This window comes from Microchirus variegatus, assembly GCF_963457635.1.
Source record: "Microchirus variegatus genome assembly, chromosome: 15".
In the NCBI taxonomy this organism is placed as follows: Eukaryota; Metazoa; Chordata; class Actinopteri; order Pleuronectiformes; family Soleidae; genus Microchirus; species Microchirus variegatus.
In genome coordinates, this window is record NC_139816.1 from 11,746,685 (window position 1) to 11,818,773 (window position 72,089).

Sequence of the window (72,089 nt, forward strand, 5' to 3'; positions counted from 1 at the left end):
TCGGTTGTTCAGGAGAACCGCTGCTCACGTAACTATTACGGGATTTTCAGTGATCTCGTTGAGCCCCGAGATTACAATAAAACACAACGTTCTCAGCAATGGCTGAACTGTTTGTTTCGAACAGTCAGGGCTTCATAAACAAGGTAATGACGCAGATACACACCAAAAAAAACAGCGATAATAGGAACTTCCGGTCTAGTTCCGCTTTAAGAGAGCCGTGACACAGAGGTACGTAACAAAAACGGCAACGAGAGACTCGAGAACCAGGAAATAAGTAGGTGCTTGATGAAGGGATTTGGAGCAGGTGCACTCCTGCCGCAGGTGAACTGATTGAATGCTGAGATGAGTGCAGGGGGAAAAGAAGGAGGCGTAGGCAGAGAAGGCGGAGCATGACAGTATAAGACAATGGCCGATGCATTTCGGTCATTGTATTGTTTTGTGTTTTTTTTTTGCTCTTCTCAATGACATTTGACTGCCTATGTCTAACCCTGCCCAAACAATTATTAGTTAGATATGTGCCAACAATGACATTCATTGCAACACAACAGAGAACAGCAGAGCCGCTTGTTTGTTTTTCGGGTACCGATAATTGGGAACGTTTGCGGTGGGTTGTTTCGGTACTATATGGAAACGCAAACAAAAACATGTACCTTACTGAACCATTCCACTCGGTACAAACACATCATAAGACGCTAAAGCTCGATATGTGGAAGTCAGCGGAAACCAAAAACAGATCTGCAGTAAAAGGAAAGTCAATATTCTGCCCATTGATTCATCTTCAAACAGCTAAACAGCCTCTCATTCATCCGTTCATCCTACATCGCTAATTCTTTACTGGCACAGAGTGTTGCGTTCACGAATTGGTTCATTTGAAGTAAGAAGCCTGTCTGAGAAAATGTGTTTACAAGGCCAAGTCAGCCATTGTGAGCTGCTGACTTTCCAGCTTGCACAGCTAGGAGATCTAATCTCTTAGTTTTTTTTTCTTTCTATCTAATTGGAGTGCTAAGATAATAGGGCAACGCTACTTAAAAAAAAAAGGAGCATCCTCGCTACCATTTGAAAACACCTCGCTGCCAAACGCCTCGCGTGTAAGTCGTTGTCGAGTTTTCATGAGCCTGTGTACATTTGGGTTTGATTTGTCAAAGGAAAAAAACGCAGGCCACATTTTTTATGTCCTTTTTATGACACAGTCATAATGATGATTGGTGATTAGCAACAGGCTCACACTAACTCTTCAATCCTGCATCAGTCTGCTCTGCGTTCTTTAAATTCCACTGTTGCATCACATGTTAGGAGTAAATCTATCATTTGAAAAAAAACAAAAAAAACAACACTTTACTCTCAGATGAACTGAATCATTATGTGTTTTGAGGGGGTAGTAAATACATTATAAAACATATTGACTTCTAAATCAAACCTTGTAAATGATTCATTGTGAAGAAAAATATCTCCGATGACTATAAGTATTAAGCTAAAATTTAATCAAAGCAGAGAAGTGATATCCAATCACTCGTGGTGACTTCAGACATGTCAAAATGTAAACTGTCCAATGTTAACATCAGGTTTCAGCAGGACCTTAAAAAAATAGTCCTGCTGCCTCATTTAATGGGACACACGTCGCACCCTGAAGTGGTCACCAATTAGTCCTCCATAAGTAAAACCAACAAGTCTCCACAGCTCTCACACTCCCATTTTATGCTCATTAATATGTGTGTGTGTTATAATATTAGTTTGCATAACACATTTTGCTGTCAAATCTGACTCCAGCACACATGCTGTGGTGTGAAGTGAACCCACACCTGATTTTGTGTAAGCGATCACACATACGAGCAACTACCGGTGTCAGTTTAGTGCATAATGAGTGTTTATCTGAGTGAGATTGATTTGATATTGATGGTGTGTTATATTTAAGGATGGCTGTTCATGTCCTCCCAGTTCCTCATCTCCTTAAGTGAACACCCGTCATTGACAATATATTCTATTCATTGACTGTAATGAAACTTGTGGAATAAATGTTATTTAGAATATTTTCATTTGGATCTGGCGTTTTTGTAAAACATTTATCTGCTCTGCCATAAATAGACAGTCGCTCCTCCAAATGCTCCTATGACATTATGTTTTCTATAAGAACTAAGATTTAAAAACTCTCCCAGGGGTGAAAGTCCCTTGTGATTTTCAAAGAAGAAGCCAAAGCCCAGACAAGATTAAGCTGACCTGGTATATGATTTCTACAAAAAACACACAACAAAGCCTGGAATTTTATTGGTGATTGGGAATTGGACATAAAGACCTCTAAGGCTGCTCTTCCCATGATTATTCTCAGCTTCAACCAGATTTGTATTTATATTTTTATCCATTCAATCTATTTACGTTTAAGGGATAGTGGCACATTAAACAATAGAAAATGCCAGCTCACCCACAGTGTGGCGAGTATTTTGTTTTTTGGTCCCCCTGGTGGAACAAAAACAGGTAAGGCAACTGTGTTCCTCAAAATATTAATTTTCCTTAGAGTAAAAAACCCTCCATGGGGAAGATTTAAACGGTTCATTTCTCATGAATAACCTTCTCAGGTTTTATTCCTGTGTGTCCACACTCTCACTGCTTATTGTATCACATTATCTTTGGCCAAACGTGGATTAGGCTTTACAATATCATTGCAGAAATGTAACAATAATTTTCCACTTTTTATGTCATAGGACATGCATTTCAATGTCATTCAATGTCACAACTAACAATTGGTTTGGGTCACATGAAACATGAGTAATCCCTTTCACGGCATTTTAAACATCTGCGCAAGAGTCTCTGTGAATGTTTCTTATTCCAGATATCGCAGGTGCAGCTTCTCTGGTCTTTCACTGGTTCGATTATATAAAGGGAAACACATCAACAATTCAGACATGTTGAGGAGAATGTCAGAGTGTTTTTGGTTGTGTCAGCGGTGTTTCTCATACCTGGTCCCTTCGGGAACGCAGACGTTTCCCTGCAGCTCCAACGCAGCTGATTCAAATGAATGGGTCGTTATCAGGCTTCTGCAGAGCTGCTCACTGATGAGCTGACTATTTTGAATCAGGTGTGTTGGAGCAGGGAAAACATCTAAAACATGCAGGGACATGAGAAACACTGGTCTATAGGTCACTTCTGACCTTTTTGATTTTTTTTTATCTTGAGGTCAAAAGTGTCCTATAAAAAAATACTATAAATCAACCATATGGACTTTATCATATAGTATTGTATCAAATCATATCGTAGTGTATAGTCGAACCACATCTACAGTGTGATTCCCAGACGCTGAATCTCGAATCCTCTCACTATAAGGCTATAGTGATAAGCTGCTTCCTGAATCTACACTATACTACGTTCACACACGGCGCAGTAAAAACAATAAATCAACATACATGGCATTTACATGGGGAAATGACACAATCCGTGTAATGTCAGACATCTGTCAATTTTGTGGAGCATCACTGCTAAAAACCAAAAACGTGTGTGTTCTTCTCGATTGATGATTGATTTATGTTTTCCAGGATCATTTTCATGTCCTGATGTCAGGGGGGAAAGTAGCCATCAGCATCTGCTTTGTGAATATTTCATGTTTCATGTCACTTTTTTTTCACATTGTGATCACACTCACTCCTGTATAAAAAAAAACCTGCCTGCAATCACACTATTATGAGACATTGTATACCATTGCATTATGTCCATAGATGTGAGCACAACATCCATTCAACCACACACACAACGACTTTGGATGACAGATCCAGATATAATTGTGTCTACAGTACCAAATTGCACATAAATGATTTCATCTCTCCTCAGCCAGACCTTAAGGCATACATATATTGTGAATTTCCCTTCGTTTTTTTTTTTTTTTTTAAATGAGTCACACAATCCTTTCAGGCATCTATTCAAGACGCCGTCTGCCAAAGAGCCTCTAGTGAGCATTGTCGTGCTTTGCGATGAGTTTGGCACTGGGTTTGACACGCGAGGAGCTGAATCTATAACCTGAGCGGGGAGATCACGGGAACAGAGACAGTTGATGGAATGGAATTCTTCACATTGCTGTAATGGGTATAATTACACAAAGAAAAGGGGGCTTTTAGGTTAAATTACCCATGATATTCACCATGGGTAATGATAGAAATACAGAAGGTTAAACGACACCAGGAGCAGAATGACTTCTGACATTCAGGTTCTTTTTTTTTGAAAAGGGGGGAATTATAACAGAGGCTTTATTGGCAAATCGAAATACCCCTCATGATGGAGTGAGGAGATTGGTTTGGAAGGACTTTAAAAAAAAAAAAAAAAAAAAAAAAACGGGCCATATTTTGTGAACATGGCCAAAAACAGTGGCCAGATAGAGTGTTTACAACGGTGGAAGCAATTTAAGTTGCATTGTGATGCCTGGAAATTGTCCTGCTGAGATGTGCACGTACTCGAACGAGTAACCATGGCAGACAAGGAAAAGCTGAAACGACTCAAGCAATTAAGGCAGTTGCCTCGCTTTGAGTTACTCCCAGTTTCTTCCCAGACAGGTTTGTGTATATTCAAGTCTTGTGTGCTTTTTTCTCTCTGTGAGAACTATATTCTCTCTGGTCCAAACACTGACCTTCACAGACAGCAAACAGCCCAATTAGTGCCTGAGAAGGTGGAGCAGGGTCGGAAACCTGATCACCATGCAATTACCTCAAGTCACCCCCGTGAGCAGACGCCCACACAGCTAACTATGAGGATGCAGCGTTCGCTGATAATACTGTGTATATATATATATACGACTGCGAGGGAAGAGGAGAGCGAGTTGCTGTGCGGTTGTATTATGTGCTTCCTCGAGAGTTTCACTTTCTCTATACATTTCAAATCAGTCCTCTGCTAACTTCTTCTCCTCCAACAACCTCACTTTGCTGGAGTTTTGCTGCTAGTCACTTTGTGCTCTCTCTCTCGCTCTCTCTCTATGGCGCCGATTGGCTGACACAGGCAGTGCGATGGGCTCTCTGGTGACTCGGCAGAAAGCAGAGGATCATATCATACAGCATTATACATGTTAAACACTTTTTATTGGATTCTTTCCTTCGTGAACTTCTGTCTGAAGAAGACTTATCAAGGAAGGGTTTCCCATTATGCATATCAAGGCAAGTCCCATTCATTTATACAACTCTACCATGTACAATTTATCAAAACAAACAAACGTATAGAGTACAAACTGTTATAAACCATTAGAATTACTTGATAATATTACACACAGTGTCAAAATCCGAAAGCATGCAGTGACACTATAATAACTGCACTCGTTTACGCTCAATAATTGTCTTTGTGGGTGAATCAAGTAAAAAAAATAAACATTATCTCACTGTAAATACAAGAAAACAAGGAATTAACATCAAAGTTGATTGATGACGATGTACAAGCGACAAATTCATACTGCAGAGGGAAAAAAATAATTATAACATGATCCGCCTCCGTTTTTATCTTAGCATGAAGCCTGTTTAAGGCAGCTGAAATGACCAGTTTAAAGCTTCATGCATCAGTGATATTTTATAGGAACAAAGGGCTAAGTGCAATGTCAATTAGCCACCATCCTGCTTTTCATGTCCTCACGGCTTAATAAGCACCGTTGGTTCTTTTTGGGTTTTTTCCAGCCAGTACACAATGAGCAGCAAGTAGCCGACAGATAAACTGAAAACTATAAAGCCACCGGTCAGTTTAAAACAAGCTACAAGCATAGTCAAATATTATGCCTCAGTAGCTGGTGGCAGCAAAAAGAGACTGAATGTATGACCACGTTCATCAGAAACATGTCAGCCCCAGTGTCCACAGTTTAGGTTCATACAGCTGTGCACACACAACTAAGATGGAACAGTCACTAAAGCATTTTAAGCAAAATAAACCAGTACTCAAGCCACTTTATTTATTCTTGTCCTTGGCTTTGAGTTCTTTTAGAGTCATGTTTCCACAAGTGAAACTACACTAATACACTTAATAGAGGGCACAAAAAGGTCACAGGAAAAAAAATATGGTCACTTTTCATTTTTAGCATCTGTAAAAATCAACAGTAGTTCCTTTAACCTGCCGAGGAGGACACCCGTATGCATGCAACGTGTGTTTCAGTATCTTCCTTCCCTTTGTTTTAAATTTTACATTCATTTTACAATGTATGGCAGTGCTTGTTGCGGGTGAGTACACATTAGTCTGATATACCTAAACCCTGTCTCTGTGAGTCATGTTATGATTAAAAACGTACAAAAGACACAAAATAAAAAAACACATCTCATGTCTTGAAATTACTTGTGACATTTAGTGAAAGACACTCACTTTCTTGCCGTTTCTGTCTATTAACATGGGCACAATTAGCTCTCGGTGAGCTCAGCATTAAAGCCAAGAGGATTCACAACAGGATTCTCAGCCTGATTATCTTTTTTTTTGTTTGCAAGTTTTTGCAAGTGATCGGCAGTCGCGAAATGTAAAATATTCAAAGACACGGCCGACGCAAAGCAGACCCTAACCTCATTTCCAGCATGCTGTAAATTTGATTCAAATCTGTAATGACTCCAACAGCCAGGGATACAGGACTACAAGAGTGGTTCATGGGAAAAACGAGAGAAAGACAGAAAAAAAATACAACATACAAAAGTGACAGTAGGGAGACAGCGCTATAGTTCACTTAATGCTCAGTCGTCAATCTGGATACATGAAACCGAAGCCAAACACAGCCTGGCTTCACGCGTCATTCTCCTTTATCGCTTCTTGTTAGTGTGTTTTTGTGACCACATGTGTTTTCGTACTAGTCGTGGCTTCTCCCGTTGTCCCCCCCTGTTGTCGCTCACTTGTGTCGTGGGAACTCACAAGTAATTGCAAAGATAGTAAAAACAGCACGTACTCTGCAGTGCGGGGACGCATTTTGTGCCTCGCCTTCCACCGAGCAGTACAGCGCGGGTCAGCTCGCCGCGGCGCAGTCGAGAACGATCGTCGTGGGGGTTGCGTGGGACGTAAATTATGGAGCTATTTGCATAATGTGCATCAGCTGTATAAATAACATAATGTCACACTAGTGACACAGTGTGGCGCGGTAATAAATTCCACAAAGAAGAAGAAGAAGAAGAAGAAGAACATTACACCAGCAAACAAAGAGCAACAACCAAGGACACCCAGCTCTCATTCATACTTCTAGGCATGTGGATGTTTATCACAATAAGAAGACAAGCTTTGTTTGAGAGAAGACTGTGCCGAAAACACTTTAATTGACGACACCAGTGTGTATGGTGACACACCACTCTGCTTGACTCCTCTTGCGTGACATACAGCACTGAACCAAACTGTTTGCATGGTGGAAATAAAGCTTTATTGCTACTTGGCTAACAACGAGCCAGGTGTCACAACTGAAATCTATATAAATTGACTGGCATGCGCTGCACAACAATGATGGGATCTTTGCACCAAAGCGATTTGTCATTATTTTCACTAAAATTTCAAACTAAAACCGATAACATGGCTTCTCAGAAGGTGGTGTCCTCCTCTCCATACCAAGGGGTGAGTCTCACTAAGGGGGGTCGGGGATTGCAAACAGGCTGCTCAGGTACGACCTCGACCATGAATGAATCCAATGAACTCAGGGAACCTGCGGGCGACCCAGACCCCTCGTACGCGTAGATCCTGAGGCAGTCAAACGGGGGAACGTATGGGTCCTCATCAGCCTCTGCCATCCTGTCCAGAATAAACTGCTTGAAGACGTCGTCCTCAGGCCCGATGAGGTGCGACTCCCGGAGGGACATCCGTATGCTGGCCCTGACGTCCTCCCTCCGCAGCCTCCGCTCCCTCCTCCTGGGGTGATGACGCAGAGGAACAGCGGGCTGGCAGAGGTCCAACTCTGCTCCTGCTCCGTAATACAGCACCTTTTGAGAAACCGTTTCAGGCAGCTCCAGCTCCTTCACCTCCTCGCTCAGCCCTTCCTGCTGTTTCCGCCTGTGTCTCCTCACCACCAGCATGAGGACTGACAGAACTGTAGACACAACACAGTTGGAGATCATTATAGTTAAACAGCAGGGCATGAGCATGGTGAGAAAAGAGCATCAAGGGTGCCTGATGGAGCACGCACGTCAAAAGTGATAGAAAATGAGAGCGCAATGAAAATAATAGCTTTTTTTAAAGTGTGTGAAAGCAGGAATAAAAATGAAGGTCAAATTAGACTATCATATCATGCTATCATTTTGTAATCCCGGGGACTTGCGGAATTAGTTTATTTGCTCCATGTAGCACAGGAAGGTGAAGGAGATGTTTATTGTTTCTCAGTGTTTTCAGCGGGTATTGTTCTCATCTGACACAATGTTAGCATAGCAGGTATCGTCATTAATCTTTCATGTGATGGGCAGAGGGAGGACACAAAGCAGCCGAGGTCATAATAAAGCTTTTCACTATGCAAACCCCATCAGTGTCCCCGGATGGCATTGTTACTGATGTAGCGTAACCAATACGCTCATTACCTGACATCGTTGCTCTGCAAGCTTCCAGCATTTTAAAATCATAGGTTAAAGGCACACTGGCGTACGTGTTTTTGGTTGTTAAAGGTATGTCAACTGTTAAAGGTTGTCAAACTGTATATTTGTTAATGGCAAATCTTGCTGTTTAGCACATTTCTTTTTTATATATACTTGCCGGGATGAGGTGAGCTGGGACTGCTCTAGCTCAACAGATGAGCTGGAAAAAGCAGCAACATTTCAGTGTTAAGTTAATATGAAATACAATATAAACAGAAAAAAAAAAAAAAAACTGCATGGCTTATTTTCTTTGGTATATTTTCATTGGTTTTTAACCATCCACAGCCCACAATAACATGGCCCTTTAACACTTCAATTGCTCCCAGCCTCAGTGGTCTAAGAGGTTGGAGGTCTGCGCGGCTAAACAATTATTTGAAAAGTTTTCGGCTACTGCCAGCTACATATTGATGAATTTTTAGGTCAACATTTATGTATTTTTTTTTTTATCAAAGAGCTCAAGTATGTGCTGTGTACAGAGCACCAAAGGTGAAAGGGTAATGTAGTAAAATAGTTTGATAAGTGCAAAGTGCACTTGAATAAATTAATTAAAGTAACATGGATCTGTAACTAAAGAATGAAGTAGCAAATAAATAACACATCTAAAAGATAAATTAAGTATTGATTTATTCAAACACTGTTTGACGCTAATGAATGTTTTTTCTCCAGTTTCCTCTTACAGTACAAAAAAACATGCAGAGGTTAATTGGCCTCTCTAAATTTCTCTAAAATTGTGAACGTGAGAGTGAATGGGTATTTGTTGGCCGACCTGCCCTGAGTGTGACCCATTTTTTGAGAATAAAGGGTTAAACTATGAATTAATGAGAAAAACTAAAAAAAACTGTGTACTACTTCATATATTGTAACTGATGACATCTTAACCCTCTAACACCTAAGCCTTAAAATGTCTTTTTTTGCATTTTTTTTAACCTGTCCTGTGAGTTAAGTGGTTTTGCCCATTTTTTCATAATAACTTTCAATATCTGGCAGTTATTTACAATTTACAAAACAAATACAATAAAACACTTTAGATTTTTCATGTCAAATTTGACATTTATAGAGTTAAAAACATATTTTAAAGTAACATTTGTTTGAGTTTTTTGTCTCAGTGTGCAAAAACATGGAGGCGTTTTTCCAACTCTTTCCTCTCTGGTGACAAAGACTCCTATTTGCCAGCTTCCTGCAACAGCGCAAATGAAGTGACCGTAATAACCACACGTTGGCTTTGACTTGCAACTTCACAGCTTTCAGAAATAGTTGGACTTTTTCCGATAACACAAACTGTTGCGTAATTACGATAATGCAAAGTGCACTTGCGTAAACATGTTGTCTGCAAAATGCTTGGTAAGGGTTCAACTCCAGAATGAGATAGATTTTAAATACAAAGTCAACAGTCTGCTTACCTGTGAGTGTGACCAGGCAAACGAAAATCCCTAACAACGTTTGCAGGCTGACCCCCATAGACAGAGCGAGGGCCTCCACCCCTCCTGTGGGACAATGGCCGGCAGGCTGGCAGCTGCACACGCTGATGGTCAAAGTGCTGGTGCTGGAGAGAGCCGGAGAGCCGCTGTCTGTCACCACCACAGGCAGGAAATACTGGGTGCGATCCTTGCGGGTGAAAGTACTTCTGCGTGCCAAGATGCCAGCTGTATTGTCTGAAAGTGATGTCAAGAGAGAGAGAGAGGGGCACTTTTCAGCTCTCTTCAAAAAGAGGGGTGGGGAAAAAAACACATGACGGACACAAGTGCTGCTTGCGGTTTAAGTGCTGATGTTGGTGGAGGAGTTCAAAAGCAAGAAGAAAAAAAAGAACAAGTGGAGTGACACACGTAATGGGATTTAAAACACAAATCAAGCTCCCTGGACGACCTGCACACCTTGTCAAATGTAATTTTCAGTGTGTGCAAAAAGTACATCTGGAAAATCTGTTTGGGGCCATCTGAGAGGCTTTATTAAGGCTGCGAACAAAAACTTTTTGGGAATCCAATAAGTCCAGTGGCATATGGAAATGTGTTTTATTAAAAGTGCTACTTCTTGATTCATTATTCATTTCCTAGTTGCTGACTGGACTGTTGTGCTTGCCTGGCTAACCACCCCCCATACGCTGCACCACCTGCATACATTTCACTCAACTCATTCAATACATTCAAACATCCATCTGCTGCACACTTTAACAACACAGTTTCTCCAATTTCTCCTGCCCATTCTCCTTAGAACTTGAAATAGGGTCGACTGCCAGTCGACTTCAAGGCAAACACTCATTCAATCTACTTACCTGAGGGGCTGTCACACACAGAAAACCAGAACCCACAGAGGGACTTCATCCCAAAATGCTCCCAAACACTTATGGGCAACAGTATTTATTCAAATTCATAAAATATCCCTTCATTCTGCCTTTTGCACACAGTCATAGCACAGCTCGCTGCAGCCAGTCTGAGCATGGCTTCATCAAGTAATCATTTTCCTCTTACATCTCAAAGCCCTTAAATGAAAATGTCACTTATTTCTAAATCTGTTTTTATACAGGAAGTATAATATCACAAATTCAGTGCATTTTTTAGGGAGATGGGGTGGGGGGGGAGATGACTGACTGTGGTTAAATCTGATTGCTGTTTTATCTGCACTTGTGTTATCACTTGCTGTCTGTATGAAGCAGCTCTAAGCCTTTGTTGCCGCCATCATCACAGAGTTCAGTCACAGCTCGACGAGCTCTGCGCTGTCACGGAAATAAAAATGTGTCACTTCCATGTGGTTTCGTTTCAAAGAACGCTTCGACTATTTGAGGAAATCTGCTCCCAAAGTTAGATGAGACGATTGACGCCACTCGCCAGTCTATGCACTTTACACTGGACACAAGGGGGCGAGAGCGAGTTTGTCCAGAGATAATCTCGGAACCCATCAACCATTTTGTCTGCCAACAAATAATAAGTAAGCCTCTTTACTCCAGCAAAATCCATGTGTGTACATGGCATGTTAAGGCCACATTATACTGCGTAATGCGTTATCCGTCTGCGTAACCACGGGGACCCCTCGAGCCTTCATACCTCTCCTTCGCGGTGACGGATATGCACTGCAATTTCCCGCCCGATCAGTAGGGGTCGCCACGCAAGGTTGTTGTGCTTCTGGCTACAGTGAGCAATGGCGTCCGAGAGAGAAAGACTGTTGTTGTTGTTGCTGCAGCTGAATAACATCGAAACGGTGGCTGCTTCTCACTTTTCTGAGTCACGGAACGCAGTTTTAAGATAATTAGAGGCGAGAAATTAGCCATTTAGCTTCTAAACATGTGCTGTGTGTATTAAGATTTAACGTATTTATAGTTTGGCAGGGACGTCGTCGGCGGTGATCAGCTCCGACAACGTCGTGGACACTCGGTGCACACTGTGAGCCGGCACAGAGCAGCGTTAGCTCGGCCTGTCCTGAGGACCGATCGCAGCCCTTGCCGTCTCAGTTGTCCCTTGACGGAGTGACGGACAGTAATATTTCGTGCAGCCAGAGACGACGCAGAGGGCTCTGCGTAACCTACGTAGAGCACTTTACGCAGGAGTATAAATTGAACTCAAGACTTCCCTACTGATCAGTGTTTAGAGTCACAGGGTACACAACATACATTTGACCCCAAAACAAGACACTTGTTGGTGCGTTATTTAATGTCACTGTGCTCCCCTTGGTCAATAAAATTGGATTGGATCATAAAACCAAATCAATAAGTTTACAGTCCTGAATGCTTGTCCCTCACCGACACATTCCACATATTCACATCCAAAGGTAACATAAGCTACCAAGGTAATACATTATTATCAGACTTAATTTTGTTTGAGTGAGCGTCAAAATGTACTATCATCAGTTAAACAGATTACAACTGTGGGGGTGGCATTCTTTTTCTTAATGATAACAATAAGAAAATATTTTTTTTCCCACCAAAATGCTGAACTCCTCATTTCAACACGGCACAAAAGCGGAAATTATATTAAAGAGGGAGTTGTAATTTATGCACATTCACACATTCAGGAAGGCAGGATTTAGCGATTCGTATTTTAAAAGATTCAGGGAACAGTTTGCCATGGAGATGCTGATGTAAGTGTAAATGTAAATGCAGTAGAAATGGTTAAAATGCTGATCCAATGCATTTCCTCTGGTGGCAGTTTGATGCTGATGATTCCAGTTTAACTCTTACCTCCATTTTCCTCTGGAGAGTTTGTTTTAAAATGGACATATTTTCTATTGCCGTGTTATTTTACTGAAAAACTACACGCACACACGCTGGCCTTGTGCTTCTTTGTGACTGCACGGACAAGTATTTATAGGAGCACGTCTTCACCACTGACCTTTCTTTCTTTTTAAATTTTTTTTTTTTTTTTTTTTTTAAATGGGCATCCCTCTTTTGTTTTGAACTCTTACTTTCTGACATTAAAACTGGCTAAACGCCGCTACCAGCATCAGGAAAGATGACGAGATTGCAATGTGTCCTTCACAAGCAGCCAAGGTAAGAATGCAGGATTACATTGTATTTTGGTCTCGAGCAGGGATTTTCAAAGTCTGAGAGTGTGGGTCTCCCCTTCAGACAAAGCTTGGAAAAAAGGCACCGGATCAATCCAACTTAGTTTTACCGGGCAAACTTTTTTTGGTCAATTTATGGATGACTACACCGAAGCATGATAACTCATTCTATTATTATTTAAACACGTGGATGGATGCTCACCAGTCGAGTAGAAATAGCTGAACACTGTTATTTGACATGAATTTAAACTGCACCAAATACAGAAAAAGGAGATCTTTCCTCAGGCATTTTTTTTTTTTTTTCAATTTCTGACTAATAAGTGGAAAAAACTGTGAAAGTGCTGAATCTCTCAACAATCTATTTAACCAAATTGCACATTATTCCATGTGATCTCCTTTTGATCAGTAAGAACCAATGGATTTTTTTTTGGAAAATGGAAAATGGAAATTAAACTCTTTTGCGATTCTGTAGGTAGGCCACACTCACACTCTGAAAATCTCTGGTCAAGTTTCAGACTAGGAAATCTGCTCCTGCGCTGGTTTGTGATTCCATTACCAGTCTGTGTTCTTAAAGACAGCTTAATTATTTTGAAGTAAACTCTTACATGACATAATTAGTTTTGTGTTTTTTTTTTGTCCAGGCCTGTTTGTCCTAATTTCCTAATTATAAATGATTAGTATTATAAATACCCTGTGATTCCCACCCCACTCGCATCTATCACCTTGATTATCTCTGATGGTGAAGTTGGGATTGATGTGCTTGTCCGGGACCATGGAGAAGTAAAAGTGGTGTCCTTCCACGGGTTCATCTGCATCGACAGCGCTGAGTAGCTGAATGAACTACGAGACAAAAGAGAGCGGAATAAGAGCATCGGTACTGTAGGTATGATGTGCAACAATGAGTCTGCAAATCGATTTGTGAAATCGTCAAAAAAGAAACCATTTGCTCAAAGGGAAGAATAGAAAAACAGAACATTTAAAAACTTTATGTATTGCGTAGTAGCACACACTGAGAGAACTATACCGTTTGCATCGAGACAAATCTTAAACATCAGTGCGTCATAATATACATACTTCTCCTGCCTGTGTCCCCTCACAGATATATGGCTGGTAATCTCTCGCAAGCCTTGGCACGTTGTCGTTTATGTCCAGCACTTTGATGAACACCACCACAGAGGAGGATAAATGGTTCTGAGCTGCGGGAAGCGAAGACAAGCCGTTTACTGGACTCCACTGGGTGCATGTACTTTATCTTAACTGCTTTGTGAAATATTATATTATTTTTTATAAACATATATATATATATATATATATTTTTTTTTTTTAAATCAAAAACAAGAATGTTGATATTTCACTGCTAACTGAAGAACAAGATAGTAAACTAAATTGAAAAAATTAAAAATAATTAAACACTTAGTCCTTGGATAGTAATATAAGGGTTTGCATTGCATACATTATCAACACCATCTGTTTGAAGTAAATGTGCTTATTTTCTACAGTGATCTTTTTCAATCATCACTTTATTATTGACTGCTTTTTAATTCATTCATTCATTCATTCATTCATTCTTTTCTTCAACATTTGTAAAAACCCCTTGATCTGATTGTGTCACAAACCCGGGTCTTCTGCTGCAAAGGCAAGAATGCTAACCACTACTATAAATACCAACGTAACGTGAATCAGTGGCTGAAATTAAGTGTTTATGAACACTTTTATGTTAAGACAGGATTTTGTTTCATTCAGGATTTGTCGCTTCATGAATTTGGTTTTAGAAAATTATGTTTGAGAAGATTAAATATATTTTCAGCTACCTATTCAGACCAACTAATCGTTTTTACGGAGCCCCTGAAGTGAAATGAGAAAAAAAAAATGACGAAAAAAAAAATAAAAATTAAATCTCGAGTTTCAAAGTCGAGATCTCGAGTTTCCCCCCAAAAAATATGATTTTTTTTTTTTTTTTTAATTCATTATTTTTTGAAAACAATATATATATTTTTTCCTCATGTCACTTCGGGGGCTCCGTACATTTTTCATGCATTAAAGATTATTAATAGAACAACAACAAAAGAAAAACACTGCAGGACACATTATCCTTCAGCCATCACTATATGAAAATGACACAAGCTCTGAACTGATCGTGTGCGCCCACAGTTTGCAGCTTTAGAAATCTAGTCACCCTGGTTACCCTATAAGGTTAAATATGACTGTGCAGTACAATGTTCCTCTTACTTGTCTCCTTAGCTTCAACAGTCACATTATGCCAGTTTGCAGTCTCTCGGTCCAAAGCTCTAACCACCGTGATCGTTCCATTGTTTGGGTCTATTTTGAAAGCTTTTGTCGAATCACTCCTTTTGTCAAGTGAATATCTGGGAAAGAAAGGAAGAAAAAAAAAAGAAAAATCACACATTTAGCAGGCAAGGTTGTTTTCTGGGCAAACAAAACATTGCAATGCCACAGGGAGAATAATTAGGCAAACTGCTCAATGTTTTAATTTGTTGACAGATATCCAACAAAGAGAATGAACACACACACACACACACACACACACACACACACACACACACACACACAGGCACACAGAGACACACGGGCGAACATGGTGTGACAGCAACAACACTGTCAAAACAGATGAGCCTCACACAGATGGCAAAGACACACTGTTTTTGTGTTGTTGCTTTTTTTTTTTCTTCCCAGATAGCTTAATTGAATATTATTTTAATCTGGCCACATACTTTTTCTCTATTTGCCATAAGTGAGGAAACGCAATTTACAAACAGTGAGACAGTGAAAACGCTGCCAGGAGAAACAAAATAACTGTCTTTGAAACTGAATAATAGTCTTTCGACACAATGGTACCGGTGGTGCAGCTGTTGCGAGAAAACACAAACAAGTTTTTTATGTCTGCTTCTGTGGAAATGGGAGCGACAAGTGAGGGTCTTTACACTTTATATTTTATAAATCAACTTTAAAAAAAAAAAAAAGAAAGAATGAAAAGATAAAGGCCATATGGCGGAGTAGTGGCCAGCACTGTCGTCATACAGTTGGTGACCCAATCTGATCGAAGGCTGACACTTTCCCCCCAGACTCAGACTCCAAAACATATTGCAGAGGTTAATTGGACACTAAATTGACAACAGAGTGCGAGTGTGAGTGTCTCTCTATGTTGGGCCTGTGATGGACTGGGGACCTGTCCCAACCTTCCAATCCCATGTCAGCTGGGATTGGCTCCAGCTCATGTGGAGGACAAAACGGTAGAAAATGAATGATACGTCAGAGCAGAACAATCCCAATGATAGAGTTGAAGTGTTTTCTGTAAAAACCAGAGAGTAGCTTTCAAATGGGCACTTTGAGACTGCAGAGCAGGATTGAGGAACATCCTGAACTCAAAGCTTATTAATCACATTTTTTTTTTTTGCATCAGTCATGCTGTGCATTGCCAATCCCAGAAAGTCAGGAAAATCATTTTAGTCGCTCAATCTTTGCAGTCGAGATAAATGACGGGGTCTAGCATTTCCCTATGGTACTCAAATGTAACAGGCAGACTGAAGAGTCTGTGCAAGGCACAAGTGTTTGTTTCCTGATCAGGTTAGTCTGAATTTCACAACTTTAATATATCATCAACAGTCTAGATCCTCCTCTTATTGCACTCTTTTACTCCACCATACATTTAATGCTTGTTGATGTGTGATTATAAGAAGAGATAAAAGAAACAAAACCCACTCTGAACAATGAATTATTTCTAAGAGCCACTTTGTTGATAACAACGACAATTTGAACCAAAGCAAACTTCATCATATTAACTAGAACTGTGGAAAAACCCTAAAATGTCAGCCTGAATTCATTAATCAATGAGACTCTTTCACCAAAGGGACAGTAATCAACGCCAGGCCGGGGATGATATGCAGCACCCGCCACTCTTAAGCTCTGCCGAGATGGACTACAAGCATATTACTACAAATCTCAGTTCCATATTCCACCTTGTACGGAAGTTTTATTACATTCCCACGTCTTACCCATGTTGCTTTGTGATAAAACCATGGAGAAAAAAAAAAAGATCGGAAAAGTCTGTGAGGTATAAAAAAAAAATGTCATGATTTATTCAGCAGGGTTCATTTCCTACTAAAGTAATACGAGATAAATATGACCATGTTCAGGGTATCCAGAGATCAAGGGTAAAAATGGATGCACCGAGCCAGTAACACTATTTGAAAGGGAATGATTTTTCACCTTGTGGAGGAAGCTGTCTAAGGACAGGCTGTCTAGGGATGTCCCTCAACCCACCCCCCCACCACCAGCCTGGTTATCTACCTCGTCATTATCACGCTGGCAGTCGGGTGGCAGATGCCATTCTTCCTGCTTTTGGAAGCTTCCACATTACCTGACGGTGTTGCTGACTGCATCAGTGTCTCTGGCGCTGACACTGCCGAGCACAGTTCCCACCGCCGCGTTTTCGGGAACTTTCCACTCGTAGACTGCCGAGAGGAAGACGGGCGGCTCGTCCACGTCGTCCACGATGATCTTGAGCGTCGTCTTGTCCGCGAACTCGTCAGCGGTCAGGAAACGCGTGTCCACGTGATCGTTAGCGGCCTCCGCCGCCATGACAAAACGTCTCTTTGTTTCATAATCGAGCAGCTATGAGAGGGGGGAGGGGGAAAAAAAAGCAGAAAGACCTTGAACAATCATTATTGAGTAGGATTAAAGAATAATAGCTTCACAGACTTGTTAACGTGCTTAAGACAAATTATCATTTCAATGAGACCTGGACACAACTCTGACTGGATGTCATCATTGTTCAGTCATCGTCGATAAGCTACAAGCTGCGAGCGTGTACTTAAATAATGTTGCGTTTTCATTTAAACATTATGACGCCAGTAATAACAAAAACAGCACGCAATCCATTATAGCCTTCCCAAATTGAGTCAGAGAGCGTCTGTGATGTTTCTTCTTTATTATTTCATTATCACCACATCTACAGTAAATTGAAATCTCCCGTGAGACGCATAATGTAATTGAGAAAGTACGAGTCTGAGAGGAAAAACAAGTGAAGAATAACACTGAGCTACACGAGTCTTCTCATCGAAAAAAAGCAGTTATTTAAGATTAAATCGTTGAATATGTTTATGCTCGTGTGCTGCGAGTAGTGCACGGCTCAGGTTCAGCCACTTGGTGCCCAAGTTTTTTCTAATCTCACTGTTGAGTGTGCATATTTTATATGAATGAGTGCCACTCACTTAATAACTCTGTCAAAAAAAATGACAAAAACAAGTTTGAGTCTGTCACAGTGGAATGAGGAATTAGAGCCCATAGCCAGCTGCCTCCTGTGTACCATGTTTGTTGGAATGAATGCGTCTTTATCATCATAACAATTGCACATCAAAAGTTCCTGACAGGTCCTTGAGTTGTGACAGTTTTGTTGAAGGTTCATTAGATTACTAAAAGCAACTGTTTTGGTGGATGGTATGTTGTAAAAATTTAATTGTTGTAATATAGTCTGGAAGTGTTCCTTCTTTGCATTTGTCTCGGCGTCCGTCTTGCTGCTCCCGCTCAACAGTGTCCACACTATGCTGTGTCCAAAAACGGCCCTTCTCATAAAGATTCGACTTTGCACTTTGCTTAAAGCGGACCAAGACCGGAAGTTCCAATTAACACTGTTTTTTAGTGTGTATCTGCGTCATTACCTTTTTTAAGAAGCCCTGAAGGTTCAAAACAAACAGTTCAGCCACTGCTGAGATTTATTACACAACGCTGTGGTTTATTGTAATCTCGGGCTCACCGAGATCTCTGTAAAAACCCGGTCCGGTTACGTAAACAGTGGTTCTCCTGAACAGCAGATCGTCCTGCTCTGGGCACATCCGGTTGCATACATTGAACCGCAGAAGAAGAATAACGTCTGTTGTGGAGGTGTTTCACGAGCGACAGTGTCTTCTGACTCCGGGTCAAAGTCATAAAAGGGACTCGTGAAGAAACTATTATTAAAACAATGTTAAAACCATGTTTTGATAATGAGTAGCAGTTCATCCACCGTTCCAGAGGGGGGAGCTGCGCTTCTGAGAGCGAGTGTGCTGAATATGTCACTTCCGGGGTACTGGCCAATCACAACACACTCTGTCTTCTGGGTGTGAGAGTTGAGTCTGAAATATCGTGGCTGAGGAACGGCGTCAGAAAAGAGGATTTCTATCGGCTCGTTTACAGCAACTAGGAGGTTTTTGACCATAAAAACAAGTTAATGTATGCGAGTAGACCTCCATAACTAACATATATGTGCAACAGGACCACTCTATGTGAGCTTTAAAAGGAATACATTTGGAGACTTTTTGCAATACCACCAGAAATCCGTGATGGCAGTATTGAGTCAAAATTCCAATCAGTAAGGACAACGACGAAGAAGTAACCGACAGTTGGGAGTGCCCAGCGAAGCAAGTTGTCAAAAGTTGCGACGGACATACAGAAACATTGAAACTGCCTGCCACTCTGATATCGGCAACCCATGAGTAATATTACCCATTAATGGGACGACTTACTTTCAATGATCTTAGATTCCACCGCCACAAAATCTGCAAAAAATATCCCCTTCAGTGGTTGCCATGTTTGTTGATGCCTGCATCAACAATCTAGATTAGGTATTGCATAAACCAACGCAAGTGACACGCATAGGTATGTAAGGTCGTGACTGAGAAATCATTTGGAGCGGACGGATTGAGTATAAATGGGACGTTACGCTATTCTTGTGTTGATTCCTGTGACAGCTTAGTTCACTGTGAATATGGGCCAAGATTAACAGAATCTCCTCCATGAGTGAGACCTGGAAAGGAGACACTAATTTCTGCCAGGTGTGTGTGTGTGTATGTCAGGTGCAATGATTTTTCAAATTTTGTATGCACTGACATCTGTGACAATTAAATCTTTAACACCAGTCATGCTGCATGTGTGCCTGCCCACACTGTGATTTCTACCAGCACTGCCTGAGGCACCAGAATAAAAATGGATATAGAGTGAACTGAAATATAATAAAAATGTACAAAAAATACAGCAGTCATAGAGGGATATAATCTGTATTCACCTGGGCAAGCAGAACCACCCCCTCCTGCGTCACTGGGTCTGTTGTGATGATGAAAGTGGAGGTTCCCTCCAGATCATCATTCAGAGTGTAGGTCATTCTGGCGTTGATGCCAATATCTCCGTCTTCTGCCATGATCCTGCCCACTGTGGTGCCCACAGCGGCGTTTTCAGGGACCCTGAAGGTGTACAGGTCTGTGGGAGTGTAGTGGTCAATCAAAAATCATCCAGATTGTACAAAAACCTGTCAAGTTCAGTATCTGCAATGTAAAGCCCAAGCACACATGATTTATGTGCCTACACTGTAGTCGTCAAGTCAAGACCTGAGTGCTGAAACTACGCGTAAAAAAGAGCCATCTGCCCGTGTGTCCATTCGGGCCCTCTAACAATGACTTTTGTGAAAGATCCTAGGCAACAAGCAGCAATGCTAACAAGGAAAAGGCATGCTGCTTTGTCAAATTGTGCTACTTTGGGCCCTGAAACCTGAAAAAGATGAGGACAGTGGCATGAAGGTGAGCTAATTACTTTTTTCCTAACTTGATTGTGGTACAATTTCATGACTGTAGTGTAATTCTTGTTTTGCAGTACCAACCAACCTGCTTTTCCTACGAATATACTTAGGCTGAAAAGCGGAATTGAATCATGAATCTGCTTCAACAGTGTGTTAGCCGGACGTCAGCCAACCAAAAGTCCCTTTTTGTACAGTACAAAAACATGCATATTTGGCGATTGGGCAAATTGGAGTGAATGGTTGTTTGTCTCTTAGTTCTCAGCTGGAAAAGGGTGGATTGCCCACTCCAGGTATATGGTTGGAGGTCCTGCCTCAAGTGGAGGAGTTTGCGGTCTCGTTCATGAGTGAGGGAAGTATGGAGAGGGAGATCGACAGGTGGAACGGGGCAGCATCTGCAGCGATGCGGACACTCAAACCGGTCTGTTGCGGTGAAAAGGGAGTCTCGGTTTTCTTTTCAATCTCCGTGCCAACCCTCAACTATTGGCATGAACTGTGGGTGAGGAGCTTTGACAGGGGGGGCTGCTCCTCCACGTCGAGAGGAACCAGCAGAGGTGGTTCAGGCATCTGCTTAGGATGCCTCCGGGTAGCCTCCGTGGGGAGGTGTTTCAGGCATGTCCTCCTGGGTGGAGACCCTGTGGCCCGACCCAGGACACGCTTGAGGGATTATATCTCTGGCCTTGGAAACCTCATGTGGAGGATAAAGTGGTAGACAACGAGTAAGCTCTTGCTCAGAAAAGCATATGAAAAGGAACACTAATTACGGATGGTAGTGAATAGGGAGTGCATAATGATAGCCCAGATTTGGAGAAAAAAACAACAGATAAGAGAAGTTTGATCATTCAAACGTTGCCCGCAGAGCTTGGCAGTAAGTTGTTAATAGTTAGTCGAGAGAGTTTGCTTGTGTGTAAAGTGATAAGAATGGAGAACATTGTGGTGGAAGGGTCAATATGTGCTAGTCAAAGATAAGTTGTGGCAAGTCCACATAATCCTGGCCTAACTCTAATAAGAAGATGAGAAAATGTGATTGTGTCTGTGAGCGACTCCCTTTGGATGACTGCCACAACTGGGAGGAACTCAACAGGCAACCAACTGCTCCAGGAAAAAAAGAAAAAATCCCTGCTGATAATAATTTGTAATTATGTGACAAAACAGAGGGCAGAGTTCACACTGAAGTGCCGCCATACAATATTAATAAGTCTTTTTTTTTTTTTCTGACTGAACACAGAATCCACACGATACAGCAATACCTGCAATAAATGTGAATGTGACATTAATAGTTAAAAGTATCATCCTCCCTCTCATTTCTGCAGAATTGATTTCTTTCCAGGGCTTTCATTTAGTGAGGTTTATCGCTGTGGGGGCTTGGTTTGTTTCCAAAGGTCATGACAAATGTCCTTTCAGGTGTAAATGATTAAATTCATGCATGTGCAGGTGCACGAAGCATCAGCATCTCCTTTCCCCGTCTCCTCCGCTCCATCTGTTTCTCTCTCTCTCTGTGTTTCGGTCTTCGTCTGTCCTCTTTTAATTTTGACCACCGGCTTAATAACGAGATGTGTACGGTCCAATGTAGCGCTGCCAGCGCAAACCACTCATCCCCCAAACAGGAGAAGGGGGGGATCGAATAAATACCCTTCTAGTTGTAATATTAAACATGTCCTCACAGTCTGCAACGCTTTGTAAATGCATGAGGTAATTCAATTCAATTCAATTCAAATAATGATAAAGTTATTATAATTAAACACTCATCCACCCAAGTGCATCAGGACACTATATTTGCATACCAGAATGACTGGATGACATGGTTTGTCCATTTCAGGCGGCTCTAGGAACATAGCAGGGAGAGGTGGTCACCTCCGTAAAGCAAGCAAATACTTGTAAGGTGATGTAGGCTTTAGGGGTGGGTCAAAATATTGTTTTTTTTGTGATATATTATCGTCCTTCCACGTGTGATATGATTATATATATGCCAGGGTAAATATTGAATATTTTAATTAGCAAATTAAGAAAATCTAAAGTAAGGATGGGAATCAGTATTTCAGTATCGGTATCGGTCCAATACTCAAAATCACTGGATCGGACAGATGAAAATATAAAATCTGAAAACGAAAAACTTTGATGTTGCATTCTTCACTTTATGCACCGACTGTAAAAATGTAAATAAGAATAGGAAAAAGATTTTAGCTGAGTCATGTTTGGGCTGTGAAACAAAAGTATTTGTGAGACAAATGGAGCATTATGTCTTTGAAATGACTAGTATCGGTATCGGACACACAAAAAGGAGTATCGTTCCATCCTTCCTCTAAAGTAAACAGTTCCTGCCAGTTGCTAACTTGAGGGAATGAGGGAAACTTGGGCAGAAATGACCTGGCCAAAGAAGAGGGAGTTTATGGCGGGATAATGGTGGAGAAAGCTACGTTAAGAGATGCTCCATCCACGTTCAATACATAGACTTTATGCATTTTGTTCTCAATGTTGTGATTAAATAGAAAAATCCTGCACTTTTAACTTTTCACGGACATTGTGTTGTCTTCAGTTAAACAAATATCGCGACGTATCGCTTGTACAATTGTCTTGCAATATATCGATCATCACAGAATTGTGTTGTATCATGATATTATTGGTATGGTGGACCATGTATCTTGAGGTACCCTGTGATGTAATGTTGACCTATAAAGGAGGTCTTAAGGATAAAACTGTTTTCTAATGTTATCGGAATAATAAAGTTTGCCAACACTGGTCTGAAGGTGACTCACGGTGCTGAAACGTGGGTCCGTTGTCGTTGACGTCGGTGAGGCTAACAGTGACTGTGGTGGAGGAGGAGTAACCGCCACTGAGGCCCAGCATATCCTTTACCTGCACCACCACCAGGTACTGCTCCCTGGCCTCACGGTCCATGTTTGGCCAAGACGTTACGATAATACCTGCAGGTGTGGAAGTGAAGGTGGAGACAGGAGAGAGACAAGATGAGAATCAACATCATTAAGCTCAACTGTGGGTGGTATTCCTGTGTTTGTTTTCTCAAACCAAAATGCAAGTAAACAAACGTTTGCCTCAAGTCGTCTTTGACAGTGCTGTGTGGTGTGAGGTATGAAATTGCACCACAATAAACTTCAACTCTATGAATTCGTTCAGTAAAGGGAATATCAGGAGGAATTTCTGATGAATTATTGCTTCCTCTGTTTGGCCAAAGTGGAGGGATGTGGGCTGCAAACAACAGATGAGCAATTTGAATCAAGAGAATTAGATCGACCTGGCAAATGTATGCTGTTTCTGCGTTGGAAGGCACATTGTAATCACCGTTATATCTATTCATCTGTTTTTCTGCTTCTTGTGCCAACAGCAGAACATCCAGTATCCTGTAGAATTGAGTGTGCTACATGGTCATGTAAAAATAAAAAAAACAGTTCCAGGATAAGATGATTATTTTCTATATATTTTCTTTCATTTTAAATGTAAATTATCAAAGCATGAACACTTCTTCTCCACAGTATTGGTCAGTCCAAACCTCTCTTTTTTAAATACAGTAAACTTGAGGACATTGGAGACTATTTTCAGCTATGGGTTAGTACACTAATATAAAATCTCTGCAACGTAATTGATTTGTCTTTTAATGGTTTCCCTAAAAATGATTATTTACCAAAATACTTACTCCCTACTCTTAGATTGAGGAGCATATTATTATGCCAGTCTTGCTTATGTAAAATGATGGGTGTGCATGCTCATGTCCTCAGACTCTATCTATAACCTTAAAATACTGCAAACTGTGTCAATGTCTTATTTTGTCCTATCCTCATGGAGCTGAAGCTGTGAGAAAAACTGCAACTTGTACACTTCAATGAAAACTAACTAATGGCTCCCAAACACATTAGATGTAGGTCTTCAAATGTTTCACAGTTTAGGTTGAGACAGACAGTTTAGGTCTCCCACATTGCAAATAGAAGAAGAAAATAGTGCAAAAGTACAGTCCACATTGACATCACTTTAACCAGTTTCCTCACTTACATTCACTGAAAGTTGCCAGGGGCATTTGTAAAAATGTGCCTAAAGTGACCAGTGAGACAAAGCCTGGGTATCTTTCTGCACTTATTCATTTTCAAAGCTGCATCAGACAGGATCACTAGTCATGGGGAGGTGGTTAACATTCCGGGACCACGTGAACGTATGTGACAGATGAGCAGAGGCGAACTCTCCATCTCTGAAACTCCCTGCTGACATTTACAACTGTTTTACTGCATTTGAAGGAGCCATATTTTACTTTAATTAATGTACAATATTAAATGGTTTTACTGACATTTTGTTTTGTCAGTGTAGACTTCCATAACTGGTCTTCGCCGTCTCTTTCACCGAGAGAAAGACATGCGACAGAGGATACCGTCGCTGACCTCAGTCACACACATAATTCATTCTGTTTTTATTTTACAATCATTTCTAAGTTTTTTTGTCGTTGAACTACTCTTTTTATTATAGGTTTCTTTGCAGCACAGGCGGGTGTTTTCAGTGCTGGAGTATGATTTGTTAATGCCTCTTGTAACGGAGCCAATAAAGTTGTGAGTCTGTAAATGTAAACATTATTTCTGCTCAGTCAAATATTCTGCAAAGTTGTTATCTAGTTCAGAGGGATCGCCTGTAAATGGACTCCTATTATACGGTACCAGCTGTCAATCAAACAGGTGTCCACTCGTGCTGTACTTTCCAGTATTTTTCCTCTAAAGGCGAACATAATTTACAAAACTGATATTATGTTCTATTGACATGAAACTAGTAATTAAGGCCATTAGCTCCTCAGGCCATAATAAATCAAAAAGAAGTAGAAATAGAATTTTCCTATAGACTACCATTCAAATTGACACCTTTTTTCCCACTTGAGCAGTCACCCCCTGGTGGCTATTCAGTATAACCGTAAGACTGTCCATTTTTATATACTAAAGACCTGATCTGGTGATCTGGTCCCCTTCTCTTAAAGAAGGTCTATATCATGGAGGATTGGGAGGATTCTATGGACGAGGTATACAAGCGAATACACCTGCACTATGCTGAGTTAGCTGCTGAAGCACAACATCCCAGTGAAGGTTGGATGGTTTGTGTCAACATGTACAACCAAACTGCTGAGAGACCTGGGAATCAGGGGCCCTTGGCCCTTGAAAACTGCCATGCATAGTCCCATGAGATGTACGCCACAAGGTGACTCTCAAGAATAATTGGGCATGGTACAAAGGCTAAGGGCTGATCACCCTGTAGCTGGCCGCCTCTGGTGAGGGTGTATAGTGTGAAAGGCCGAAACACCCTAAGCTCTAGAGGAACACTACTGATGATGTGTCCCAAAACTTCAACCTACTCCCAAAGCTTCTTCTACCAACCATTCACCAACGAACCAATGAAGAATATCAACACCTTATCCTGTGTTTTGAAAATCTAAGTGACACCCAAACGCGAAGCCTCCAGCTTACCGGTCTTTGGCTCCACAGAAAAATAGGGCTCCCCCTGCAGGATGGAGTACAAGAGCTTGGCGTTGTTTCCAAACATGGGATCATCAGCATCTGTGGCCGTCACCTGGGCCACCGTGGTCCCTGTGGGAGGGAGGGGAGGCACAGTTAGCTCAGCCAGCAGTTCCAGTCCACAGGGAAAATAAAGTGATTATGCCACATTCCTGCAGGGTTTGTCTTTCTGGCATAGAGGGAGGGGGGAGGGTGATGTTGTCAAAAGGGTGGGTGGGGGTGCGGTGGTGGGTATGCAGCATCAGTGTTGGCTGTGCAGGTGTGTGTATGTGTGTGTGTGACAACCTCTCCAGCCTTATAGCGACATCTCTGTCACATGTGCACCTGACCCCCTGTTTCCCTATCCTTCACACTCTGATTCAGTTCTTACTTCTCTATCTTTCTCATTTACTCCCATTTTCTTCGCTGACCTCATCCCTCTCCTCGCCTCGCTATGTACAGTATCTTCCTCTCCTTCACTTCCTCTGTCTATCTCGTTCTTTTGTCCCCGCTGGGAGCTCTGTCTTTCACACAGGTGCGTGTGGATTTACTGCAGTATTTTCTGATTCTCATTCACCTGCTCTCCAACCTTCCCCATCTCACTCTCTCTTCCTGAGTCAAATGCATTATGATTTATTACGAGTGAGATATTATGCCGCCAAAGCAGATTACGTATAAATTGAAATGGTAATGTTTGTGGTATGAAAAGGGCAGTGGTTATAATAACGTTATTTAAGGAAATTTAGCCATAAAGGCAGTCAAGCGACAAAGCAGAATCCAATACTTTTAACTTCCTGAATGGGGACAGATGACAGACATTCATATAACCTTTTGTTTATTGGCTTCACTCTGAGAAATAATACATTTGAAAAAAGTATATATCCAATAAGGAAATAAAAGGGGTTTTATCTATTCAAAAGAAAAAAAAAGTTTAAATATTTATGAACAAAAATACACTCACTTATTTCCATGAATAATATTAAAAAATACTTCTCAGGAGGTCACAGCAATAGTGAAAAAAATATTTCATATAGATTCTAAAATGAAAGGCCTTTATTTCTTTTGGGAATTGTTTATGTGAACCAAAATGCTCATTATAATGAGAAATGAACACAATGATAGTCTGGTTTATTGCCTTCATCTCATATCTTACCGGACCATTCAATGACCAGGGACAGACGTTTATGAACACATTTTCATAGCAGCTCTTGTGGCAGCTAAATATTTAAGTCTAAATGAAATGACTTACGTTGGCACTCAATGCATGACATAAAAAAAAAAAAACTAGGCACAAAAATACCAAAGTGAATGGACATTTTCTTTAATAAATCAGACCTTTATGTGAAGGAGGACACTAATTCATACACAACATATTTCCAGTGAAGGCTGTTTACAGCAGGTCTGTGGATTAACAGGCACAGGACATTGGAAGGACATGTCGCTGTTGAATATTTAAAAAATGTCAGTTTTTATGGCCGTGTACCACAAATTAAATTTTCATTTATCTCTGCTGTATTGTGGGAAGACAGACGTCTTTTATATGTGGCGGAGGGAAAAGCGCCTTGCTCTACGAAGGCCGCAATCTTTCTGTTTTCGACAACGGCGTGAAAGAACGTGAATGTGAAGGCTACTGTTGTTACCACAAGTGCTCGGGGAAAGAGAGTAGATGAGCAGTTGGTTCCGATCTGTAGTCTCACCATTAGGTGTTACTAAATCTTACACACTGGTCCTTTGGTAAACTGCATAGAAAAATGGATATAGTGTTGTACGGAATTAGATTTGTATTTTATTTTTTTTGAAAAATACACTTTTTGTTTGCAATGATCAGAATGTCACTATTCACACGTTCCCTGACTTGCTATCGAGTCTGTCCACCCATTATGTGCCAGGATTTTCTTTTGAATGGTGACATAATTTACAACGTTGATCATTAAATAATAGACTTAACTCAGCTAGACCTATTTTTTGCCTCTGGTTCACTTTTCAACCCTAGAAGATGAAGTCCCTTTGTATAAATGAAAAATACTCATACCAGTTGGGCACATCTCAGGGATGCTGGACACATATGGCTCGTTCAGGAACTGAGGAGCATTGTCATTAATGTCCTGCACCTTGATGATAAACTCTGACTGGGGCTCCTCCGGTTCATTGGATCGCCTGTTGATAGCCTGGGCCTGGAGGACATAGAAGGCCTTTTCCTCCCGATCAAGCTTCTTCAGTGTCCGGATCTCACCAGAATACTCATTTATCTGAAACGCATCTCCGGCACCTTCCCCCGATAATATGTACTTGATAGAAAACTCTCCTCGGTCAGAATCCGATTTGATCTGCAAAAGAAAAGAAAAGGAGGAGTGGTGGGGGGTATACAGAACCTTTATTATTTTCTACATGGTTTGCAGAGGGACCTCGAAAAAAACACGATTTTTCAAAGAGAAGAACCGTATCAAGGACATGGCGGACATTCAATCTGCAGCGGTACCTGGCCAATAACTCGAGGAGTGGGATCTTCCTCTGGGACAAACAGCTGTTTCCAGATCCAGCCTCTCTTCAGGCGACGGTGCAGATGAGTGGACCCCTGGGCGAACTGTGGGGCTTCCAGACCCTGAGTGCATCTCATATCGCTCAGCACGCCGCCAGGAATCATAGAAAAGAACGTCACCACGGCCAAAACACCAGGCGTGCTCATTTTTACTGTCCACCCGTGTATTTCTTCTGCACTTCCCATGCTTAGCGGACAGTGGATGAAGGTGTCACTGGTCCAGTGCTACCAATTCCTCATTCAACAGCATAGTAGTCCATGATCCCAGCAGTGCTGTATCCCATCTTGTTATGATGCAGTTTGTATGCCAGCACATGTCTCTGAAATAAAAGTTAACAATTTAATTAATTGAGGCAGTGAGGAATTTCCAGCAGTGCACAGAGACTGCACAATGAGGGAAATTAAAATATGTACCAGTGTAAAATCCAACAAAATAGGGGTTTAATTACACACAAAGCACTGATCAACAATGCAACCTTAAATGGAGGGAAATATCCACTCCAAAAGTTAAAGTGCGTGTAACTTGAAACATTTACATGCTGTAGTTAAAAATAAATCTGGGATTTAATCAGCCTTTGTGAATAAGTGGTGTTTAATCAACCCATGCTTATAGCCGAGTGTATGTGGTTTAACTTATTGGAGAGATTGGTGTTTCAATTTGATTATTTCAACCTGCATTGAGTAAACTGTCAAACAGAACACCACATGATGGATATTGACTATTATTAAGTCATCTGATCTAATAAATCGAGGAATAAACAGCTAAAAAAAAGACAAAAGTGAAGAATGATTTGTTAGAAAATGGGGTAAAATTAAGGAACGAGCAGCTGAAATATGAATGAATTAATGTTTTAATTAGTTTGCTGCAGATGAAGAATTGACATTTAGAATGCATTAAAGTCAAACAAACATTTGAAATGTCTGAATAAGTGAAGTTCAAATGGTTGATGGAATTAGCATTCCAAATTATTAATTAGTCTTTAATCTTTACTTTTACCTAAAGCAGTTATTAAAACTGGTAGCTGAATGTTGTGCGTGCTATGACCACTGCATACATTTGAAACATTTGGCTAAAAACAGTTCAGGTCCAGTGGGTTTTGTATCATTTTTTTGCAACCTCAAACCTATGAAGCTCTGGTCTCAAGGCTTGGCTAAATAATGGAGCCGATGCATAACGATTGAAAAATAACAATAATAGATAAAATGGTTGAAAGTGGAGACATTGGCAGCAATGCCAAATATCTGAAAGCAGTGAAAGTGTGTGAAGGATAAGCTAATACACAGAAATATCATAAAATGATAATATGATAGTGATGTAAAGTGAAGACTACAGCTCATCTGACAGAGATTTAGAAATGTCTGCTTGTAAAACACTGCTGTATATGACCTTGATGATGGGCTTATCCTCTTTTGTACATCTGTCAAAGACAACACGTCAATAATTCACACGTATAACACATTCAAGCAAGAAAGTCAAACCAAATTGGATTTTTTACAAGCGAAACAAATGCATTGTCCAAGCTCTCCGTTCCTTATTTTGTATCTGGCCGTCCTGCAGAGGAGGTTGAAACACCAGCTCTCTGTTTTGAATTCAAACAAGGCTCTGTATTGTGTTTTCACAGAAGAGGGGAAGCGGAGTCCCAGTGCCATTCCTTAAGCATGACACTGCTCTCTGCAGCTGACTAATGAAGACTTCTAATTAGATCAATGTCTCCCCAGACAAGGGAAAAAAAAGAGAGACACACATGCCTCTGAAAACTGTGAGTCAAATCGATGCACCAATTATAACGTGCACCAAAATCAGGGTCAAGAGTGCGAGGACAGCGAAAGTCAGACTGCACGGAAAAAACTGACGGGACCCCACAAACACAATGGATGGTGTTGACTAACTGAATCTGACTAATTTGTGAAGGAAATGCGTTGAAGAGAGCAATCTGGACTTGTGTCCAGCCTTTGTTGAAAAACGATTAAAATTAACATTTCTGTCACATACTTATGCACATCTCAGGGGGCGGGGAGCAAATCCAGTATTGGTTTTAAGAATGAAACAAAGAGGTTACCGGTGTTGAGATTGCAAGATCGATTGGTTGTCATCGCCCTCTGAAATATTGCCATTTTTTTGGGGGCCCTCCATATGACAAAAGTCAACAAAAACGGAGAGTAAAAGCTATTCATTAAGTGGGAGCCAGATTAATGGTTTCATCTGCTAAACGAGAGGCCTGTTCAGGCGGGGATGGGAAAAAAAAAATCATAAGTGAAGAAAAATAGTGGTGCTTAATCAATAGTTGGGGACAGTTTGCAATAAATGAAATTCAAGTACACTCGGTCTAAAACAAGTGTCTTAACACATTGCAGCGCGGCGCACGCGGCACCGATCATTCTCAAAGTCCAAAAACAGCCATAATGAGAAATCAATGTGTCATCCATCCATCCATAGCATGGGCATAATATCAGGACGTATCGTTTTAAAGGATGACACTTCGCTAGGATCATTCCACCTCACATCATCTGTCTACAAAATATGAAAATAAGAAAAAATGTTAAATTTAAATAGTTTGGTTGGTGTCAGAGGGTACGATGAAGATATAAATGCACTCTTTTCTCTTGCCACAGCAAGCTAATGAGCTAAAGCGCTCTATTATTAAATTATATTAAATGTGCGTATATAATATATTTACAGCCTATATCCTTGTCACCCTCTCACCAGGTGATAGTTTTCTCGCCTGCTGCTTTCAGACTGTTGTTGACACGTGCAAATTAATCACAAGTGTTAAAATAAAAAAAATAAAGAGACAGTGGAGCAGTAGTGTATGGGTGTTTAGTATGTGTTGTATGTGTGAAAGTGCATCTCCTAAATGTTTCTGAAAACCTTAGAACGGTCACTTTCGTACACATTTCACACAATAATTATCTATCTGGAGTGAAATTTTAAATTGGAGACTAAAATGTGTAGTATTTATGGGTTTATATAACCCAAAATCCACTTTTTTATACATATTATGTGCTCCTGCATTGTCTAGTCGCTGTATAATAGTCTTTGTTTCATTTTCGTAGTGTTTCAAAAAGTCATGTAAAAAAACATGACCGCGGTTGCATAGCCACTGTTAGCAGCGAGACGCCATGTTTCTACCGGAGCCTGTAAGGACAAACGCGAGAGAACAAAACAAGCGTCTCTTTACTTGTAGTGGAAGTCCCGCCTCCTCTCTCTCCGCTTCGTCTGCTATGGCCGCGGTAGCTCGCCCTCTCCCTCGCCTCACGAACCTCATCTGCTGACACGGAGAAAGACGACGAGGACGACATTTGACCAGCTGCGGATACCGTATCGCTCAGGGAAGGGAGGGGGGAGCAGAGCAGCAGGTCTTTGTTGTAAATTTCAGCCTCTCCTCTAGATGGCACTATAAACTACTTATTTCCCCTTTAAGCATAAATAAATAATAACAAGTTTGTGGGAATGTAGGTCAGGGATGTCGGCAGAGGTTCTTGACATGATGTCATTGTATGTACCAAAATATATATATATACATATATATATATATATTTACAATAAGACCTCAAACTTTTACTTTGAAAAGCAACAAAAGTATTGGCCTAGACATAAAACCCTGAATATGTTCTACTGCTCTCCAGTCAAGCATACATCAGCACACAGCGGGATCAGATATTATCCAGGGCGACAAGTCACAACAGCCATAATTTCAAACCATTTAAATAGTTTTTTTTGTTTGTTTTTTTTAAACTGTTAATATCAGCACAATGTGCACATTATTCATCCAAATTGCTGAACGCACACATGCATGCACTTTTTTTGCATGGGTGGTCCCAGGTGGAAATTTTAAATCTCCAGAATAAGTGTAAGAAGTTGTTTCAGCAGTTATAGTAGTTGCAGTATTAATGCTTAAGCAGCTCACAATGTTCATGTTTAATCTCGTGAAAGTAAATTAGCTGTCGGGATCCATTTGTACCGAGCTGGTAAAAATCAATTACCGATGCGAGCTTTCATTTCTTCACTCAATTTTTTTCCCCGATACAGAACGCAAAGGAGGATAGGTGTTTGTGCTTATGTGTGTCTTTACGGGGGCCGGATTCATATCTCCATGCATCGCGGAGTGACATTCCAATTAGTGGCCAGTGAATCGTGAGCTGTTATGGTCTTTCATAGCGCTGCCAAGCGCGCGCCACAACTGAACGCCCTGAGCCAAAACCAGACAACAGCCCTCGATGATGTTACTCGGAGCAACTGCTCAGCTGCCAACATGCCAAGGAGTCTGCTTTGTTTAAAAAAAAAAGGAAAATCACACCCTGAGGGTATCAGGGATTTACTGATGTGGCTGGAATAGTGCACAGGTCAACAGATGTTCAGGTGCCAATTTAACACGTGATGCAATTCTTGCTAAATGACAGCTATAGCAGTGAGTCTGCGAGCTCACAGGAGTATGGATGAGAGAAAAATTACCAGAGAGTAAGAATATAAAAAAAAAAAAAAACAAGAAAAACTTGAAATCTTTGGTCAGTTTCTATCTTTTCAAGAGGCTCTTATTCCCTTGTGACAAGCCGTATACATGCAGAGTGCCCTGTGGTTGACAGCCATTCATTACCTCTAATAGGGCTTCCTCCCATTTCCTGCAGACCTCCCGTAGCTTGCATGTACAGTATACGCTGCTCTGCCACATGACGGAATGACAATGAGCTGCAGTCTCACAATGTTGAGCACTAGATGCACTGAGACGGTCACATTATTTTCCTACATGGCGGTGTGCTCGAGCTAATAAAACATCGCTCCGTTGAAGTAATGGCTTCGGGACGCTATTAAAACGTGTCTAATGTGCCAATGCAAATGTTGAAATGCAACATTTCAACAAAGGAGGTGGGGTGGGGGGGGTTAGGGGAAGCAACTTGTGCTCAACATTGTGGGTGACGGTTAAACGCGTCAACGTTACAGAGCAACAAGAACAACATGGTGTTTTTATACATTTGTAACAGACGTGTAATATGTTGTTTAAAAAAGGAGATACTATTACAGGTTATTTTTACAGTAATCTAGGCCTTTGCTAACAATGTCAACAAATGCTGTGATGATAGTCATGAGACAATAGTATCAGAGTAAAGATATTAGGTTAATAAAGCTGCAGTTGTACACTCATAGAAATAAAAGTGCTAAGTAGAACCATCTTCGGCTTGTCGTCATAGGAGAACCCTTTTTGGCTCCAGGTAGAAGCTTTTTATAAAGGTTCCACCTGGAACCCTCTTGGAGGGTTCCACCAAGAACCCTTTCAAAACCCTTTATTCAGGAAAGAGGTTTTAAAGGGTTCTCTGGATCAAAATGTTTTTTACTGGAACCATTAGTGTTACCAATAACCCTTTACCAAAGAAAGGGTTTTTCAGAAGCAAATGGTTCCAGGTAGAACCTCAGCCCTTGTAGAAGGACCCTTTTGGAACCCTTATTTCTAAGAGTCTAATAAATTCTCTGTAGTATATAGCAATTATTCAAAAGTGCTCAAAAATCAAAATGTTTATCAAAATATTGTGGCCTCTGTATCGTGATATCGTCTACCAGCCTGAGTAACATCCAGGTTAAAAAAATGACCTTTATTTAAAGTTAAGTTATCTTTATCCTCAATTTGGCCCAATACACTTTTTTACATTGTTTACTTTTTAACTACAATCCATAACCATGATTTAACTTCCTTATTACAAAACTCTTTCCATATTCTACATTCTTGCTGCACTATGATAGAAATGCATATGTAACTAGTAACATAGTTATACTGACTTTAATTGAGCATCGTTGTTTTTCATGGCTTTACTCATATACATAATAATTTAATAAGTGACGGAAACATGTAATACACTGTATATATGTGGAGATCTTGGGTTAAAAAAAAAAAAAAAATTAAAGAAAACATCTGTCACTTTAGAATCACCCTTCAAAGACAACATGTCCTTAATTGGTCATCTGGGACACAGTGTTTACTGTTCAGCTCTGTGAAACAATACAACTGACGTGAAGTTGGTTTTTTTCTTCACTCAAGGTCCTGAAAAGAGTCCAGAGACCGAGTGAGATCAACAGGGGAACGTCAAGTCATCATGTACTTGTTAGCGAGTCATTTATTTCATTTTGCTGTACGAGCACAAGTGGAAATTATTACTGCTTAGCAGCATCACAAAATCTCCACTGACGTTTATCACCGATATACACACTACACCCTATTATCTTTAAGGAAAACAATTCATTCGCACTGTCAGATTAGTTTTAGATTGAGATTTAAACTAAAGGCAATTATGTACGAAGAAAATTAATCATGATAATAAACATTTCCTGGAGACGTTTCTGACACTTTTTGGAGCAGAAAATTACCATAATATTGAATTTAAGTGTCAATGATGTTGTCAAATTTACTCAAAAAACCGGAATTGTGGTCAGGAACTGTGAAATAAACGTTTCTGAACATAGAATTGAGCAAAAGCTTGTGTTTTACTGAGACACACATCAGCTGTAATTTTGTCATATTAATGATACTAATTTGGCCACAGGATCACACAGACAAATATTTCAATTTGAATATCGTTTTTTGGGGGATCTTTTGGGAAATTTGTGCCTCCTGACACAAGTCACTTCATATCTGCATTTCTATTGACTCCCCCCCCTCCAAAAAAAAAGTTGCTTCACATTTGGTGCAAACTCACAATCAGATTAACTTCACAGAGGCCACACGGTGACACAAGAGGTTTTTCACAACGCGATAACATTGTTAAGGGTTAATGAAATCCACCTCCCGATGTGTTTTTGAGCAATTTGAAACATCACTGATGAATATTTTAGAAGGCGCAGCGCTGCTTAAAAATGCCAGCATCCGTTTGAAAGTTTTCAGGAAATTCAGTGAAGTCTTGCTGTGACAAACACAAAGAACCTGTGACACATTTAGTCCATTGCATCCATTTGTTATGAATTCCTTTTTGCCCGTGCGGTTTTAATGCAAACAAACAAACAAAAAAAAACTATTTCCGTTCCCGCTTGCACCCTATCTTTGATAAAAGTAAAATCACATCCAATTATCTGCTCACAAATGACAATTTCCTATTTCTCATATACCCTATACCATCCACGACCACACCCACCTGTTTGCGTGCGATTCTTCCGTCTCCCTCCAAACCACTTATCGCCAGCTGCCATCAAGAGAGATCGTCGTGTGGTGGGTAAGGAAACACAATCTGCTTAACCAAATGTCCTGGTACTGGAAAGCAATTCAGTCGCCCACAATGGCAGCGATTGGTGAATGCGCGTGGTTCTCACAATGCGTAATCCCCTCCACTTACGACCTCCCCTCCCTTTTTTTCATTCTTCTACTTCTTCTACCCTTCTCTGTCCTCCTCAAACTTCCTGGGGAAGAACAAACACAGGCTCTATTGTCCGGGGCCTCATGTCTAAAGGCTGAGGAACACTCAGGGCCTTCATCACCATGCAAATAGTCACAGCACCCGTCTTACAAATGCATTTCTATCTATTCGCTCCCTGTATTTCTTGCTCTCTTTTTTTTTTCCTTCTTCTTGTGAACAATCCAGTGCTTATTAGAGTGAAGTCAGAGCATGGAGGAGATGGTAATTCATCCACTATGAGGCCACTCTTCCTGCTTCTGGTGAGGCGGCGGCAACGGTCTGTTTTTTGACATTCAACCCGAGGGAGAGCGCAGCTCCTGTACGCCTCGTCCTGGTATGGGCACATTTAAAAATTGACCTGTCATGACACCGAGTTTGAAAATCAGTCAAGATATTGTTTTTTTTTTTTCCTATGTGTTCTCCCCAGTTGCTTACACGTACTGGTGATCAGGACGCTGGCAGGGAAATGGAAGTTGGGCCCCAGCCATCAATCTTTATGGCGTTTAGGGTTTGTTTATTTCTTGAAGAAATGTTCATTACTGACAAAACAGGTTTTGAATTTAATCAGAAAGATTTATTCTCTTCACTTTTAAGATAAAGATAAGATATTACTTTCTAAGTCCCACGATGGGGAAATTTACAAAGCAGCAGTCATAAGAGATAGGAATGTGCCAAGTATGATGTTAAAAGGATATATTTTTGTCTGTATATGACAGTGATTGTGAGGATGGACTGAAAATGTTGGAGAAGAGAAAATGTCTGGCAGGCAGTCGAAAATTGGGACTCGTGACTCGAAGGTTTTGGAGCATTTCGAATTCCAAGTTGATTTAATTACGGAAATTTATTTTTAAAGGTCCAGCTCTAAAAATGAAACAAACCGAGGCGGAACAATCTGCGTCTGCCGTCCTCTACAGGTCGGCTGGTGATGATTTTACTAAGCACCCTTCTTCCGTCACTCTTGATATGAAGACAAAATAACCTTTCGGAGGAAGACAAATAACAAAACAAAGAGGATTCATTACAATGCGTCGCGTAAAACTTTCTGACCTCCGAGGGCTAATTACTGTACTACCCCGCAGTGCTAATAGATTCAGTCATTAGGAGGCAGCGAAAGCACTGTGTTGCCATCAGCGGCTCTAAATAACTCCAAAGTGACCGTGGCAGCCTTTCGCCCGGCGCTTTGCGGCGGCGTGGAATTTGTTATTTTTCGGAAGTTGAGAATAGTTCTGGCCGTGAACCGCGCCGCTCCCATTCTGATTACATATCAAACAGAGAAATGTCAGGACCTGCTCTGTGACATTTAAACCCCCCCCCCGCTCCCCCGATGTAGACCCATGTCTAATTGAGCCTCCCTCATTATAATGATGGAGTGTGGACCGACCACTGCAAAAAAAGAATATCCGAGATGAAAGGTGGAGTTTAGCGGCGACGGGGAAATTATTTACATTCCCGCTCTCTTTTTACTCGCAACGAAGTGGTGGAGCGATGAATGAGCGGCAATCTCTCTCTCTGTTTTGCGGGTGACATTTGCGGGCCCCCGTCGAAATATGGGCCCCCCGAGTAATGGTCAGCATATTTGCAACAAGACAAAGGTGAGTTTGGTCAAATCAGCATTCACCGGGATGTCAGGTTGCATAAATTACACGTGCTGTAATGGTGATATAGTGCTTGCTGATAGTCCTGCATTACTCACTATCAGTGAATTATCAGTCTCTTTACAGAAGGCACAAAGAGAAGAATTGTTCTGCAACGCTTTTGAATCTGTCAATAACAAACATGTTTTTTTTTTTTTTTTTCTAATCGAACCGAGGGGGCTTTGTCACGTTAGAGACAGATGTGTCCTTCACGGATTACCTTCATGTTGTTGTAGCGTCTCATTGTAATTGGAAGAAGCATAAACTGTCTTTGGCATTCTGCTCAGTCCACTGCAGTGAATTTGATGAGGATGTCACATTAAAAATGCATGTTCCTCATGTGCTCTCTTGGCCTTCGTCTTTATCCATGGGTACGGCGGACACTCATGACAAATAAGGACACGGGCTGACGCCACCTGAGGTGGATCCGTCTCTGTTTCGACAGGAGGCATCAGCGACTTTTCACAGCGTCTGTCTGCGCCTCCTCCGGAGTGGAGTTACAAAAAAAAAAAAAAAAAGAAGCCTTAGCTGACAGAGGGGGAGGAAAAATGGGTCAAAAACAGAAAAAAAAAAGTTCAGGAGACTTAAACCCAAAGAAAACAACCCTGATAAATGGTGATGACGTTTTTTGCAGGAGTCTCTACAGCAACAGCATAGACAGCTGACCGGGGGCCGGGCGCCAACTTGTCAACCAACTGCTGGACGATTACTTTCGAGACGTTGACTCAGGTCTCCCCGATCCTCCATGAATCTGCCACAAACGAGCACTAACTCTGCACCCGTGAGCGGCGAGGGAAATCTGCCAGAGACGCCAAGACGGGCAGCATTTTTGTTTACACCAACATTTAAAGTGGTTCTGTTCATAAAATATACAGCCCAAGGTGGGAGGCAAGTGAAGTGCATTTGATCAGTAAGTGCGTTTTTAAGATACTTATATTTAACTCTAGTGCTTTGTGCAACTTTAAACTAAGAGTATCGGTTTAAAAGCTGCAATTATTTGCTACTTTAGAAAACGGGCTGGAAGCTAAACGTATTTAGGAGAAAATACTCCATCAGCCAATTTAATATAGTAATTTCTGATTTGCCGGCAGACCACTAAAACTCATCTCAAACCTCTCCTCTCCATTTTGAGGCACTATTCCAAATCAAAAGACAAAGAGTCGTAAAGTAAAACTCCCACTGATGTTACGTGACTCGCAGTGGGAGCACTTTCTCTACTTCTTCTGCCTCGTATGGGTTTAAAAACTCCACTGAAAACGAATGAACTGTACTGCGAAGTTGTAAAAAAAAAAAAAGAAGAGAACTCAGGTGAGGAGTAATTTGCAAATACCCTGGTGCCTTTCAGTGAGGCAAAAAAGGAGTTTCAGTGTCTGGGTAAGTATGGATTAAAAGCGTTGGGGTACAATTGATTAACATATACAGTCAAGAATTGATCGAACTAAATCAAACAGAGTTTGAGTTCGCAGAGTTTGTTGTTTGTTCTGATACTTCCTACGTTAGGATTTTGTGATTTTAATTGATCATAAAATAACTGACATTTTAAAAAGGAGGAGGTGAATTTAAATGTTACATATTTTGCAGGGAGTCAACAGGAAAAACGCCCATATGCATGCTCTCAATGGATTTGTCTGGAGTCACTAACCTGGTTTCTATTAATATGGATCCCAGAATGTAACTGAATGTTCAAATATTCTGCAAAATAATGTTTTTAAAACCAGCATAAAGGTGGTTCACGGAGAGACACTGCAGAAGTAACATAAAAACGCACAGCTGTGAAAACCTGGTCACATTTCACATGTCGTAATACAGTATTTGCTTTTTTCGCAGTAAGTCCAGTCATGTTGTAGCTTCCTCGTCAGTCATCATATACCTCGTCTTGTTCGCTGTTCCTGACATTTTTCGCTCGTGCGTTGAAATGCCAAAGCTTCAATCATATGATTACTAATCATCATCCCTTCACTCAATTGATACCCCAACTTTCCCGCATCCCTCAAAACCTGTAAAAAAAAACCTTTATGCAGTATTTCCATATTTTCAGTATTTCCATTCTGGTTTGTTTTAATGCACAGATTGAAAATGCGCATAAAAAACAAGCTGATGGGAACCCACCTTGTGACTGTGCCTGTGTGCCCAAAAACATGGAAATGTGAGGAAGGCCATGGAGGCTGCTTGGAATATGCACCCATAGAGAAATACAATGGTGCCATCCTGCTGCACTTTAAAACTTAAACATGCATTTAAAGGTGAAGTAAGTAGTTTATAGTGACATCTAGAGGAGAGGCTGAAATTTACAACAACGAACTGCTCCTCTGCTCACCCTCTGCTTTCTCCGTGTCAGCAGATGAGGTTCTAGTATTTATTCAGATGTATAAGTGTGTCTTTTGTATATCGCTGTAAAATACGTGTGGTCCTCCATTCTAAACGCGTAAAAAGATCCGCTCTTAGCCTCGTCTCTGCGCTCTCTCCAACTTTTCCACTCTGTTTATACCTCAGACTTCCTGCTCCGTCAGTGGAGGCGGGACTTCCGCTACAAGTAAAGCGACGCTTGATTTGTTCTCTCTGGTTTGTCCTTAAAGGCTCCGGTAGAAACATGGCGTCTCGCTAACAGTGGCTATGCAACAGCGGCCCGCGACCATGTTATTTTACATGACTTTTGGAAACACTACGAAAATGAAACAAAAACTATTATACAGCAACTTGACAATGCAGGAGCACATAATATGTATAAAAAAGTGGATTTTGGGTTATATAAACCCATAAATACTACGCAGTGTCCCTTTAAGTCATTTTAAAACATCATAGCACATGTGCAACAACTGTTTGGGGGGGATGTGCTTCTATTTTTGTAAAAGCATGGAGCTGTGTCTACATTGTGATAAGCACCAAAAATAAAAGCGACCGACACTTGTCACTGAGGTAAAACTCTGTTTTTTTTTTCATTTAATGCCAGCAAAGTTTCATCTTCTGAGAGTGAGAGCTGACAGCGTTTCTCAAAGGAGTCGCTCAAGAAACAGGAAAAGACTTCTCTCTCTCTCTCTCCCTCTCTCCTCGGGGGAAATATAGTTTTCGAGTCGAACGTGTGGTATCCATCACGCTGATGAAATGCATAATTAATTCTCATCATTCCCGTAATCCTTCTCCAGACTTGACCGGCACAGAGATGAAAATCACAAGCCGACACCTGTCTCTGTGGGCCTGGGTGATTGTGGTTTTCTCACTCAGCGGGGCAAAGAAACGCAGATGATAAATGAGCAAGGTTACAAAGTATTTACACAAATAAGTTGAAAACAATCGATCCGGTGCTCCACGTTGTCATACCCTTAAGGGATGTGGTTCCCCTGGAAGAATGCACAATCCCCCTGGCCTGGGTTCATTTCAGACGCAGATTGTGTCCGATTGATCAATGAGAACAACTGCTGAGCCATCAATCTAACAGGAGCGGAATAGGGAAAAAGGGAGCATTAACATGTATAAGCTGCCGTGTCCCGACAATGTCCTCTACCTTGAGTTTGTCGGGGAAAGCAGACACCTCTGGGGACATGAACAAAAGTGTTAGACCTGCGGCGGGGACGTGTTATATAACAGCAACAGGCACGATGTCAACATCTCAACTCTTTTTTTTTTTTCGTGATCTCATCTACAGACTCCCCCCCCCCCCCCCCGTCTGGCATCACCGTCGCTGCTGCTGCTGCACACTTGTTTTTTTTTATAACGCAGGTGAGGAGGTTAATAATCTCTGAATTGTGTAAACCTCGGAGTATCACCTTCAAATGCCCTCAAGGTAATCGTCGCCCCGTAAGTCGCTAATGAAAATGGCTGGCGCCATTCCGGCCGCCTCTGCACCGCGGTATTTAAAACAAAACAGGTGATTAATGAGTGATTTCTGCTCATATTGCTGCGAGACAGCTGTTCCGTACTGCAGCAGTCACTGGGCGGAGCGGTTATACGAGGAGTGTTCGTCAAGGTCTTTTTTGGTAAAAGCTCATTAGATTCATCGGGGAAACGGCTATTGTGTTGCGCTCGTAAGTATGTGAGAGATGTTAACTGTGAAAAAAAACGGCAGCGATGGAGTCAGTTTTTCCCGTGTAGCGTAATATTCTGGATGTTTGTACAGTCTCAGTGCTTCAGGCCTCAATGAGCTTCAGTGGGTGTTTCCCATAGCAGAGGCTGACATTTTCTGAGATCCAGCATCGCCGAGAGTCACATTATCTCAATTTATGGGTTGTGCTTATGACTGGAGCAGGTCAGAGCGTGTATGTATGTATGTATGTATAGCTCCTGGTGATACAACGTTTTTCTCCTTTTCAACACGACCAAGAAATGTATGTTGATATCTGGTGGAGATTTAACGTTTCCCCAGGGAGCGTTTGACCTCCAGTAGTACTATGGCTTTGTGTATTTCAAGCATGCTCCAATACTGTATCGTACACACACACACACACACACACACAACTATGAAGACCCTCTTTCTCTCCTGAAGCAATCTTCAGTCCAAACTCAAATCTAAACTCTTTGATCCTTTAAATGGTTTTTACTTCTTGTTTGTTATTTAATGCAAACCTGAATAAATGGAGTCAGGTAGGAAGGAGGCGATAAATCTGACAGGGTTTCCCCCCAGTGTATTATAAGCCTGGCGGGCTAATATGTTCAAGTTTGTTTCCCCCGCTAGGGTGGTTTTAATTCGTTATTCGATTGCAAAAACACAGCCTGACCTCCTCGAGCTTTTGTTTTGGTACATCCGGTTACCGGCAGTGTAAATTTGCATATTTGCTAAACAACGAAACATTTAGATTTAGATTTAACATTTAGGTTTAAATTTATATTTAACCTTAATATTTAACATTTGGATTTAGATTGTTTATTCAGATTAAACATTGAAAATATATTTTCACAAGAGAAGTAAATATCACAAAATTCACAAATATTGCTGTAAATCTGGTCAAAACTAACATTAAAAAAATACACATGTTTTTTTTGCTAAATGTGGCAAAAAGTTGCTGTTTATTTTAGCATGCCCCTACTTTACAATCGGCGCCTCATAGAGAAATGATCCAGATCCTCATGTTACTTGTTAATTTTAGTATTCAGTTGTATTTGTGATGTTTTATTTCCACCAGGTCTCAAGTCTAAAATATATTTTAATTTTGGTGTGAATTCCTCTCAAAATTAAAAAAACAGTCGGCAGTGAATCATTTGAAAGGACACAAGTTTAAAATACTGTTAGCACTTTGATTAAGGAAAGATCATGGTTCCATTTAAAAGAAAACAAACTTTATTAACACCTTAACATTAGTGTCACCCTGATTTTCTTTGCACCTTTGTGGTGACTCATTAACAGGAAATATTACAGCAAATGATGTACGTGGAGAAATGTGTCTGCCTGTGTGATAATGTGAGTTTAATAAACTAATATTTGAACGTTATTGCTACCAAATTGCAAACTCCATGTGGGGAGCAAATGTCGGTGTGGAGAATACACAGCCTAAGCTTAAATATTGACATTCAGATTGGAGCGGAGTGAGTCCTCATTGTCACGAGTCACTGTAATAACTCGAATTGTGGTTTTTATTCATTCGGTCCTTCAGTCATGCATCGGCACAGTGGCTAATCTCTGCCCCCAAGGCACTTCAGCAGTAATGCACCTGTTAAAAAAATAAAATCCCCATCCATGTCGTTCTAAATTGTGGAAAGATTGGCTAATATTTCATAATAGTTTGGAGGATTTATTGGACACTTGTGTGGGTTTATCTCTGGCTGGAATGCCGCACCATCAGTCCGTCGGTTCAAGACGGTTTTTTATATGGAAACTAGTTCAACTGCAGTCAATTGATCTGTTTCATGCTCTGCAAATAGCAAATTTAACTATGTAATTATGCAAACGGTATGTAAAAGTATCCGAGTTTCAGTTTCTAAATGACTGCTGAGAAAACATGCAGTGGTTGCCCGTAAAGAACCATTTGGTGCCTATATTTAATGTCACAGCAGTGGGTTTCTACATGAACCTACGTTTGGTTTGTTCTCATTGTTTGAAAGTATCATTCTTTGCTGATTTTGCATCTATCAAGAACAATACTTACTGTGCTGTTGCCATGCTCGAGCTGCCGCGTGCTGCTCTTCCAGGTAAAGGCATCATTAACGAAACACTTGTGTCCGTGTCTCTCGGTTTTTTTTTTTTTTTTTTAGAAGCTCTGATAATCAATTTCCATCACAAACCTGTTCCCCCTCAGGTGTGTGTTGCCTTTCACATTTTCAAACTCTTTATGCTTCGTAAGCACTGAAATAAATCATTTCAAATTGAACTGATTCAAATTCGATCATGTGCAGAATGGAGTTTATGATGCAACGCATCTCTGCTGAGAATTAATCAAAATGACTGTAGGTAAATCTTTACACGGGGTAAAACCCAAGCATCAAGTTTGTTAATTTATACGCGTTTTGATTTTCTCTACCACCGAAATCTGATTATAAACAGAACATCCACACTGAGCAGCACAAGATTTCTTGATAATAGGAGGAGATAAGACAGTGCCATTGCGACTTAGTGCTTGCCCTGCAGCGGAAAAAAACCTAAGTTCTCATAGCATTATCGCATTTATTAAAAGTACAACCTGTCCATGGTGTACTTAACCTCTTGAACAATGCATGCTGGGATAGAAGCCAGCTTCCTAAACAAGGGGAGAATGTGCTCTATCTATTTGCCAAAGCAATAGAAGGTATCTTAAATACAATTCCACAGTGATTAGAGTACATTAAGTAACTTTATGCCACATTAACAGTCACTTTGACACCGCATCCACTTTAAGTGCACCTTAAAACTGTGAGAGTGATTTTTTTTTTTTCCCCCTCGCCCACAACAATCCTGCCAGACTTAACGGCGAATGTCAGTCTGGACAATTGATGCGATAAACCCAATTGAAACTTTTAATCTCCCTCCTGCTGATAAGAACAAAGGAAAGTCTGCGATGGTGGAAGAAGGGCGGAGGAGGCGGAGGGGGATTTCTGTTCTTGATGGCCTAGTGTCAGTAACAGCAGAATCTCCATTAGACTGGCAAGGAAAACAACATTTGGGAGCACATCCCCCGCAGTTCGGCTCAATACATTTTCCACAGCAGTACAGTTTCAGTGTTTTTTTTTTTTTTGGAGGTGTTTTTGTAAAGAAAGACATTCTTGGTGTTCTAGTTCGAAAATTCAGAATGTACCAGTCTCAGGGTACAGAGATTCTTGACTCACCCCAAAAAAAATGACAGTGGTGTAGTCAAATGTTTTACTTTATGGATACATCAAAATCAGTGAACACATCATGGGCTGTACGGCTATATATGCAGAAGCTCTGTGGGGAAAGCTGGGAAAGTAGCTTCAGAGGAGCTTTTCTTGAATAAAAAAAAAAAGGTCTTGTGACATCTAAGTGTCTTAATTTGTATATTTGGAGACCACACATTCATAGCACAACCACTGCAGTATATTGGTGAGTTATCTTATGGGAACTCTTATAGGGTTTCAAACATAATAAGGACCAAGGCAAGAAAGATATGTTGCCCTGACTCCTAGCTAATAACGTCGGTAGAAGAACAGGTTGGGGCTCTGTGCGGCTTTTCCACAACAAGATGGAACACCCATTTATGTCTTGGTCCCACTCAGACCTGGTACTAAAATCAATCCTATCTGTCCCAAGTATAAGTATGATCACCGCCAATCCGTCCTGAATGCATCTTCAGATCCGATCTCAAAAATATACACAGATCCAAAGAATTGTTCTGCACTAATCAGCAGATAAATGTTAATCTGTACCCACTGCCTGTAATATTAACACTGATTGTCACACAACTGCTGGTTATCTGCGAGAGTAGTGCTTTGAAATACAGCTCCTTCCAACTCTTTTTTTTTGTTTCTCTCTCTCTCTCTTTCTCCCTGTCTGCAGTTGTATTTCTATTACATTTCATTGGTTTTTCAGGACGTGTTGATAGAAAAGTTTATTGCAGAAGTGTAATGGAAACACTTTTGGAAGGGGCTGGGGGGGTCACATGACTAACTCACTTCAGTGCAGTAGGGGCAATTGAGTTCTAAACCAATGGAAACGCAAAAATTTACGATAGATTTTACGATAGAAATGTGATGTCGCGAGACTGCGCTTGGCGAGAATTACGGCTCGTACGCAAAACAATGGAAAAACCTAGTAGTAGTAGTCGAAATTTTGTGAACATAGCTTTTATTTTGTGAAAAACTGTAAAGGAAACATTACTACTGTTACTACTAGTAGAACTATTTAATTGTATTCCTTGAAAATCACCGTGTCTTAGAATAATACAGGGTGGGGCCAGACAAATCTGATTTCATGCGATCGCAAGAGATGCATCCAGCATCCAGGGGTAAACAGTTCTACATAACTCTGTCCATGTGCTCGGATCACTGCAGGACATTATGTTAATGAGAATAGGGACATATTGTTTCCAAAAAGCTGGAAGTACTGTATAATATCTCTATATGCTAATATATTAATATTCCCCCAACTGGAACTGAGCAGACCTACCAAGTCATTCAGAAATACATCTTATTTAGGAGTCGCAGTGGATCACCATCCATATCCTCTTTCACAACATCCATGAACTTTCATATTTTCCTGCTGCCCAACAACTCCATCTTCAACATAATTTAGACAGTAAAATCATAATCCCTCCTCTGAACGTGACCAAACCATCTCAACCTTGCTCATTTCCTGTCCATCCGGGTCGCTCCCAACAAAAAAAAATCCCTGCATCTTGAGCTCTTGCCACCTCCTGTAAAATACATACACATTTGCGATATCAAGCATCTCAAAAATGCACTGAAGGAAAATATAACGACTTTCTTCCCAACTCGGCTGCAGGAGGGCACACATTTCGTGTGTGAGATTTCCAGGAAAGGCTGCTTACCAGAGACGTTTGTGAGTCAAGGTCCAACACAGTGAGGTAAGCAGCACATGAAACGATCCCGGTGACTGAGAGCACATAACCACCCAAGGTCTGGTCGCGGTGCCTATCGATCCAAAAGACCTTATCAAGCGGTGTATCTGAAGCAAACAGTGTTGTGTGGATTGACTTTGCAAATCCAAACCCTCTCCAACTTTCCTTTTGATCTGAGCGTGGCCTCTTTGCTGTGAGTCACAAACCAGCTGAGCTGAACTAGAACTCTACATTTCAGGTCACTTTGGAGTTACCAGCAAAAGTCGTTTCTACCTAATTCTGTCACACTTGTGTGTATCCCCGTCGGGAAACGACTGCGTGTTTAGTTAAGTTTCAAACCACTTAAAAAATTCAAGCCGACTCATCAGCATTATTCATGTGTCACACAGCTTGTTGCCATTTAAATGTGTGCAATGTTTTATGGATGCACCTTGTGTAACTATTGCATCATGGATTAGAAAGAATGAAAGTGCAGGAACATCAGTATCATCAGAATAAATTGAATAACTGCAATAGTTGCACTGTCTCTGGGTATTTGATGACGACAAGAGGCAGAAGCATGCGTTATGTGTCGCGATCGTCACAGAAAAACCCAAAGATGACACAGAGTGATAACAAATAGAGGCGGTTTCTGGTGAATATAAGGCAACACGCTCATCTGATGTAATATAATGCAGTGTTGATGTACTAACTGCTGTCCCGTAATGTGCACCATCAAAGAGAGAGGAAGTTTGAGCTACAAAGCATTTAAATATACAAACAACAAAGTAACACAACTGCATTTTTTATTAATGGTATAAATAAAACGTTCTGCCCTAAAGTGAGCTGAATCCACACTTTGGAGGAACGAATGCTACAATTCTCATTATAATTATTTAATGTTTAAATCCCTTTCTCTCTGAAGCATATGTTTAACAAAAAAAGCAACCAGCAAGCCATCATCAGATCTCCATCCATATGTCCTTATATTACAGTAATTAGCCCCATAAATGTGATTAAAATATTTGTTCTCATCAGAGTACCTCATTGGCTCTGCACGATATTACAACAACAATGTTGTTTCTTTATTAAAGTGTATAACATTGAATATCACTGTGTTAACTGTCAATCGTCAGGCATCATTATGGACACTTTTGTCCATTTGGGAAATTTTTTTAGCCATCATTCTGGCTGGGACTTTTTTGTATGAAGGTCTCCTTCTTGACTTTGTGGAATCTGAATTAGATTTTTTTTTTAGAACACTCTTAAGGAGCCCCCAAAGTGACATGAGGAAATAAAAAAATCTTGAGTTTCAAAGTCGAAATCTCGAGTCCAAAAAAATTTTTTTTTCAATTTCTTTTTTCAACCCCTAACCAAATTTTTTCATAATTTTTCGGAAACCCGAGATCTCGAGAAATGAAAACAAATGATGAAAACATTTGAAAAAATGTTGAAAAAAAAAATCATCATCATCATATTTTGGAAACTCGAGATCTCGACTTTGAAACTTTCGTCTTTTTTTTTTTTCTTATGTCACTTCGGGGGCTCCGTACACTCTTAAGTCATCAGAGGACAAAAATGTCCACTTCCGAAAAACTGTTACAAAACATTTTCAGATTTAAATTTGTTCTGCTTTTTTTTCCCTGCATAAATCTATCAAACAATAAAACTACCAAAGTTTTTTAAACTTTGCTTCAAAGTCAGTTTTGAATATGTCAAATATAAAAATATTGACTTTGATACATTCTTAGTTTTTGTGTAGAATCACATTTAAAATGACTACCATCTTAAGTCACGTCCCGTGGCCATTTTTGTCCTCAGTGACTTGAGAGGGTAGTGAATTAAACTGGGTTACGATGATACAATGTGACATGAGAAGCCTGCCCTAAATTGTGTCATCAAGTATCAATAAAACATAATTGCTTCAAATATGTGCAGTTAATTTTATCATTAGGTGCTCGGATGTGAATCTTGTAGCATAAAAGGTCAATGCTTAGCAAGTTATCAGTAAAATAATAGGTGCTAACCCAAATTTGTCTTTGGCCATTAGCCCTTCATTTTTTCTTGGCTTAATCTTGTCATTATGATGTTAAAACTGATTGCTCAGTGTATTGTTATAGAAATATGACTCTATCAGTGTTTATATTAAACCCCAATAAGCCTTGTGTTCCCTGCTTTATTGTCTTGGGCACCAGGAGACAGTGTCTGTGGCAAGATGGTGATCCCATTTACGCCTATTATATATCTGTCTGTTGCAATTTCCGTTTGGAAAGGTTCAAGTCAGCATTCATTTTTGTACTACACAGCCTTCTGTTCAACCTGAATTTGGGTATATGTTTACACCGACACCGTAGTCCTTGTCGGCACTGAAGGTATTAACCCACTTAGTCTGTGTTGTTGTACTTTTGATGGTGTGATGACTCCAGTGTTCACTTGAGTAATCCCCTCTGGCACTTTGAGCAAGCTCCTCTAAAACTAAAGTGTGGAGATGGCGATGAGCTCTGCGATTAAATCTATTTAGCCCCAGGAAACAGTGAGTGTACTTCTGTGTTCTGTTAAACCATCCGAGCTACAGTAATTTTAAGCTGTGTTTTACTATGCGAGTTGCATCAGAGGGTTATTAAGAGCTTTGCAACCTGGAGGAAAAACGTGGATGAATTTCATGTCGCCCGACTAAGGACTGTTTATTTGGCAGTTTGAGACTGAACAAATATTCAATTTGTGTGGATCAGATGTAAGAATTAGTGAAATGTCTTGAAGTAATTTCAATTCAAGGAAAGATTACGATGCAAACACGCCGCTTCTATCATCGAGCCTGCAATGCATCGGTTTTCCCTCTCATCAAATATTAGTCTCACAACACTTAGCTTAGTGATTATAGATTTGATCAATAAATAAATAATATGATGCATCACAGACAGAAATTGAAGGCATATTTGTCGAAATCATACGCGTATAATGAAAAGCGAGAGAGTTATTTCAATATAATCATGCTCGACTGCGCATTGTTCGGTTTGCTTATTTAATGCTTGCATGCTGAATTATCCGAGGCCAAAGATTGCTGTGATATTGTGTTGTATTATAGAATTTTACGGACTTGTGTTTTCAGGAAATGATGCCTGGCTTGTATTGTTTATGTGAAGGCTTTATGGTATAAACAGAGGCTTTCTGAAACACATATCAAAATCATAAAGCAACACTGCGAATGCTCCGGGGGAAGGGTTGTCCGTATTAATCCACAGGAGCGAGTCAAGGTCAAGGTCAGGGATCTCACAGTAGTGTGGCCGTGCTGTGATGGTTTCATTACATTTGTATCAAACCTGTCCAGCTTCAACACAAACGGAGTTCACAGACTGACTTTTACATTGGTCTTTTTTTCGGTGGTGGAGAAAGTTGAGCTTTTCCCAGTCCTCAGATTGTGTTTTTTTTTAGTAAGTTGTGTAAATTGTCACTTTTAAAGATGCTGGAGCAAACTTTTTTTAGTGAATAGCTGCCCATTAAAACCATTCATACACAGCGTGCCTGGCCATCTTGCTGAGGGTCAATTGCTTTATCTTTGTGCGTGTTTGGCATCCACCAACTCTCAAGGGTGATGGCTCTTCTGCTGCACTCTGTTCACCAAACAGTTGCATTGCTTCTCGAGCAGGTAATTTATGTATTTCTGTTCATTGAACAGCTATCTGTTGCAGCTTAAGTGCTCTCAGATGAATAGGACCCAAACTGCAAAAAAACTCCAGGCAGTGCTGAGAGTTCCAAAAAACTGAATTGTATTCATTGACACAAAAACATTCTGAAAGGTTTGAGAGTGGCGAGCTAATCAACATGTTATTTATCAGAGCAGAGATCAGGTGCGCTGTGTCGATTAACCTAGACCTCAGGAAAAACCAGCAAATGAGAAAACACACAGAACACCACGTTTTTGCAGTGAAGTCATGAGCTTGAATAACACTAGGAGTACACAGACACTGGGGAAGGGCATGGTCTAAAGAGACAGGGCTTTTATACTGGGAAGACCAGGTGAAGACGATGAGATGATTGCATGCAGGTGTACTGATCGGGAGGTGAGGAGGTCCCAGAGATCCAGTGATGAGCCAAAAAAACTGAAAAATCCTCCAACCCTATGAGTGCAGCTAGATTGAAACAAACTAGGGAAGTTTATCCTCAGGACAGAAACAGAGAAAAGTCCAAAAACAAAGGTTTATCTTCTGTATCATGAATATTTGAGGACATCGTAGATGTGGCCTGTGGCTGCAGCTTCATCAAAGTACAACATTGTTAAATGAACTCCTGTTCAATGTTTGTTGCTTTTTCACTCTGTGCTCAAACAATAAGAGACTACTCTTTTGTCGATTCCTTCCAATACACATTTAGACTAGTGTGGAAATATAATTGATGATTTGCCTTCATGTGGCTGAGGTTTAATGGTCATGGTTCAAGATAATGAGGTTTGATATTTAGGTAAGAAAGCGGGGATGCAAGTGACGTATGTGTCAGTCACACTCTGCTCAACCGTCGCCCTTAAACTGGGCAAATTTGACCAATTTTGACTTTACCGTCAATACTGACAAATCCAATCATTTTACCAACCTCACTTGTGCAAAGTGGCAACAAGATGCTGGACAGTAGATCTACTGGTCAAGTTGAAATTTCCTCTTATCATGAAACTATTGGCAGGAATTGTGCTGCTTACTCCATAGTGTAGATGATTTGGTCGTATGGTACAAGTCGGAATTACACAAGATGACAAAAATTCGACAGTGTTTTCCCAGCTTAAAATTCTGCCGCAGTCACATAACCTGTACTCTTGCCTTTGAGGGGGAAGACTTTATTATACACAGAAAGATGTATAATGTTATATGTGACATTCTGTTACTATACACATGCAGCCTTCAGGTGTATGCTAATAGTCGGCATTACCTCCAGTATGAGCTCAGATGTTACCCATGTTAACATGCCGACCAACATACTGGGAACATATTGACACACGGTGACATTTGGCTTTCGGTGCTACATGCCTACATTTCTGCTGAGCTACTCTCTATCTCTGTCTTTTCAATGCTCTTTTTGTCGCCTCCATCTCCACCTCTCCTCACTCTCCGTCTTTCTCTCCATTTCTCTAAATACTGCTGCCTCATGACATGGTCAGCAACGCTCGGGGCGCTCGCAGTCCCTGCATCGCTGATGCTGTGATTGGAAACCTTTAAAAAAAAAAAAAAAAAAAATTACAGCCAGCCTTTTAAATTAAATACATTCTGAAACCATCTTCTTAATTAACTACTAAACGGAAGTATATACACAATGATAAAGTCTGAACAAATTGGCACGTTGCATCGCTGCCAAAAACCGTTAGAAAACCACTTCCAATAGTTCATGATTAGTAAATTATGATGTAGCTAGTTACCACTTTGCTAAAGCATTTAAACATAAAATCTTCCATTTTTTTTATTGTGCATTTGACTTGTTGTGTCATTGGCGATATGCTGCTTTCTTAAAGGTCACATTTTCCCCAAGTTAAAGTTTCTTAATTAATGCAATTGTGTGCTTTTTCTATCACCTTTTACTTCCTTTGATTAACTCTTATTCAACACAAGGTCATGAAGCTCAAAAGTCTGCCTTTTTGTTTTATACTCTTTACTTTTTTTTTTATGGAAGACTGCTGCAAATCCACTCAGTTCCTTCAGAACATCCCGCTAATCAATGCACCGCAGCAGACTGATCAAAGAAAAGAGGCATTAGGCTCGGCACATACACAGGTTTATACAGCTGAAAATCCCCTTGTTTGCCGTGCTGCAGAGAAAATAAAAAAGACAAACAAAACAAAAATTCTTATCATTGTGTTTAAGAAGGTTGAATAAGACAAAAAACAGTGAAAGCACGTATCCAATAATAGCCTTCCAGGATCATGGAAAGTGATAAAGAAAAAGTCCAACATGTCAAAAGCCCAGACATGACATTTTCAGCTGTGTTTTTGAGACTCTCCTCTGTGAGCTAATCTGTGGATTGCTGAACGGTGCTGAGATTGCAGAAGAATTCAAAATACCCCACAGTCTTAATGCTCGGCATTAGCATACAAGCCCGGTGCCACCATATTGCCCCGACTGTGTCAGAGTGTTTGTAGATTACCGGACATTTGCATAAAAATAAGTACGACGGCAAATGCAAATCCTGCTATTTCCCCCCCCCCCCCTCTCACATAAGGGATCATCCCGGAGCTGTTGTGACAAATCCTGAGCTTTGTTCATTGACCCCGTGGGGGTCAATTACGTTAGCTGGGAGACGACGACGCCGAAGAACGCCTCGGGTTCACGAGACCGTAGAAGTGTTGGCACGTTGATCGATGATGGGGATGCTTATCGGCCACAGTGTGTTACAGACACCTAATTGCAATTGATCCCGCCCGTGCTGTACCATTAATTGTAAATCCTCTCTCAATCCCAAACTCCACAGTATACTCTAAAACTCAAACTTCATTTCATCAATGGGCTATATATCGGTTTCCAATATGAGCCTGCTGCGGCAGATACAGAGTTACTGGAAGAGACGCGCCGTCTCGCTCTCTCCGAGTTCTGCTGCTCCTCTCTGCTGCATGTGGCGTCTGGACGGTGAAAAAGGTCAAGGTTGATAGCTTACAGCTGAATGCTCTTATCAAGATGTCAACACACTGACTCGTGTTGTCAAAACTCCAATAAGCAAACCAAATCAAATTTGATAAAAAATAAATGACATTTGAAAATCTTTCTGGCCACACATGGCTTGAGGGAAGCTGGTATTCATACTCCTTCTCTTGATGCAGCTCACTGACCTTGGGTGTACATCTAGACTTCAATACCGATTCCAGAATTATACCTTTTTTCAATGCCAATTTGATTAAATCCTTTCATACATTTGTCCATTGTCTATCGCTTTATCCTCCACATTAGGGTTGTGGGCAGCTGGAGACCCTGAACAAGTCGCTAGACCATCGCATGGCCATCGCACAGACACAAACATGCTATTTTCAAAAAATGCTGCTGACAAAAATGGAAACTTTCTACTCTTACATTCACTCTTTGGCACTTTACATCTTTTAAAAACCTTCCTCTTTCCCTTAGTAACAGAATTGATATCAAATGACAACACATTTTTGGATTGAAGCTGATACAGAGGAAGGTTGATACCTGATGAGTACCACAAAAGTGTTGCAGTGTTGATACTTATGCCATGAAAGGTATTGTATACATCGCCATATTCGAATATCTCGTATACATCGAGCGACGACAACTTCATTGCTGTGGTAACCCGAACAGAAATCAAATTTAAATCAGCACAGAATTATGTTTTGCTTACAATTAAGTGATTAGTCGCGCAATGAACCCGTTGCACACCAGTCATTCTGACGTGCTTTAGCAAGAAAAGGCACAGGTGTTACTCGTCACAATAATGAGGGCTTTTTCAAAGCACGCACCCTGAAACTGAGGGAGGTAAATGAGTCTCAACTGTCATTAATTCGATTTTTGACACCTGTGATTTTCCCTATGGTGATCTGTTAAAGTGGCTACTGTGCAAAAGGCCCGTGATTTACAAGAAACTGAAAGCAAAAGATTTTTTGGAGTCAAGATACTATGCTAAAGAAATGTTGTTGTTTTTTTTATATCATACATTATCCACATGTTTATGATGCATGTTCCTTTAAGCACTTGCTAAACTATGAGGGAGAACTTGATAAAGCACGGTGACATTAGCATTTAGCCGAACGTACTAATGTGACAATGCCTAAAAGAGCCTATCGGTCAAAAGCTTGCTCTTAGTCATGCATTAAGAATATATTTGTCCTCATGTGTGGAAAGGTGCAGTTGGTAAAATGGGGCAAAGAGCTCACAATATAAATAAATGATTAATCATATGAGTAATTTATTGCCTTCACGGATAAATTACATGCCAAATTATGCAAACATTTTTCAGGAAACTGTCTTTTCTCATTTCCCTGCTTCCTGTGCTGAGGTTCCAAATGAAACACTTCCCCAGAGCTTTATTTGGAATAAACATAATAGCATACAAGGCGTCAGGCGGTTTGCAGCCATGCGGCTAACTGCGAAAGGAGCAGCTCCTTCCTTCTGGCAATATAGTATACATAACTAAACAGCAGATTCTGAGCAGCAAAGAGAGGCTCGCCCAAAGGATAAACTCCTCTAGGAAGCTGTGAGAGAAATTGGTTATTAAATAAGGTAGACTGGAGATAAAGATGTCAGCAGTAATAATGCTTTTCATTTTGACTCTGATCTTATTTGTTCAGAGGGGAGGGTGAGCCATGCAGTCTCACCCAGTTGACATAAGGGTTTGCAGCCACTGCTGGGAGACTTATCTGTCAGCAGATATACGTGGCACTGCCGTCTTTGTTCGCTCTGCCCTGCCGAGGCCAAACTAATATTACGGAACTGCAAAGGTGGCGCTTTCTTGCCATTGCGCGCAATTCCCGGTACATGCACACAGACGGCCCTCCTGAACACGTAACAGTTACAGTCGGGTGCTGATGGGGCAGTGGTGGTTACACTGAGTACAGCTCGGCCGCTGTGCTGACTTTCACCTTCCCAGTGGCAAATAGACATGATAGGACATTCTGTTCAGAAGACTCAAACCATATTGGTCATCTTTCTGTGAACAAACTGAACTCCTGTCTGTGCTCTTGGTCATCTTCTCCGTTTTAAAATGATAAAAAAATGCATACATTCACCTATCATCCTCATTACCCCAGCATTTTCAAGTAGTGATACCCACATTCACCTCCTGATTGGTAACATATATTACATATATGCATTTAAGTCTGGAAGGGCAGACAACATTTCTAATTGATGATGCATTATATTGATTTATTGATATTTGGCCATAACTCAACTATCAACTGGGACCAAAAAGCTTGGTTAACATTCACTCTCAGTTTCACCTTGTTTTTGGACTCAAAACAAAAATCCTTGTCCAAATTTTAAAGCATTGTTGCTGGTCATTTGTAGTATTTTATGAAACAAAGCAAACAACTATATTGTATGGAGTGAGCTTACTCTTTACACCGAAGGTCATGTAAATATCAGATTATTATTATTAAGAAATGGAGCCAAAAGACTTGTCTGGATTATTGTTTGACGCGGTTTTACAATTAAACTGTAGTAGTATAGTGTGTGTTGAATTAATTGGGAACATAAAATGGAAATCACCCCCAGACACAACTACTCATGGGAAAATAGGCTCAAAAATAATTTACAGAACAGAACAATTACATGACTTTTACTGTGTACTTTAGTTCAGCTTTAATAAACCACAATCCCCCTGCCTTGTTAAAAAACACAGTTAATAGCAACAATGGGCAGCTGCTCCATTAGATTATATTACTGTGACACTCGAAGTCTGACCACTTCCTCATCTGGCCTCATACTCATGCAAGATAACGTTTGGCTAAATGTATGAAACATATGGTGGCGGCCTAGAAATTAATTTCTGAAGTTTACCCAGCTAAGACTAATGGAGTCTAACTCAAGCACCATGAGATAAATCTGTGGTCCACGCAGGTTATACCAAAGAGGTGATTATTTATCATTACTTTCACTTTCTCAAGGAAGGTTGAAAGACGATGGTATTCACTTTTTTTCTGGTCAAACATTTTTCTATACGGTTGATTTGTTGAGGACTGTATGCATGAGGTTTTTTTTTCTTCTTCTGACAGTTTAATGTGATCATGTGATGTGATATCGTGGTGTATGCAATTGAATTTGTGAAAATAAACCCAACACGCGGAATAAGAATGCACTATATGGGCAACTCATGTACTCAAGTGTGTCTTTTAAGGCAGTTAATACAAACAAACAAAAAACTCTTCTTTAACAGCTAGTGCTCTTGTTCTGTGAGCCTATCTGCTCATTACTGCCACCTACTGTTGATCAGCTGAATAATGTAAAACAACAGAAACGTGGATCCTCTGCCTGTTGTGTGCATGTGCATCCTCATGGGTCTGCACAATATGGACAAAACAGCCATTAGCCCATAAAATGTTGCTCTGTAGCACTACTAGTGGTCAGGAGCATAACAAAGTCCCTTTAATCTTTTGGACAAGGACAGAATCCAATTTGTCATTGTCAAACATTATATGGATTTTACAAATAACTTTTTTTCCACAGAAATCCATATATGTCCAAACTTCTTTGTATAGTTCCCACTTCACAGAGGTTTGTAGTTCTGCAAGCATTATCACACCTAAAGTGCATTGCCTATTACAGCATACCTAATATTCAGGTATTAATAACGCAAGAAAAAAGGTGGATTGTAACAGGACATTGTAATAAAGGCCAGGTATTATCTCTCTGGTTAGACAACTGACAGTAAACCACGTACACGGTGGACGTCCTAATCGTCAGTCTATGAAAAGTGGACAGGCTGTGGTTCAATATGAAATGGACTGCCTCTCTGGCAGATGGTCAACATTTCCCAGTTTGGAATTCGGGGCATATCAGCATCACACAACAAACCAAAAAAAAACAAAAAAAAAACAATTCAAGTCATTCTTGAACAAACCAATTCCATTAAATATGTTATTGTTGTTTTCTCCCTATTCCTAAATTTCTTTTGGGTACTATAAAAAAATGCACTCCCGTTTTTCTCTCCCTCAATAACATCATAAATATAAAACATATATAATTAAGCCTAAATTCAATTTAAACCCCTATCTACGTCCAAGAAGTTCTGTTGTGTCTTTATAGCCAGGTCTCAATTTCATTTCCAACAGCATAAAAACTATAGTTTCTATTGTAATCCTCTCATTGGTGTTTTATAGGTTGAGTAATTTCCTTAAAAATATACTGTAATTAAAGCTTTACACTGACCAAATTCTGCCATGTGACCAACGTTACCAGAGTCTCTTAAACATGTGCTGCCTCCATATTCTGTCCCAATATCTCCCACATTCATCTCAACTGGGATCACGCATTACACAGACTAACATCAGCCTCATAGTTTTATCCGCCGAGGACTCCGAGGTCATCTACGTGGTTAGTACTTTTCTGAGAATTTAATGGTTTCAGCCATGCGGAAAAAAAGGTTCAAGGTGGGTATTTTATATGGTGATTACACGTTTACTTTCAGGCTAATAAAATATAAAAGGGCAGGGGCCTTGCACTGTAGCTGCATCTTTGACCACTGGAATGTGATCATGTCATTTCAAAATAGATCTCTTGTTTGATAAAAACTTATATATATATATATATATATATATATATATATATATATATATATATATATATATATATAATAACGTGGTAGAAAATGAATGGGTGAATGGGATTATAATGACAAAATAAACAATTTACAGAGAGGAAAATAGTTATTTTCATAAATATATATTTAAATGCAAACTGGCTGTTATGCCACCAATGGAGTTGCCCCCTAATGACCATTGAAGAAAATGCAGGTTTCACACACTTGCACATTAGTTTCACTTGCAGGATCTCAAGCATACGTCCATTATTTAGCATACGTCGATGCACTTTTAGTGCCGCACGCACATTTTCCGAGAGTTTTTAATAGTAATGCATATACTATGGCAAGGAAATACAAAACCCAACGTCCCATGAGCTACCCTTTATTTTAACTTATTGTCTGAAAATACAAATTATTTCCAGTTAATGACCTAAAAAGAAAAGTCTTTTCGAAGGAACTTGGCCTAACCGGGGCAGAGACGAACTTTGGTCATTTAGCTCTGCCAGGTTTAACTAAACTAATAAGATTACTCCTGCCTCTGGAGAAGCTCTGCCTCTGAGAAATGTTTATAAAACTAAAACTCCAATTTGCTTAATGCAAATAAAGCACCGCTCATTGTCTCTTCGGGGCCTTGCCTCAGCTCTGTCCTCCACCAAACTTAACTTGATTTACCATCCTGCTCCCATGCCACTTGATCGCAAAGATCAATACAGGTTAAAAATGTTGCAAAGAGGGAAAGTGAATAACCATGTGGTTCAAAGTCAGAAGGACCCAAGATTTTCTGAGATCTTTTTCATGGTCAGACAATAATCCCCCAGGGTTCCCATGTTCAGGGACTATACTTTGAAACGATAGGGAAATTATTGCTTCTACTGTATTTAAATCCAACTGACAGCAATTATTGTTCAGATTCTTTTTTTATAGCACATAAAATGTCCTTATATGTAATTGTTGGTGTCACCTACTAACATGCTCGCTTGCACAGTAAATTGACAACTTACTTCGAAAAAAATGGCCTTGTAGCTGAACAGTGGCGCCAAATTAAAGCTGCTATGAAGAATTTTTATAGGTTGACAGTGGTTTTGCTCATGTCAAAGTCCCCATTAGATAATTATCTCCAGAGTCTGCAGTTTGAAGCAGCTCAACCAGGCACTCAACTGCTTTTTAGATTAACTTCATTTTGGTGCAAAGAGTTTCCAACGACAATAAAAGGTATAAAGGAACAAATTAAGGCTAACAAGTTACCACAGTGAAACACATACCTTACATTACCTTAGTGGGTGATCCTTCACTGGATGGAGTACATCTTGTAGTTTGTGACCTCGGTTTCTAACTTAACATTGCACATTTGTACAGTGACCCAATCAAGACAACTACAGCTCATTTTTAGCCAAGTCCACAACTCACCGCTTATTATGAAGGTATGACGGCGACTATTTATCTATTTCTTTGATGCCAAACTCTCTCATAATTCACACTCAGCATCACAGTATGTACACACTTGTTCCATTGGCTACTGTGCTGTTTACAGGCTGTCAGAGACAATAGAGCTTAATTAAAAAGAAAGCAGTCGTCAACCTCATTACGGCCTTGAGTTTAGGAAAGACGACTGGGGCATCTTATTTAATTAACTAGCCTTTATAAAAGGAGCTTAGCACCTCCAAAAAATGAATTATTGTCTGCTATCTCCTCTTTCACCCTCGTTGTTCAAACAGACAAACACACAGATGCGGCACTGTCTCTGCCTCTTTGTTCATTGTCAAGGTTAGTCTCTATTCTGTGTTGCTTTGTGCTGCGGATCATCATTCTTTCCTTTTTGGACACTTGGCTGGATATACGTGAAGGTGAAATAACTTGGCATTCTCCTTAATTCACCTCAACTGGGTTATGAAGACCTGAGTCTTCTGCCATGCCAGTCATATTGCTGTACCACTGCACACAAGAAGGAAATAAGGGGGGGGGACAATCCCACCACTCTAACTTTTGAGTAAGATAAGCTACTTACCACATATGGTGGGGAGTGGAACCAGAGACAAGCACAAGCACAGCTGCTTTTAAATTAGGTAAACCATTTGTCTTGAAGGTAATATTGATTTTTCTTTGCACGCTCGTTGACACCTCTCTCCAGTACCATATAGTATACAAAATCACTGGTGTCAGAAATCTCCAATTGCTCACATTTTAAGTCAAATTTTATTGTGCATGTGTTTTACTAAGTTGGATGCTTTAAATATAATAACATTACAAATACAAATACATAGGTTATCTGAAATATAACAGAACACAATAGTAGGCACATCAGTGTCTTGTATTAAATGTTAATATTATAAACATAATACTAACATGGTCTGGAAAGTGAAATTTGTATTCTCTTGAATGCCCATTAGCGCATCCGATTTGGTTGCAAATCTTCATGTAAGTCTGTCAGAAAATGACCCTACTTTTCACATCAATTATATAATCAGTAAACAATTTCCTTCTTAATTACTAGGAAACATTTTAGGGCATTGTGTCCCAATTCTGGTCATGTGGACCCACTGCCCGACATGTTTTAGATCCCTGCTCCAACACACCTGATTCACATGATCAGCTCATCATCAAACTCTGCAGAGGCTTGGACAGTGGTTGTGATAATGGTGATTGCCCAATACTTCAGCTCTCAGAAAGATACATCCATATACCGTAAACAGGAGTGGACATCGTCTTAAAATGTTGTGCATCACATCCAACGTAGACGTAAAATGCAATATTAAGTACACATTTGGATGTGTCCTGTCCATCTTTGGATCCACATGCCTTTTTCTCAAGTATGAACGACACACATTCCAAATGTTTGCTTACTTTATTTCATTTAATTTCAATAATTTTTCACAAACAATGAAACAATGGAAGAACTAGGTCTACATCAATATGTGTTTTTTTTTTTTTGCTCCACTTTATAAGAGGTTGGGTATAAACTGAACATTTTGTAGTTCGTAAAGTTCATAAATGAACAGAACTATTGCTCTTTTATGCATTATATCTGCATAAAAACCTTTAATCGTGTTATCTTCATTTTGAGGGTTGTTTTGTGGCTCCAAATGGATTTTAATTGGGTGGAGAGGCGACAAAAATGGCTCTTTTCATCCTAAAGGTTGCAGACCTCTGGTCTAGGAGGTGCAATCGCATTGTTATCATGCAACAGCAAAACACGCTTCATCTTAAACACATATCCAATGACTGTACCAAAATACAAGTATAAACCTGACACAAAAAGGTCAGATGGTCACAAAAAGATCCATCACATGGGAATCATGACCGCTTGCACATAATTTGCTGGTTAACACAGTTTCACTGTAGATCAAATATGTGAATCGACAAAAACTCATCAAAAAAATTATAATTGAATAAATAAAGTGCGATGAGAGGCAGATACTATAGTGGATCTACTGCTCAAAAGACACAGCAGCATCTTGTTAACCTTGACTCGCTCAGCCAATAAAAAAACTAAATCTCAGACCACCCTCACCACCGATGCGTCATGATCGTTCAAAAGCCTTTCATCTTGCATGACATTTTTGTTTAGCAGCAACTGACTGTATTAGTTTTTGGTCTGTACCCACATCATACTCCAGCATGGCTAATCCTTCTCTCACATTAACCACACTGGATAAACAGCACCCATCGATTAAAGGGTGTTTTCAGATCTGGTTGCACTCAGTTCTTCTTTTCTGGAATAAATCAATGTCCTCACCTCAGCAGGACACTGAGGTGTCACTGGTAACACAATTCAGTCAATGGACCACCCCGTCCTTACGCCAGCCGTCACTTCACTGCATCTACCACAAGCTCTTGGAGGTGAAGATGGAAATAAAGATGTAAGAGTATTTTTAAACCCTCTTTTTTTTAATTACACGTCCCTAAATAATAATTCTCAAATCACAGTACTCAATGAGCTTTGTTCTCAGCTGTCAGTTTTGTCTGCCACTAACCTTGAGTCCCTGTAATTACACATTACATTATCATGAAGGAGGAGGCCATGGGCAGCTTAAATGTGGGTCGTGAATGTTATGTGTTCTTTCCTTTAATCTAAAATATATTTAAGGGAGACAGGGTCCAGTCAGGACAAGGCTCTACATCACCAAGTGGGGTGCCTGTCTGCTGGTAGCCCCAGGGTCCTGTTGTGTGATTTATACCCCAATACCATTGGCTGTGATGGTAATATACAACAGGTAATTGAAAAGAAAATTGAATTAGGTCAACAGAAGCAGTGGTGGTCATTGGATGTCACACAAAAGCTTTACAACTATAACATCATTCTGCCGTGCTGGCCCCATTAAGTATCTCGCTGCCAATTCTAATATCAGGCAACTAGATAATTGTCGTCATATTTCATTTGGACTTTACACACCCCGAAACTGTAGCTCACCCCATTGTGGTACACGTTCTGCAGCAACGATAAGGTTTTGTACACGTTGTCGAGTTGCATTGTGCGAGATAAGACCTTATCTCTCGAGTCTCGCTCCCTCTTGTTGTGTGGTTGGATCCTCGGGGGGGGGGGGGGGGGGAGAGGCATGCATACTCCACAAACTGACATGATGTGTTGACATCATGACAGCGGCTCCGGGGGAAGCCATGGGTGGCACAGCCTCCTTCTCCTGGAATCTGATTATCTAGCTCCCTACCAGAGTCAAGACAGTTGGCTTGTTAGTGTCATGGATGTGTAATTGAACAGGATTACAGAGCACACAGGTCCTTGGAAGCAGCGTCCCTATATGCATTACATGTATGCAGTGACCTTTGACACTGGACTACAAAGACATACCGAGATGCCAAATGACAGCATGGCCATGCAAGATATAGAAAGGCAAACAAAGAAACATGGAATGCATCTGTTGTGACGCACCTGTTATTTCTCCATACAAAAATATATCAACTTTTTGCTCTGAACCCTCTCAATGTGTTTTTTTAACACTATTGGCAAAGTAGTAGGTCAAAAACCCGGTCAGGTTACGTACACAACGGTTCTCCTGAACAGCAGATCCTCCTGCTCCGGGCACTAGTCCCGGTACATCCGGTTGCGTACATTGAACCGCAGAAGAAGAATAACGTCCGTTGTGGAGTTGGATGTTTTGATAATGAGGAGCAGTGCATCCACCGTTCCAGAAGGGGGAGCTGCGCTTCTGAGAGCGGGTGTACTGAATATGTCACTTCCGGGTATTGGCCAATCACAAGACAGATGGGAAGGCTCTACGCTGGCTGGCCAATCACAACACACTGTCTTCTGGGTGTGAGATTTATGTGTGAGATTTATGTCTGAAATATCGTGGCTGACGAGAAAGAGAAAATACAGATTTCTATCGGCTCGTTTACAGCAACTAGAAGGTTTTTGACCATAAAAACACGTTAATGTATGTAAGTAGACCTCCATAACTAACATTATGTGCAACAGGACCACTCTATGTGAGCTTTAAAGTTTTATTTCCTTCTTTCTTACATATGCAGCAGTAAAGCTGCTGTAAGGGGGGAACTACGGTGCTGATAATCCATTGTCATTGTATTGATTTTTTTTCTTAGTTTAATGTGTTAATTCAGCAAGGCCGCTAATGACGGATGTGACAGGAGGGCAACCCTTAAGGGCCTGTGTTAAAAAAGACCCCCTTATAAATGTTCTAAAGCTGTTTTGCTGCCTCCTCCTTTAACATAATAAACAATACATTTTACATATGATTCATGGCGCTGTTAAATTAGCTCTTCCGTGTCAACAGACGTGCCGGAGCTTAATTGTTTTATTTGCATAAATAAAACCCACCTATAGCATTTCAGTGGGTAAATGAAGGAGTGAGTGTTAATGCACTCTAACCATCTCTAATGGCACACAAAGCAATTAACAGATACCAAAATTAATTAATTTGGATTTACCGTGACACCTTTTGTGTTGTGGAAGTCGCTTGTTTACTCAAATTAAGCCGTTTTGTTCATGCGTAGCCGCGGGTCCTTTTAAGTGCAATGGAGACAGCAGTGTGCGGAGTATAAACATGTGTGTCCAGACTTCAGTGCACTTGAAGAAAAACGTGAGGTAACGTTTGCACAGTATGTTTACAGAATTTCAAGCACTTTAGAATAAACCAAAGGGTATGAAGGGAAGGCGTTTCGTAAAAGCAAAAAAAGAATAAAACCAAACATGTCCTGGTAAATGATTCAGTCATATCCCTTTAGCATAATCTTGGGACCCTTAACCCCGACTCCACAATAATACAGTTTCATGACATTTTGTTGCACACGCTTCAAAGAGCATTTCCTCTGTCTGTGAAAAGAGAGTAAAATGCGGTTTTATTGCAGTACACACCTGCTACTCCGTTATTGTAGTGTATAACAGCAGACGTGAGAGAATATTGACAGAGCTCAGCCAGAATAAGAACATTATCTTTATGCAACAAAATGTCAGATTATTACGGCAGTTTTTAACTCCGTCAAATAAAAGTCCACAGCTGCCAGCGAAGAAAAGGCAGAAGGGAAATGAAAATATAGCACGCCTTTGCTTTCATTCACACAATTATTGCTTCACATGTGGAAGACAGCAATATGAAATGTTCCTCTAACAGCTGGGTCGCAGTCCGTTTCACCGCGTGTTGAATATATTCATGATCCGACCACGAGATGCTAATCTCTCCCTCTCTGATTCCTTATATCCCCTTTGTCTTGTGTTGAGCAGCATGGAGGCTGATCAGCACGAACAGTTATGCCTGAAACGGGGAAAACAGAAGGGGAGACGGGAACGACACACGAACGGCCACCTGCTGAGAAAAGAGAGCAGGTAAAGCAGGAGGAGAAGGGCTGGCAGATAAATAGACTAATCTAATTTGTTACCTCAGCCAAATATATTCTAAATCCTCCTCTGTGTTCCTCTGTCCCAACCTGGGGTGGATGATGTTAAAATGTTTGGGCAGGAAGAGACACAAGTGGGAGGGAGGGAGCACAGAAGGAAGTCCAACACTATCCCATGGTTCTCTCCGACACATTGCACAGCTCTCTATTCGGAATTTGAAATCCTTTTCCCAACTGCTGCAATGGAATGCATATACTTATGCAAATCAGAGCCCTTAAAAAAAAAGAACCCACGAAATGACTCAAATAATGTATTGATAGTAATGCATCACCAATTGAAACTGAGAGCGCGAGACGTCGTCTCATCAGACCAGCACCAAAAGTACAGATCAATTTAAAATGGCAAATGACTGCGATCCCCAAGCCCATTTCTAAGAGGTGAGTAATAGATCTCTGATCACAGGCTATTACAGCCCGGTCAGGCCGGGGCGAGGCTGCCAATGGAATACAGAAAGCCCTCCTTGACTTTTACATCAAAAAGACGCCTCAGAGAAAGTCCTCAGAGCCTTGAGCACGGAGGATCTGTGGAGCCGCACCGCAAGAGGAGTGCAGTCGAGTTCTCGGTTTCATCTTTCTCTCTGGTCTTTATTAATGGCAGCAGGATTGTAATTCCACAGAGTTGTGCTGAGTCCACTGATGCTAATCACACGTGCCTGTTTGAAACGGAGGGAGCAGCTGCCGACTGAATATTATACAGCAAGAAGCAAACTGTGGCAGTTGGAAAGGCTAAAGCTGGGTCAAAAACATTGATCAGATCTGAAGTGGTTCAACTTACATCAAGGTGTCCACTCTTTATTTGATACTCAACTAGTTTCCACCCAAATCCAGTACGATAAAACATCTAACAAAAAAATGTATTGTATGAAAACAGATTATTTTATTTGTATGGCAGCAGAAACAGCATCATACCGTAGATGAAGACCTGTACAGAAACTATTTATATATATATTGGTAATGTCAGGGCGTCCTGAAGTGAAGCCAACGCAGAAGTGACTGAAACCTGTATTTTCCTCCATGGCCATTGGGGGGCAACAATGTTGTATGTAAGAAAATAACTTCTTCTCTCATGATTTATTACATCAGTGTAAGCAGTTTTTTTTGGTTTCAATCACCATAGTTTCACATCCTCAACACTACATGATGTACATGTTGTGAATATGATCAATGATAAAGAACACACGTCATGGGGAGTGTGATTTGTGTATAGGTTGTGAAAGGTAAAAAACATTATTCGGCCTTCTCTAAAGTTATCAGCTCCCATTCCTAAGCACAAGCCTAAACAATTCAGGACGGCGCCTGCCGCAACTGTTGTAATCACAGCGACCTCGGTATAGCACTGGCTCCAGTCTGTTGTCTACAGAATTTGTCTCTTCATATTTTCGCTGAGCCTGACCTGAATGGGACAGAGGATGCCCAACTGTTAACATAGTTGTTTTATGTTCGGCATTGTCTCAGTTCTCCTCAGATCTGAGTTGCTTCCAATAAAGCTTTTCAACTTAACTCATCTCTGACTCTAGGAAACTCCATCTTCAGTCGACTCACTAAATAATCAAATATCCGCAACAGGTTGATGTGTGGGTTATGACCGAAAGAACAAGATCCCGGATACAAGCGGCTGAAATGAGTTTTCTCCGCAGGGTGGCGGAGCGCTCCCTTAGAGATAGGGTGAGGAGCTCTGTCACCCGGGAGGAGCTCGGAGTAGAGCCGCTGCTCCTCCACATCGAGAGGAGCCAGCTGAGGTGGCTCGGGCATCTGAATCGGATGCCCCCTGGACGCCTCCCTCGGGAGGTGTTCCGGGCATGTCCCACCGGGAGGAGACCCAGAGGAAGACCCAGGACACGCTGGAGTGACTACGTCACCCGGCTGGCCTGGGAACGCCTTGGGGTCCCCCCGGAAGAGCTGGAGGAAGTGTCCTGCGAGAGGGAGGTCTGGGCGTCCCTTCTCAGACTGCTGCCCCCGCGACCCGGCCCCGGATAAGCGGTGGAAAATGGATGGATGGATGGAGGTTGATGTGCAGTGGTCCCTCGCCCTTCAAATGTGTCTCTTTTTGGTCAAAAAAAACAAGATGGCACTAAAAATGCTAAAGTTGAACCTTCAAAATAGCAGTTCAGTTTGATTTTGTGGACTAACGGTTCAAAGTTCAAAGCATGTGCACTGTCTGGCCAAAAAACAATTCATTACAGACCGACGGTTGCTTCATTTCACCAGGTCTAGGTTCATGTGCCCAATAACTGTGGTCTGACATGCCTACCTAAATATGCTGCATGACCAGGTTTTCAGGTGTATTCCAAGAGGACACTGCTAGGATTCACTGGGCTCAGCGTGGTTCACACATGGATTGGTTACTACAGAGTCCAGACCTTAACCCCACTGACACCTTCTTCTCCTGCACACCAGGAGAAGACTTAACATCGTTGTCCAACTGTTCTACCTCTTTGTCCAACACGTTCCGGCAGGCTGTTCATTAATGGGGATTTTCCATTTAACAGTTCCAGCACTACTCTGCGTGACTCAACTCAATTTGTTATTGTTTGCTTTTCCATTAGGGACAGTACCTGGTGCCCGATTCTTTTTTTCTGGCAAGGTTCCAAGCGAACTGAGCCGGTGCTAAAAATGTGACGTTAACAGACGGCCACCAATTGGTCAGAGAGTATCGTCACTGGAAGAGTCGTGAGCGTGGCGTAATTCTTCCTTACGTCGTCGTAAATATGGCAATATCACTAAACAAAATGGCAGAACCAAACACCAAACACATCTGTCAGGATGGAGTTTCTGAACATTCTGAACACATTCTCCAGCATGTCAAGTAGAGTGTGAGGCTTATAGACACCTTTCACTGACACCAAATTGTCTCAATTATTAAAGAAATCATCATCGTGTTCACCGGCAATGAAAACTAAATGCGCAAGATGAAAATCCATACGAGCTGATGCAAATGAAGACTTTTTTTTCCCCCCTTGATCACAGTCAAAATTGATGGGTGGGTCCTTAGATCACTTCACCGCTGTGATGAGAGACGAGGGGGGAAAAGAATTTGAATTTCAAATTTCTTTTCCCTTATTACATTGTCTGTGTTGCAGGCGTACGGCAGCGCGGAGAGTGGACATACAGTGAATATTGAGTATACTTTAGCTAAATTGGAATTTTGAAAGCCTTGCCAGAGCTGGGTTTTGTAGGGAAACCTCAGAGAATATCATAGCGAGGTACCAGCTGGCGAAACCTCTTCACATGTCTGTTTTGATAGCAACATTGTTTGCCCGCACAACACCCCGCAGCTCAACCTTAAAGATTGTGTGAGCCTTGAAAGTTGGTATGTTTAGCATTAAAATGGCTTATTTGCAGCGTTTGCAGCCCAGGTTCAAGAGCCTGCATTAACATAAAAGAACTGTGTTTATATGCCATCCCCCTTTTGTGCGTTTCTTATTGATCAAAGTTGACGGCTACACATGTTGGATAAAGAGAAACATCACGATGATGTATTTTTGCTGCATTATTTATCATGGCTGGCCTGGTAGGGCGACGGCCCCCCGAGGTAATACGTCTCCTGATACACTATATCCGACAAATTTCTGGCTCACTCCGGAGAGTGAGTTTTTTTTTTCCCCTCACAGTTTTATAATGGATTCACTGGGTGTTATGTAACACTTATGTTTCAGGCTCAGGAGTCTGTGTCTGCATGTTTCACTTTGATACAGAGGAACTGCAGAATAAAGTACATGGCAAATTTCTTGTTTCCGTTTCCGCACTTGTGTAGAAAAAAAGCTTATAGATATGTTCAGTATAAAACAGGCTTGTGGAAGTACAATCAAGAGCCATTGTTACTTTTGATTTACCTTAATTATAGTGCAAAAGATGAAACTTTTGATTAAGTGGGATTTCAGATTGCATACTTGTTACTATAGCAACTAAAACCAGCCATGGTTTCAATGGCTATTTCCTCATTTTAATGCATGGGCCTAACACTGGGAGATCTATTAAATATATCATTAGAGAATTATGTGAAACTGAAGCAGAGGACTTTTCATGAGTCGGGTGCAGTATCTCAGACAGAGCACGGAAATGTTATTAAAATAATCATTTCTGGTCACATTATTTGTCATTGTTTCTGAGAAAAACGAAGTGTCCTCCAGGAAAGAAACCCAGGGGACGCGGAGGAAAAAAGGAAGGTCCTCGCCTGCCTCCAAACAGGGTCATGAAGAGTGCATGTGTGTGGAGCGAGATGTAAATGTACTTCAATTTGTCGAAATAGTTTCATGACGTCTCAGCTATCATCACTTATGTCCTAAAGCAGGTAGATAATTGTTGTATTTAATCAATTACAACATGCCAGATTGGATTAAAATAGAGTTATTAACGTGCCGCGTTGCCTCAATGCGTGTAAACAAGTTAATGGGTTTATTCACCTAATCAGAGTGAGGACAATAATGAGATTATTGCATGTAAACACGGCTATAGTTCTGATGACATGCTCAGCCTCTGTCGTCTGATCTCATTCCGATTAGCTGCTGCAGACCCACGAGGAGACGAAGCACTACATTTCACTCAAGCGACTGAAGGACGTGGATATTTGGAGTGTGTTTGTTTGTGTATATGTGTGTGTGTGAGTGAGTGAGAGACTGCTGTTACTGTAGTGGGAGTCACAAAGTGATTTTCCAGCCTGAACATGAGAAGTGTGTTAAACAGCTTAGAGATGTTGAGGGGGGTGGACGGTGGGGGAAGTGGTGCTGAAGCAGCTATTGTGCGGAGAGCTAGCACAAGATGCAAATGCTGTCTGGGTGTCAGGCTTAGGTTTTTGGGATTTGATCCCAATCCCTACATGAACTCCTTTTTCTTTTTTTAAACATGCAGCTACTTCCTGAAGTACTTCACAAATACGACAAAATCGGGTAATGAAAAGGTGCATTTATGAGATGATTAATTTCGTTAAAGAGAGATGACTGCCTCTTTTTTTGAAGTTCCAGCTCCTGGTTGGATGAACCGTTTCTGGATTCTTGAAACGTTTATTCTAGATCTACTGCCCCTTTTTCCGACATGGCGCATAGCATCAGCTCGGCTCGCTTGAGCAGGTCCAAAAAAAAAAAAATACCAGGTAACAGCGCTAATGGAATAGCAAAATAACCATGCCTTGCTGTGCCGAGGTGGAGACGAGCAGCACCAGTGGAAACGCTGTATATCAGTGATGGTAATAACGTTTTGACATTGGCATTACAGCATCACTATTTCAAAGACAGCTGCGTTAATGTCATACTCAAACACGTATTATACACTGAAAGTGGCAACGCTGACTGTTTGCACATCGTGACCAAGCTTTCTCCTGGGCATAGCAACCATGACAGGTGGAAAAGATTGGAAACATTTTGGCAGGAGCTCCAATTTTGCTCAATGAATGAATCCAATTTCACTTTGTTCCATGATAATGCATCATGCTTCTCAGTAATGTTAATACGAGGCTACAGTTGAAGTCAAAATTAAAGGTAAATGCAGATTGTTTTGTCTTTTTCAGAGGGAGCCATTTCATTGCATCGGGGTGACAATTTACTAAAGCAGTAAGTGATAATCAGCAGAGCAATCTGCAGTGACTGGAATGAGTGTAAATCTCCTCACATGCTCGGCCCCCCCCGACCGATCATTAACCTAATTTTATTCATGTGTTCATTATTGGCACCATGATGAAGAAACATAATGTTCATTTTAATCTACGATAACTATCAAATGACGAGTTTGTGACTAAATATAATCTGATTGGATTATCAAAGAGTCATTAAAGCTCCCATAGAGTGGTCCTGTCGCACATATGTGAGATATGGAGGTCTACTTACATAAATTAACGTGTTTTAATGGTCAAAAACCTCCTAGTTGCTGCAAATGAGCTGATAGAAATCATTCCTCACTGAAGCGCTCGTCAGCCGCGCTATTTCAGAACGAAATCTCACCCCCAGAAGAAGGACAGTGTTGTGATTGGCCAGCCAACGAAAGCTTTCCCAACTGTCTTTTGATTGTCCAGGTACCTGGAAGTGACGTAATTAGCACATCCGCTCTCAGAAGCACAGCTCCCCCCTCTGGAACGGTGGATGCACTGCTACTCATTATCAAAACATTGTTTTAACAATGTTTAAAATTGTCATAGTCCCTTTTACACCAGAGTCAGAAGACACTGTTGCAAAATACGACAAAATCAACATGCCAGATTGATTTTGTCAATCTGGCATGCGTGTCCTTCTTCTTCTGCGGTTCAATGTACGCAACCGGATGTGCCCGGACTAGTGTCCGGAGCAGGAGGATCCGCTGTTCAGGAGACGGGAATCCTTATGTCGGGATTCCAGGCTTTTTCAGACTGCTTGCAGAGCCCGAGAATACAATAAAACTCAGCGTTCTCAGCAGTGGCTGAACTGTTTGTTTCGAAACTTTAGGGCTTCATTAACGAGGTAATGGTGCAGGTACACACCAAAAAAAACAATGTTAATTGGAACTTCTTGTCTATCGGATCTTTAAGTTAAATCCTAAAGCAGAAATGGCAAAACACGATGGCTTTAGAGTCTCAAATAATCATCATGATCATTTGCTGCTGAACATCAACTGGTGTCCCCGTGTTCTCTAGGGCATTGTGACGGGGAAGCGTTCATTGACGTCATTTAAGACCGAATCATATTATATTGATAAATTCATTGGTTAATCAGTAATTAGAGTAAGTAGCAGACCACAAAACTTTTATAAACGCCAACTGTGACACCATAAAACAGATTTATATTTCATAAGTTTTGGAGGAGACACACAAATTATATCTTCCTGCAAACAGGGGGGGAACAATCCGAAAATACCCGAATGCACGACCAATTTTGTTGTTCAATTGTAAGGACTTGTTGTTCCTCATCTCCCTTCCTCATGTGATTTCAGTAAAAGTGACGTGCGATAAAATGACTCAGGTCGTGTTCGCACCTTTCAGGGTAATAGCCTCTCTGATGCCGCAATTTCTCTTTGTTTTTCAACACATAGCAATATTTTTTCTTCTCTGTGGAGAAATCACAGACGAAAAAAGTGGCATTTTCCCACTAAAGAAATTTGCCGTTCTGTAATCTTTTTCCGCAATGCATACACGGGGTTCAAGGTTAAGTTTCATGAAGCGTAATTGTCAGTTGTAGCCTCCTCCACATTACAAATTGAAATATTATAAATTAGAACAGACTGAGCCTATTAAATAAGCTAAGAAACGCAACAAGAATGAAAGAACATGAAGTACTGATGGGGGGAAAAAAAAAACAGAATAATTAAATCCCACAGTTTTGCTGCCATTTGTAATGTAAAACATGTATAACATGCAGAGGAGATGAGGAGTCATTTGTCTACAGAAGTGCTGACACTTTACAGCTGTGAGCACTGCAACACTTCAAGTGCATCTGAATATTCTCCCCACATTGATTGAAAAATGATGGCTTAATTATGATAACTGGGTTTTGCTTCGCAATTGTGCCTCCACTCTGAG

General features: G+C 40.7%; 1 protein-coding gene across 1 annotated transcript; it reads right to left on the reverse strand.

Moving 5' to 3' along the window:
- Positions 1-7,422: 7,422 nt before the first annotated feature.
- cdh19 (cadherin 19, type 2) lies at positions 7,423-28,790 on the reverse strand. The gene is made up of 11 exons (XM_083901306.1): positions 28,537-28,790; positions 28,090-28,384; positions 26,031-26,150; positions 23,337-23,504; positions 20,077-20,267; positions 17,395-17,648; positions 15,246-15,382; positions 14,091-14,212; positions 13,739-13,856; positions 9,926-10,177; positions 7,423-7,990 (listed from the first exon to the last, which is right to left on the reverse strand). Exons 1-11 carry the CDS (start codon positions 28,780-28,782, stop codon positions 7,488-7,490), a joined length of 2,406 nt encoding a protein of 801 aa, XP_083757432.1. The 5' UTR covers positions 28,783-28,790; the 3' UTR covers positions 7,423-7,487.
- Positions 28,791-72,089: the final 43,299 nt, after the last annotated feature.

Coding starts and splice junctions, on each gene's coding strand:
- cdh19 (XM_083901306.1), bottom strand. CDS start 28,782: ATGGGAAGTGCAGAAGAAATACACGGGTGGACAGTAAAAATGAGCACG. Junction 14,213..15,245: donor TGTTGAAGCTAAGGAGACAA/GTAAGAGGAACA, acceptor CGCTTCCCGCAG/CTCAGAACCATTTATCCTCC. Junction 13,857..14,090: donor AGGGGACACAGGCAGGAGAA/GTATGTATATTA, acceptor TTTGTCTCGTAG/TTCATTCAGCTACTCAGCGC.